Source organism: Phacochoerus africanus, chromosome 5 (genome assembly GCF_016906955.1).
Source record: "Phacochoerus africanus isolate WHEZ1 chromosome 5, ROS_Pafr_v1, whole genome shotgun sequence".
In the NCBI taxonomy this organism is placed as follows: Eukaryota; Metazoa; Chordata; class Mammalia; order Artiodactyla; family Suidae; genus Phacochoerus; species Phacochoerus africanus.
This window is the reverse complement of record NC_062548.1, coordinates 24,184,017-24,256,105: the sequence shown is the minus strand read 5'-3', so window position 1 is coordinate 24,256,105 and position 72,089 is coordinate 24,184,017.

Here is a 72,089-nt window from a genome sequence, read left to right as displayed (position 1 = left end):
TCGGAAGGACTCCAGTGATGCTTCCCAAACGTGAGCACCAGTCAGAATCCCGCAGAGGGCCTTCTCGCCCCGGAGGGCTGGAATCCCGCCTCCAGGGTTTCTGAGTGTGTGGATCTGGAATAGGAGCGAAAACCTTGCGTTTGGAACAGATACCCAGCCGTTGCCTGGCGGCTCAGCAGGCTCAGGATCTATCTGGTGTTGTCACTGCGGTGGCTCTGGTTCCTAGCTAGGGTGGTGCAGATCTTTTGGATTATTTTGACTCCTCTTAGGGCCACAGGCACGGCACCTGGAAGTTCCCAGCCTGTGGGTGGAATCAGAGCTGCGTCCGCCGGCAGACCCCGCAGGGACAGCAAGGCCAGATCCGAGCCGTGTCCGTGACCCAAATCGCAGGTCACGGCAATGCGGGCTCCTCAGCCTACTGAGCGATGCCAAGGGTTGACCCCATGCCCTCATGGTTACGAGTCAGATTCCCTCCTGCTGAGCCACAGCGGGGACTCCTGTGGCACAGGGTTGGAAGACCTCTGGCCTGGGATGTTCCGGATGACATGGGTCGGCCCAAACACAGACAACCCCAAGTTGCGAGGCGGGGGTGGGGATGATCCTGCTTCTCAGGTAGCCCACTTTGAGAGACTTGGTTTGGAGCATGGGGCCCAGAGACAGGCTTTCTGTCATCTCATTCTGGCCTTGCTGCCCACCAGTGACGTGCTCCCCGGACAGGGTCACGGCCCCCAGCCTCAGTTTCCCCATGCGACCAACGGGAACCATTGTAACACACAGACGGCTGCTGTGAGAGTTGGGTGGGTTTGTGTGCCTTTCCGCACCTGACCACAGGCCCTGGAGCCTCTGGTGCATCCCTGGGAGTGACTGGGACACAAGCTGGGGGGTTGCCTCCCATGCCTCCTTGACTCTCCTTGGAGGAGCGATCCCAGCCAGGACGTCATGGAGCCCTTCCTTGGGGGGCCAAATAGGCTCGCTCTGCAAACAGGTCATGAGGTGTTCCTGCTGTGGCAGAGTGGGTTGGGGATCTGGCGTGTCTCTGTGGCATTGCTGGTTCTCTCCCTGGACCAGAGCAGGGGGTCCAGGGTCCAGCCTTGCTCTTGATACCTCCGGCCTAGGCTGCACGTATGGCTCGGACACTCCCTCTGGCCCCAAACTTCCGCAGGCCGCGGGGACAGCCGAAGAAGAAAAAAAGGCCGAGTCCCGTCCGGCTCCTGCTTGTCGACTGCAGAGTGGTTTGCTTGGAAGGACACTGAACTTCTCCTGGGGAAAAGAATATATATGGCATCCTACCACACGTATGATGTATTGTAGTTATTGCCTTTTCAGTGTAGGTACAGGCATACGTGTATCCATCCACCTCCGTGATGTAATACATCTATCCACACACACTCATACACACACACACACACACACACACACACACACACACACACACACGGACAAGCTCCCTCTGACACAAGCCTAAACTTCCTACTCACCAGACAAAGGCACATCGTCTCATGGAGGATCACCGTGAGCCTTCTCCATTTCCCCTCAAGGATTGACACTATATCCCGTTTCACGAGCTTTCTCCTCAGATGTCGGAGCTGTGAGAGGAAGGTGGATTCAGGCTGTGGTGGGGGTGAGGGGAAGGATTGGGACCCCCTGCTAAGACCCAGGGGACCACAGCCTGGAGAGCCCTGCTCTCCTTCTGGTCTGCACTTGGGGAGGGCCTCTTGAGGTGGGCGTGGTTGTGTTTGATCCACCTGGAGCACAGTGTGCCCTGGTGCTCTCATCTAGGCCCTGGGGACGAGACGGAAGTCCCTGGGTCCAAGCACTTCTCAAAAACGGCCTTCCTCCACCCATTTGGGCCCTGCCTGTTTCCCCACCTACCCTCTGTCCTGCATGCTGGGCTAAGGGGTTCCCCAAGCCTGACAAGGTCCCAGCCGCACCGAGCTGCAGGCTGCCGTCCAGTTGGAGGTGACGTGTCGCAACAGGCACTCAAGCAACGGGGGTGATGTTGGCCAAGCAGCCGTGCACTGAAGGCCCTGTGTGATAGGGAGGGCCTCCGGGGTGGGGGAGGGCCACCCCTTTCAGCATGGTGGCCAGAGAAGGCGTCCTGGAGGAGGTGGCCTTTGAGCTGAGGCTGGACGATAGGGCCCCAGCCATGGGGAGAGGCCAGCAGCCAGAACGGCCAGTGCAGGTGCCCCGAGGAGGGAAGCAGCCAGGGTTGGAGTTCTCCACAGAAGCCCCCGGATGGTCAGAGCCAGATTGGGGAAGGCCTCCCTGGTGCCAGGAGAAAGGGAGGGGAAGGCATGGGAACGGTTTTTGGGTTTGGGGGCTTCGTTTGGCCTTCCTTTGCATCTGTGAAACCAAAACAAACAATCAAAGAAAACAACCCAACTAATCCATAACACAGTGAGGATGCATGAGGGGAAAGGTGAAGTTCCTTTCCCCAATTTCTCACACTTCCCTCTCCTATTCAGGGAAGCTTTGTGAGTTGGAAGGATCAATGTGAGACAGCCACCATGGTTTAGTGAAAAGGGGACCTTTTATTGAAATCAAAACACAATCGTTATCCACGTTCAATGTGAGGGCCCAGGAACCCGAGACGCAGGTATTCCTGAGAAGGTTACGAAGTGATATTGGCCCTATCGGAGCCAATTCCGATGAGGCACGCTGGTGGCAGCAGACGTAACTGGGAGGAGGGAGAGCATCAGTTCCAGAGAGCAGTTTGGACTGGAAAGGGAAGAGACCCACTGTCCCTGTCTAGGGCGATGTCACAGGTGTAGGTCTCGGCGTGGCGGTGGGTGTTTTCGACCCAGCTGTCTGTCTGGCCAAGGCAATCCGACCTGGGTGGGACTTGGGAAGGCCGAGCCCTCCCGGTGCGAGCTCCCTGCTTCCTGGGGAAGCTGAGGAGCGAGGGGTTGCCCGGGGACTGGCGGGCACCTGTGGGCCCTGTGTGGAACAGCAGGCGCCAGAGCCCTGCTCGGGCAAGGCTGGAGCTCGAAGTGGAGGTGGGCCAGCCTTTGTCTCATGGCCGCGTTTTCCCTTCTGAGCTCCAGGAGCTGTCTCTCTCCGCCCAGAGAGCTGCCATCCCTGTTTTGCGGGCTCTTGTCTCATAGAAGAGGATCTCGTTCTGGTAGAGACAGCGGTCCTGGCCACCTCTCTGCCCACGTCTTCCGCTCGCTTCTTGTAGACTCTGCCCTGCTGACACAGAGCGCCCAGGCGCCTGAACACCTGGGGGCATTTCTTCTGGAAGGCGAGGCCACGAGCCTCCCCCTCAATGGATGTTCTGAGGAGCAGCTTGAGGTGCTCTTCATTGTAATGAGGCAGCATCCTGAGTTGGAGCCGAAGCTCCTGAATCTCCCTTTCCAGCTGCGTGTTCTCCGCCTGCAAGGACGCGCACTCGGCTTGGAGACTTTGTACTTGTCCCGCCAGCTGTCCATGGAGTGGCTGGTCTTTCAGGCGGTGTGTTCTGGAGATGGCCTCGATGTCCGCTCGTTGCCGTTGCAAGGGACCCTTCGCCGTGCCCCGGGTCCATGAGACGCTTCCGATGGGCTTGCGGCCGCCGTGCCGGGGGGGGGTGGTCATGGTCCGCAGCTCGGGGGTCCCTCTGCCTCCAGGCTCAGGCCAAGGATGGTCTTGAGGGTGCTTTCACCCAGAGGTGGCAGCTGGCTCCCTTTCTCCTCCAGGACCCCGCCGGCTCCGTGTGTGTGAACGTGCCAGCACATCTTTCTGTCCCCTCAGGACCCGCATTCTCTGCTTCCATCCCTCCGTTTCGCGGCAGAGCCTTTCCAGGCATTGCCGAAGATGAGTGTTTTCCTTCAGCCCAACCGTGAGTTTCTCGCGGAGGTGGTGGACCTTCTCCTGGGCTGTTTGCAAGGCGTTTTGGGCCTGGGTCCCTTGGGCTTGGTACGCTTCTGAGGTGGCTCCAAGGGACTGGATGTGTCCTTGGAGACGAGCCCACATGAGCCCGAGGCAGCAGATGGTGAGAGGGCTGGCTCTTCCGTCCTTTTCCCAGGAAGCCTTCCCTGTTGGGAGGTGACGTGTTGGGGATGGGAGGAAGTGCCGCCAAGCACAGGCTCTGCAACGTGGGAGCGCTGGCCTCCACAGCGGGTGACTGGAGGGCTTCAAGGCCTCGGGCCCTCCGTCCGTTCTTCCCCCCGGCCTTTGTGTAGACTTGAGCCCCGCCAGAACCCCTCTCGGCCGGCTCTCCTCCTCTTCTGAAAGGACGCCCGCTCTGGACGACCCAGACCAGCAGAGCGGCCCAGAGTGGGGTCTCCCAGGGAAGCCCCAGGAGACCCAGAACTCCTCTCAAGGTGTCCGACACCACCAGGAGAGTGTCCCCCAGGAGCTCCAGGGCCGGCAGCCCAAACATTGTGGTGGCAGGGAGCAGGCCCTCTCGGGCCCCACAGGCACCACAGCTCTGCCTCTGACCGTGGGCCACAACTGACCCCACAGAACTCTGCCGCCCAAACACGCGGGTGCCTGGCAACCAGGGCAGATGGCCGTTGGGGCTGGGGGAGGGGAAGGCCCGCCAGGTTCTGGAAAGCCCTGCTCTCGGTTGGCTCCGCCCCCTGCTCAGTGATGTCACCTGAGCACTGCCTTTGGGGCGAGCCAAGGGCGGATTGCCGCCCCTGGAGCTGGATGTGGCCACGAGCCACATCCTGGAAGGTCAGGCGGTGCCCTGGCTGTCAGGTTTCCCACCTGGAAAATGATCAGGCTGGTGGCAAGACAGGCGACGACCTCAGACGTTGTCGACCTGGAGGGTGCATTCGCTTTTCCTGAAACTCATCCATTCGTATAGTCCAACTTTGAAAAGTGCCCAAGGGTAGGTGCTCCAAACGGAGTTCCCCTTGTGGCTCAGCAGTAATGCACCCAAGGCCTGTGCATGAGGAAGCGGGTCTGATCCCTGGCCTTGCTCAGTGGGTTAAGGACCCTTGAGCTCTGGATGAGGTTGCAGATGCGTCTCGGATCCTGCGTGGCTGTGGCCGTGGCGTAGGCCGGCAGGTGTAGCCCCGAATTGACCCCTAGCCTAGGAACTGCCCCATGCCACGGGTGAGGCCCTCAAAAGTCAAGACAGAAGCTTTTTCTTTTTTGCAAAGATACACCAGGCCTCCTGTTGGTGTTGAGGCAGCCAAGTCCGGAATCTTTGCATCTTTGCCCAGGGCATAAGTTAGTGAGGGAATTTTATCCGAAGAATGATATCCATTGCCATGCTATCACCGTGGACACGGGGATCTACAGTGTGGCCTTTATTGGTCATGATAGAAAGAAGAGAAAGACCCACTCCCCATTGGGTCTTGAAAAAGTTGTGGTTCGTGCAACGAACTACTGCCCCCAAGAATGGGAAGATCCTCCACCAGGACCAGAGAGCACCGTCGCTCCCGGAAAGGCGAAGGGTCAATGTGCACGGGTGCTCTGCGCCCTCTGTGTGGATGGCGAAAGAGGTGGACAGAGAGATGGATGGACTCGTGCGTAAGCCTTAGCACCGAGGTGTCGCAGGGGCGAGGGAAAGGAAGAGAGACGTTAGGTGTGGACATGTTTTCCTACGAAATTGGTGACAGTGGGCACGCCAATGGTTTCCCATTAAGAAAAAGGAACTCCCTGGTGCCTGTTGTCCAAAAGACGGGTGGAGAGGCTGGTTGTACCATTTCAACGGGTTGCTTTTTCAGAAGACCCCTCAGGAGCGAGTAGCCAATGATTTGACTTTCTTGTCCTTTTCCTTTTCACGGGCAATGGCTGCACAAAGGTCAAAGGTCCAAAAATGGAGTTTGAAGGAAAAAGCCCTGCCTGCCAGAACTGAGTTGCCCTGGTCCCATTTTTATTGGCATCTTCCTAGGTAGAGATGCCTTTTCAGCATATTTAAGGAACTCCATATGGAGGAAGTTTACGGAAGGATAGGCAGAGGTATCAATATATTCTTTGGTTTCCTTTCCCACCAATGGTAGCCGAGTCTTCCAACCGGTTTCTTGGTTTTGGCTTGATGAGCCGTAAAGACAAGGACTGTTCCATAGCAAAATGAATGACGAAGTCCAGAGCCTGAGGCACCCTTGGGTTTTAGGCCACCTGGCTCACCGCTGGCATGCTGGTGTGTGTGTGTGTGTGTGTGTGTGTGTGTATGCTGAGGGAGCTTGGACTCCACGCGGCCTTGGTCAGAGGACTCCCGGGGGACGAAGGGCTGTGGCCGGGGGTACCCCTCAGCTCCACAGGCCTTGTGTTGCAAGGGCATGATCCAGACTTTTCCACCTGTCCGGTCTGGGTTCCCATCCAAGCTCCACCACCTGCTTGCTCGCTGTATGACACCAGGCGTGTTCACCTTGCTGCGCCTCAGTATCCCCGTCTGCACAATGGGGACAATGACACGCTCCGCCTCCCAGGGTGGTGCATGAGAACATGCTGTCCTAGACGTGGCTTCCCCTTGGGACACAGCCACCGAATGACTCTTCCCTCACTGCAGTCCCTACCAGGAACGAGAGCGAGGGAGGACGAGGAAAGGGGTGGAGGTGCCCTGGTGGCTCAGGGGGTTAAGGAGCTGACATGGTCTCTGAGGACGCAGGCTGAAGGGCTGGCCTGGCTCAGGAGGTGGCGGATCCAGCATTGCCTCAAGGTGTGGCGGAGGTCGCAGGTGTGGCTTGGTGTGGCTGTGGCCTAGGCCCCAGCTGTGGCCTGGGACCTTGCCCAGGCCACAGGCGTGGCTGGCCAAGGAAAGAGAAATCCATGGGGAGAGGAAAGCGGTTGGCTTTTGGCCAGCAACGTCGTCCTGGACCCGACTGTCTTGAAACGAGCTGCATTCTTCCTGGAGGTGGAGGGTGATTTGGGGGGAGGGGCGGCTTCCTCGTGTCCCAACGTTCTCCCCCTTGCTTCTGGTCCTGACCCCTGAGGCCACGCTGGAGTGCCCTGCGGGGGAGATGGTGGCTGGCCCTGCGTGAGCTGTGTTGCGCTGGGTTCCTATCTGAGCATGTCCGTGGCTCTGAAGCTGTAAGGTGTGTTCCCCTCAGAAACCCGTGTCTCTTCGGAAGGACTCCAGTGATGCTTCCCAAACGTGAGCACCAGTCAGAATCCCGCAGAGGGCCTTCTCGCCCCCGGAGGGCTGGATCCCGCCTCCAGGGTTTCTGAGTGTGTGGATCTGGAATAGGAGCGAAAACCTTGCGTTTGGAACAGATACCCAGCCGTTGCCTGGCGGCTCAGCAGGCTCAGGATCTATCTGGTGTTGTCACTGCGGTGGCTCTGGTTCCTAGCTAGGGTGGTGCAGATCTTTTGGATTATTTTGACTCCTCTTAGGGCCACAGGCACGGCACCTGGAAGTTCCCAGCCTGTGGGTGGAATCAGAGCTGCGTCCGCCGGCAGACCCCGCAGGGACAGCAAGGCCAGATCCGAGCCGTGTCCGTGACCCAAATCGCAGGTCACGGCAATGCGGGCTCCTCAGCCTACTGAGCGATGCCAAGGGTTGACCCCATGCCCTCATGGTTACGAGTCAGATTCCCTCCTGCTGAGCCACAGCGGGGACTCCTGTGGCACAGGGTTGGAAGACCTCTGGCCTGGGATGTTCCGGATGACATGGGTCGGCCCAAACACAGACAACCCCAAGTTGCGAGGCGGGGGTGGGGATGATCCTGCTTCTCAGGTAGCCCACTTTGAGAGACTTGGTTTGGAGCATGGGGCCCAGAGACAGGCTTTCTGTCATCTCATTCTGGCCTTGCTGCCCACCAGTGACGTGCTCCCAGGACAGGGTCACGGCCCCCAGCCTCAGTTTCCCCATGCGACCAACGGGAACCATTGTAACACACAGACAGCTGCTGTGAGAGTTCGGTGGGTTTGTGTGCCTTTCCGCACCTGACCACAGGCCCTGGAGCCTCTGGTGCATCCCTGGGAGTGACTGGGACACAAGCTGGGGGGTTGCCTCCCATGCCTCCTTGACTCTCCTTGGAGGAGTGATCCCAGCCAGGACGTCATGGAGCCCTTCCTTGGGGGGCCAAATAGGCTCGCTCTGCAAACAGGTGATGAGGTGTTCCTGCTGTGGCAGAGTGGGTTGGGGATCTGGCGTGTCTCTGTGGCATTGCTGGTTCTCTCCCTGGACCAGAGCAGGGGGTCCAGGGTCCAGCCTTGCTCTTGATACCTCCGGCCTAGGCTGCACGTACGGCTCGGACACTCCCTCTGGCCCCCAAACCTCCGCAGGCCGCGGGGACAGCCGAAGAAGAAAAAAAGGCCGAGTCCCGTCCGGCTCCTGCTTGTCGACTGCAGAGTGGTTTGCTTGGAAAGGACACTGAACTTCTCCTGGGGAAAAGGAATATATATGGCATCCTAACACACGTATGATGTATTGTAGTTATTGCCTTTTCAGTGTAGGTACAGGCATACGTGTATCCATCCACCTCCGTGATGTAATACATCTATCCACACACTCATACACACACACACACACACACACACACACACACACACACACACACACACACACGGACAAGCTCCCATCTGACACAGCCTAAACTTCCTCTCACGAGACAAAGGCACATCGTCTCATGGAGGAGTCACCGTGAGCCTTCTCCATTTCCCTCCAAGGATTGCACTCTAATCCCGTTCACGAGCTTTCTCCTCAGATGTCGGAGCTGTGAGAGGAAGGTGGATTCAGGCTGTGGTGGGGGTGAGGGAAGGATTGGGACCCCCTGCTAAGACCCAGGGGACCACAGCCTGGAGAGCCCTGCTCTCCTTTCTGGTCTGCACTTGGGGAGGGCCTCTTGAGGTGGGCGTGGTTGTGTTTGATCCACCTGGAGCACAGTGTGCCCTGGTGCTCTCATCTAGGCCCTGGGGACGAGACGGAAGTCCCTGGGTCCAAGCACTTCTCAAAACGGCCTTCCTCCACCCATTTGGGCCCTGCCTGTTTCCCACCTACCCTCTGTCCTGCATGCTGGGCTAAGGGGTTCCCCAAGCCTGACAAGGTCCCAGCCGCACCGAGCTGCAGGCTGCCGTCCAGTTGGAGGTGACGTGTCGCAACAGGCACTCAAGCAACGGGGGTGATGTTGGCCAGCAGCCGTGCACTGAAGGCCCTGTGTGATAGGGAGGGCCTCCGGGGTGGGGGAGGGCCACCCCTTTCAGCATGGTGGCCAGAGAAGGCGTCCTGGAGGAGGTGGCCTTTGAGCTGAGGCTGGACGATAGGGCCCCAGCCATGGGGAGAGGCCAGCAGCCAGAACGGCCAGTGCAGGTGCCCCGAGGAGGGAAGCAGCCAGGGTTGGAGTTCTCCACAGAAGCCCCCGGATGGTCAGAGCCAGATTGGGGAAGGCCTCCCTGGTGCCAGGAGAAAGGGAGGGGAAGGCATGGGACGGTTTTGGGTTTGGGGGCTTCGTTTGGCCTTCCTTTGCATCTGTGAAACCAAAACAAACAATCAAAGAAAACAACCCAACTAATCCATAACACAGTGAGGATGCATGAGGGGAAAGGTGAAGTTCCTTTCCCCAATTTCTCACACTTCCTCTCCTATTCAGGGAAGCTTTGTGAGTTGGAAGGATCAATGTGAGACAGCCACCATGGTTTAGTGAAAAGGGGACCTTTTATTGAAATCAAAACACAATCGTTATCCACGTTCAATGTGAGGGCCCAGGAACCCGAGACGCAGGTATTCCTGAGAAGGTTACGAAGTGATATTGGCCCTATCGGAGCCAATTCCGATGAGGCACGCTGGTGGCAGCAGACGTAACTGGGAGGAGGGAGAGCATCAGTTCCAGAGAGCAGTTGGACTGGAAAGGGAGAGACCCACTGTCCCTGTCTAGGGCGATGTCACAGGTGTAGGTCTCGGCGTGGCGGTGGGTGTTTCGACCCAGCTGTCTGTCTGGCCAAGGCATCCGACCTGGGTGGGACTTGGGAAGGCCGAGCCCTCCCGGTGCGAGCTCCCTGCTTCCTGGGGAAGCTGAGGAGCGAGGGGTTGCCCGGGGACTGGCGGGCACCTGTGGGCCCTGTGTGGAACAGCAGGCGCCAGAGCCCTGCTCGGGCAAGGCTGGAGCTCGAAGTGGAGGTGGGCCAGCCTTTGTCTCATGGCCGCGTTTTCCCTTCTGAGCTCCAGGAGCTGTCTCTCCGCCCAGAGAGCTGCCATCCCTGTTTTGCGGGCTCTTGTCTCATAGAAGAGGATCTCGTTCTGGTAAGAGACAGCGGTCCTGGCCACCTCTCTGCCCACGTCTTCCGCTCGCTTCTTGTAGACTCTGCCCTGCTGACACAGAGCGCCCAGGCGCCTGAACACCTGGGGGCATTTCTTCTGGAAGGCGAGGCCACGAGCCTCCCCCTCAATGGATGTTCTGAGGAGCAGCTTGAGGTGCTCTTCATGTAATTGAGGCAGCATCCTGAGTTGGAGCCGAAGCTCCTGAATCTCCCTTTCCAGCTGCGTGTTCTCCGCCTGCAAGGACGCGCACTCGGCTTGGAGACTTTGTACTTGTCCCGCCAGCTGTCCATTGAGTGGCTGGTCTTCAGGCGGTGTTCTGGAGATGGCCTCGATGTCCGCTTCGTGCCGTTGCAGGGACCCTTCGCCGTGCCCAGGGTCCATGAGACGCTTCCGATGGGCTTGCGGCCGCCGTGCCGGGGGGTGGTCATGGTCCGCAGCTCGGGGTCCCTCTGCCTCCCAGGGCTCAGGCCAATGGATGGTCTTGAGGGTGCTTTCACCCAGAGGTGGCAGCTGGCTCCCTTTCTCCTCCAGGACCCGCCGGCTCCGTGTGTGTGAACGTGCCAGCACATCTTTCTGTCCCCTCAGGACCCGCATTCTCTGCTTCCATCCCTCCGTTTCGCGGCAGAGCCTTTCCAGGCATTGCCGAAGATGAGTGTTTTCCTTCAGCCCAACCGTGAGTTTCTCGCGGAGGTGGTGGACCTTCTCCTGGGCTGTTTGCAAGGCGTTTTGGGCCTGGGTCCCTTGGGCTTGGTACGCTTCTGAGGTGGCTCCAAGGGACTGGATGTGTCCTTGGAGACGAGCCCACATGAGCCCGAGGCAGCAGAGGTGAGAGGGCTGGCTCTTCCGTCCTTTTCCCAGGAAGCCTTCCCTGTTGGGAGGTGACGTGTTGGGGATGGGAGGAAGTGCCGCCAAGCACAGGCTCTGCAACGTGGGAGCGCTGGCCTCCACAGCGGGTGACTGGAGGGCTTCAAGGCCTCGGGCCCTCCGTCCGTTCTTCCCCCCGGCCTTTGTGTAGACTTGAGCCCCGCCAGAACCCCTCTCGGCCGGCTCTCCTCCTCTTCTGAAAGGACGCCCGCTCTGGACGACCCAGACCAGCAGAGCGGCCCAGAGTGGGGTCTCCCAGGGAAGCCCCAGGAGACCCAGAACTCCTCTCAAGGTGTCCGACACCACCAGGAGAGTGTCCCCCAGGAGCTCCAGGGCCGGCAGCCCAAACATTGTGGTGGCAGGGAGCAGGCCCTCTCGGGCCCCACAGGCACCACAGCTCTGCCTCTGACCGTGGGCCACAACTGACCCCACGGAACTCTGCCGCCCAAACACGCGGGTGCCTGGCAACCAGGGCAGATGGCCGTTGGGGCTGGGGGAGGGGGAGGCCCTCCAGGTTCTGGAAAGCCCTGCTCTCGGATGGCTCCGCCCCCTGCTCAGTGATGTCACCTGAGCACTGCCTTTGGGGCGAGCCAAGGGCGGATTGCCGCCCCTGGAGCTGGATGTGGCCACGAGCTAACCTCGAAGGTCAGGCGGTGCCCTGGCTCTGCTGGCTGTCAGGTTTCCCACCTGGAAAATAATCAGGCTGGTGGCAAGACAGGCGACGACCTCAGACGTTGTCGACCTGGAGGGTGCGTTCGTTTTTCGGGAAATTCACACATTCATTTTCTCCAATTTCCACCTTTAGTTACGTGCACAAAATTGTGAATCATTCAGTCTCCTCTCATGATTTTTTTGGTAAGTTGTGACATCCATGGAATGACAATAATCTGTGCGAGGTCCTGGGGAATTGGAGTGTTGAAACAATGTGTTGATGCTGATTGGAATTGTCATTTCTGTTACATCAGAAAATCCTCTTTGCCATTCTTAATCAATTCCTTTCTTTTCTGACCTTCCATAACAGTATATTTGTAGCTGTTTCATGTGTTTCATCCTATCTTGAACAGTAACTTTTTCCCGTGCATGTGTGTGTGTGTGTGTGTGTGTGTCATTATATATGCATGTATATATTTTATCCAGTGGTCATCATCTTGAGGGAAGGAACCATGGTTTTTTTTCATCTTTTTATTATGGTCACTGTTTCGCAAGTGTGATCAGTAACATCCTTACATTGAATGACTGAATGACTGATGATTGCTGATTTAGGCCCCAAATACCTCAGTGAAGGAAGAAAGAAAGTAAAAACTGTTGGGCTAGACCATGGATCAAGTGCATTGTCTCCTTGACTGGTGTTGACCGTGGAGTACAGTGACCCTTACAGATTCCATTTACTTGATGTGTATGTGGAGTGCTTTATGGTACCCTAACTTGAGTCCGCTGTTGCTGGTGGTTCAGCCTTGCCCTTCCTAGGCTTTCCTTGTGTGAGACCTGGTAGAGGATCAGAGGGCAAGAGTCCTAATATGTTTTGCAAGTGTTGTGGTTGGGTGAGCACCCAACCTAGGAACCATTTCCAGGGACTTGCTGTGCAAGTGGTTTGGTGCTGAGGTTCAGTAGACAGGCCCAAGGCAGCAAGAATCCTGTGCCCTGGTTCCACCCTCTGCAGGCTTTTCTTTTGTGCTATCGGCCCCACCCCCCAGTTTGCTGGAAGTGCTGCTTGTAGGCACTGCTTCCTGCTGAGTGATCCCAGAACTGAGGTTGGTCACAGGGCTTGCTTGCTTTCTCACCCCTGCCCAGGAACACCCCCTGGAAGTGTGAGGCAGAGAGGAGTTGAGCCTTGCTCTCCCTTTTGGTGGTGCAACCTGTGCAGGGCCCTGGCCAAGGGTCCAGGATCCTGACTGACCCTTGCCCATCTTTGCCAGGCCCCAGCTGGCAGCAGTGCATCTTCAACTGATGCGGGTCATACATGTTAATCACGTATGTTCCTCGGTCTCTGCATTCAGCAGGCCTCTCCTCCAATGGGTGTTTCCCTGTTGTGCTTGGGCCCAGTCGCTTCTTCCTTCTGTCCCCTTCACGTTCCTGTTGCCTCCTCTAGCCTCAGGTCCCTCCTCTGGTTGATGGGGATCTCTCTTAGATCCCCCAGGGTGGCAGTCCCACAGCTGGCGGTGCTGTCACCTCCCTGGTGGGCCTGGCTTTTGTCCTCCTGTCCTCAGGGGACCCACTGGGTTCCTCCTACCTGGACCTGGGTTGGGTAAGCTACCTTTGTGAAGGTTAGTCAGCCTCCTGGCCTTTCTTGTGCCCTCATCTGTTTGCTGTCTTTTCCCTGTGGGGTTTTTAGGGCTTTGTTTGCCCAATTTCAAGACAAGTCTTCCAAAATTTTCAAAGAAATATATGTTTACAATGTTTATGTATGAGAAAACTATGTTTCCCAGGGTAACAAATAGACATCATGTTATATAATAAAGCCAAATTGTTTCACAGAGTTTTCTGACCTGTGTTCTTATCAGAGAGTGATAAGAATGCAGCATCTTTATCATTCTTGCCGTATATGATAGTGTCAGGCATTGATTTTTGCCAATGAGATTTGTAAAATAATACATCAGTGTGGTTTTAATGATCATTTCTCTGATTCCTAATATGCTCAACTATCTTTTCCTATGGCCTTGGCTGGAAATACTTGTCTATTCAGTTTTCATTTTGCCTTTATTCTTTGTATTTCCAAGGGGGCAATTTTTTGTCTGTGATGTGCTGGGAACATTCTTCTTCATTCTACTGTTGCCTTTTCTTATCCACACTTTCCTTAGAGATCTGTGGTGAACAGGTATTCTTTTTTTAAATTTTTTTAGGTTTGTTGAAGTGTACTTGAGTTACCCTGTTCTGTTAATTTCTGCTGTACAGCAAAATAACTCAGTGATACATATCTATATTCTTTTTCATATTCTTTCCCATTATGGTTTATTACAGGATATTGAGTATAGTCACCTGGGCTCTACTGCAGGACATTGTCTTTTACCCAATCTACATGTAATAGTTGGCATCTCTAATCCCAAGCTCCCAATCTGTCCCTTCTCCACCCCCTACTCCTCCTTGGCCACCACAAGTGTGTTCTCTGTCTCAGAGTTTGAACGTGCATTCTCTTTTTTTTAAAATTTTATGGCTGTACCTGTGGCACATGGAATTTCCCAGGCCAAGAACTGAATCTGAGCCACAGCTGTAGCAATGCTGGATTCTTTGACTGCAGCAGGCCATGGATCAAACCTGCAGCTCTGCAGTGACCAGAACAGTTGCAGTCAGCTTCTTAACCCATTGCTTTCATGGTGGGAACTCCTGGACTGGAATTCTTAATTCTTTTTCTTTTTTCCTTTTTCCCCCCTTATTTTTTAGGGCCAGCCCTGTAGCATATGGAAGTATGAGGCTAGGGGATGAATCAGAGCTGCAGCTGCTAATATAGACCCCAGCCATAGCAACACCAGATCTGAGCTTATTTGTGACCTATACCACAGCTTGTGGCAATGCTGGATCCTTAACCCCCTGAATGAAGCTGGGGATTGCATGTGAATCCTTATGGCTACTAGTCTAGTTCTTAAGCCTCTAAGCCACAATGTGGACTCCACATCCTTAATTATTATAGTAAGATAATTTATCTGTTCATTTTCTTTATCACTGAGCTTCTTTGTATTTGATTTAAGAAATCCTTCTCCCTCCAAGGTCATAGCATTTAGAAAAAGATTTCTCATAATTTCAAATTTATACCTTCAACCTTTAAGTCCCTGTTAACCATCAATTTTTATTAGTGTGTATTCTCTGACATGAGGTAGATATCTAATCTTATTTTTCAATATGTACATACACTATCAGCCTAGCATTATTTATTGAAAAGACCATCTTTGCTCATTGCCACCTTTGTCCCCTGTGTGTTTCTGAGCTCTCTATCCTTCAAAGTTTGTCTACCCCTATGCCAACACTACCCTGTCTGAGTTACAGTAGGTGCTGTGCTGGGGGATATCTTTTAGAGCAGCCCTTGCTCTTCTTCAGAAGTGTCTTGATGAGCAAGTGTCATCTCTTCCACATGACAGATCACAAAGGAACAAAAGTCATCCTGGGATTTCTATATTGCTTTCATCTGTGCTCTGAAATATTTCAAATAGGGAAGAGACATCCATATAGAGCTTGTTGGGACAAAGAGTCATTAAAACTTCCATCTACTCATGAGGTTAATCACATTGTATTTAACCCAGTCTTTCTCATTATATTTTTTATAACCAAGTGTGAAGACATAGCAATAAATTTGGAAGCTGGTATTACATTCTTCTTGTAATCCCCCAGGAGTTCCTTTTAATTTGGGTGTCTAGAAATACCTTAGAAGCCCTTGAAATCATCCTGCATAAGATGGGAGAAGGAAGAAGCAGAGAGGAAGAGGCAGTATTTATCAGAACCTATGAATTCTAGTTGCTTTCATAAAACTCTTTGCCGCAGGATTTGAGTTACCTTAGCATCTCAGTGATAAGAGTATTATCCTGTAGCTGAGAAAACTGACTGGCGTGGGAAGTAAGTCAGGGGAGTTCATGTGGTTCCTGGGTGTCTGATTAGGGCTCCACACCCCTCTGTCTGTGCCCAGGGCCCCCATGCTTCCCACTCACACCGGCTGCCCCACCTACTGTGTGCTGTGGATGGGGTTCTGGGACTGGCTTTAGAGACAGGCTCAGAGATGTAGGCAGCCCTTCCCATTCAGTCCATGCCTCACAATTCCTGTTATCCCCACAGGGAGTCTTTGGGGCTGAATTCTGCTTGATGGACCAAGAGGAACCAAAGAGATTCAAGATGGTGATCAGGGCCTTAGTGAGCTGGGGGATAGTGCAAGGCGCCAGAGAGGCATGGGTTTTCAGAACAAATTTCAGGACTGTGGCTCTGTGGGCCATAAGACTTTGATTCCGGGTGGTCTGTTGACAGGGAATCCATCTTGCTGAACCACATCCTTGTCATCCATAGCAGGCCACAGTGAGATGCTAAGGGTGATTCAAGATCCCTAGCAGAGAAAGCCCATTGGGAGATAGAGCCTAGGTGATGGCCTGATGGATGAGGCTGCATTTCTGTCCCTTGTCCTGGGCCTGAGAGGAGGGAGGAGGGGTGTGATAACAGCACTGGTGACAGATAACAGTGGAGGGTTCCAGGCTGCCCACCTCCAAGCTCTCAGTCCTTGTCTGCTCTCCCTCCACTTGCAGCGATAGACCCTGAGCGCCCTGTGTGGCCTGCATTTACAATTTTTCTTTCTTCTGGACCTTGGTTTCTCTATTGATGCCTCTCTACTGACCTTCTTTTCCTTCCTAATACCCAATTCAACTTTGTCCTTCAAGAATTCCATTCTGAAATTTGATCTTTTAGTGCAAACTCATGTTTATCTGACTTGTCTTTCCAGTCAGCTCAGATCATCATCATCACCATCATCTGGTCATCTCCACTGGATGATGATGACACATCATCATCATCATTCTATTAGTACTGATAATAACAATAATAGTAACACAACAGCAGTAATTTTAGTAATTTCTATTTCTGGCCCTCACTGAGCAGATGAGCCCCTCCTTTTGGTGCATTCATGATTTATCTCATTTAATCCTTACCACAGCCTGAGAGAGAAGGTCCAGCAATTCATTATTCCCATGTTAAATCCTTAACTCAAAGGCAAGCTTGTTGCGGAGAGGGGGAGCCAAGATTTGAACTCAGGAGAGTGATCTAGAAGTCCCTTTAGCATCTGGGCATTCCTCAAAAGACATACCAGGAATGTCTGAACTGCCAAGGATGTGTCAGTGACCTGCTTTAGATAATGCGGCAGAGCTGAAGGCTGCTGGGAACTTATGTTTGCAAAGTTGACTCTGATATGACTCAGCTAGAGATGGTGTGGAACACAAGAAACCAAACCAGCCTGGCCTCGGTGTCCTTGGAAAATAACCACTGCACAATGGCTGCTAACGGGCATTACAGGTCTCAGATCTATGCTGGATGGATGCAAAGTAGGGTCTGTGGGCAAAGGGTGATGTCACTGGATGGATATATTTTGAAAAAGAGACAAATATGTGGTGATATAATTCTATTCTACACATGATCTTAGCCAAAAGGCCAAGAAGTGATTTGTAATTCTATCCTAATGTGTAATTCCTGTAAGAGAATCGTTATGGCTTGTTAAGTTGTGGTTGATCCAGAAGCACCTGAATTAGGATCTTGCCCACAAAGAGCAGTGGCTGTCGTTCAAGATGGTTCATGGTAAATTGAATTGTAGTTCAGTTGCAGGCAGCCATGGTGTGCCACTGTAGACTTGGTCTTTAGTTTTTTTTTTGAATTATGAAACATTGGGTACAGATGAAAGATCGCACGTGATATACATGGAGTTCCTGTGGCTTAAATGTAAGGTGCAGCCTCCCTCTTCTTCCTGATCCATCCAGGGCTCCCCTCCCTCTTCTGGAAACTCCACCGTCTTACTCTTCTTTGTTTCTTCTCTTGCTTTCTTTTATTTTCACCATAAACATTATGAATCTATTCCAAACAATGTATTTTTAGAGTTTTTCACTTTTGAACTTTATAACAACAATATTATATACTATATATCTTATTCGATGATTTGGTATATATTATTACATGGAATGAACATACACAAGTTTTTCAAATCTAGTTTTTCTCTTTTGACAGGTTGGATTCAGGGGGATATATTTGAAGGATCCACAAAGAATACCAGGAAGATTTGAAAAGTAGGCAGGGAACAAACATTTTGGCCTTCTAGAGCAGCATAAGGAGTACAGATTGTGGACTCGGTGACCGTTCAGTGCCTTTCTGAACTCAGATCTGGTATCATGTCTCATCCTATGTTCCCTTTGCTAAAATACTGATGACATTGAACAGGAGTGGCAGAGAAAGAGAAAGCTTTTCCTTGTAAAAGAAAGAAGCTGAGGAGATCCTTCTGTGGCACAGTCAGTTAAGGAAATGGTGTTGCCACAGCTGTGGCATAGGTCACAGCTGTGGCTCAGATTCAATCATATGCCATGAGTGTGATGGAAAAACTAACAAAATAAATGTAAGTGAGCCAGGGTTTTAACATCAATAAATTGTTCCCAAAACTCTACTTCCTTCCAATACTTACAAGCAATTTAAGCAAACCAGTTGAGGAGAGAACACAATGAAACTAATGGGCCAACAAAATCTGCTCTTGAAGGACCTGGCCTGCAATCAGGGGACACATGTGGCCACACTGGCTTGGTGAGTCTCCCAACTTTGGGGAGCCCACAGGGGTGGGGGTGTGTGGCTGGGCTCTCATACAGCAGGGTTCCCTCATCCTGTTCCAGGGGCATCCTGAAGGCTGAGGGGGCAAGTGTGAGTCATGGCCACACAAGCAGGGCAAATGAGCATGCTCAGAAGCCTGGCAGTAGGGTCTCTTGAGGCAGTGTGAGCATTACAGAAGTACCCCAGAAACCCAGGAGCAGTGTGGGTAGCTAAGACTGCCACCCCCAGGTGGAGGAGGTGTTGTTGAGGAGGGAAGGACTCTCCACTCCTTGAAGCACCTGGTGTTGGCTTTTGGAGAAAGAGACTATGAGATAAGCAAGAACAGGGAAAGAAGAAGGGGAAAGTGAAGGGGTTACAGAGGGAAAAGGATGTGCAGTGAAAGCCTGGAGCATGCAGGGGGTGAGAGGCATTGGGGTGGAGCAGGAGCTTCTGCACTGGGGCTGGTGAGGAGGCAGCTGCTGGGAGGCAATTTGTGCTGTGCACCTTACCTGCCCATGGGTGGAAAGCACTGGAACCAGGAGCACACACTGCTGGGGCAAGTCAGTGCCACTTCAGATTCCCATGCTCCTTATCATTTTGCCAGGGTGGAGACAGCAGTTTTGGGAAGAGGGGTGATTAATAGAAGGGAAGCCCTGGGCATGGGTGCTCATCCTAGGACAGTTGCTTCCTGAAAGCTGGTGGGAGCCAACCAGCAGAAGGTGGACTGGGTGACCCCCAGCATACCCCAGAGGCGTAGACAACACAGCATCAAGGTAAGGCTGGCGCTTTCCAACCTAGCACAGAGCAAAGCAGGTGGAGGCAGCAGCTGACCTGGTCTCTTGCCTTATTGTATTTCAAGAAGAGGAGTAATTTCTCTGTGGTGGTAGGAACTGTCTTTGCTTTGGGAAGTTCAAAGAGCTGAGAAGGGAGAGGAGAATTGGTTTGTAGGTCTGGTGAGTCTGTATGTGGAGAGAGCATGTTCTGGTGTGGAGTTGGAGTTCTGGGACCAAGGGTGGGGAATGCCAGGATGACATCTTGTGAGGGAAAGCAGCTGTAATGTATTATTACATTACAATACAGCAGTGACCTGGAGAGAACCTGAGCTGCTTCACCCAGCTCACCACTTGCCTTCACTCTACCCCAAATGCAGGAATCGAGGTACCAAGTGACCTGAGCAGAGGTGCTTCTCCACCAGGCGTGTGTGCACTTGGGTGTGTGGGTCCTCAAATTTGATTTCCCAAAGCTTTTAAGAGAGCTAAAGCAGACACCCACTGGGCAGCCAGCTTGGATTGCATTTTCAGGGGTGAAGTGGCAAATTTGTCACTTAGTGTAACACTTGGGCAAATGTCCATAGGCTGGGTGTGTATCTTTACTGTCCCAAGGAGAGTATGCTAGCAGAGTGGCTGATGCTGAATTGCACTGGATCTCCTCTCCAGAGCCCTCCCCCAGCACAGCTTCCTTACAGCCTGGTTAATTTCTGTGTGATTTTAAGTGCTAGGTGCTGGGAAGAAGGTTGGCTCAAGCAGCAGAATTCACTTGTCAGCTTCATGCCCGTGTGTGTTGAAATTGTGATCCTGTTTGGGGTGTGATGCAGGTTGGAAGTGGTAGAGGCAGCAGGGGTTTGAGAATTGCATCCTTATGGATGATTTCAAAATGCAAACATTCATTTGTTTGCAAGTGCTGTTTGAACTTGTCTGATGGCTCCAAGGATATGCTTTCCTCCCACTGCCTGCACTTGCAGTGTGAAATGATGACTCTCCTTAGGAAGGCAATGTATTTGTCTGAGCTTTTATGTTGTTAAGGACACTGATTATTTCACTGTGTTCTTTGCACAGGCATTTCATTTGTTTCTTGACCTCTGAATGCCAGCACAACAGACAGCCCAATCCTTGATTTGAGGTCTTTCGGGGTTATGACATGAAAAATTATCTTTGTAAAAATTTTAATTGTTGGTTTTGTAGTCCCTGATAACCTTATGTTATGAGACCATTATATGATGCATGAAGCATTGATCACAATTTCCTGTGTTTAAAACAATGGTCCCCTATCTACTTAAAAGACCGTGCATAAGAATACACACTTCAGAAAGGGGAGAGCTGCCCCTGGAAGAAATCCACACATTTGTATAAGATTTGTGGTAGTAGCATATTAATTTAAAAAGCCAAAGCCAAAAAACACCTGAGGTCTTTGTGTTCCAAATGTGGTGGGATGGAGATGGCCTTGGGTGCCCCTTCTTGTTATGGGAGCTGGTATTGGGGAGTATACTTGGAACATGCCTGCTTCTCCAGCGTGCATTCAACGTACCACAGACATGTGGTTTAGATCAGACACTCCTATCACTGAATAACCTGTCTTTAGATTTTGTTGACATAGTTTGCCACAGTTAACTTATTGTATTATTATCCAACCAAACCAAAAAAAAAAAAAACCCAAAAAATATATGATTAGTTACTGTTGAGCTGGAAAACACATTCATTTTGAAACGGGTTTCCATATGGAAATATAATGAGCTTAAATGACTAATTTAAAATGAATTACATTTCAGATTTGATTTAGACTGTCTCTATAGTGCTATAAGATTGGATTTAATATAAAAATAGCAGTAGTGAGATACTTATTTTTAAAATGACAACCAATATTTATCCCAATATAGTTGATATTTTAAAAACAATATGAGATGAAAAGTATATTTTGCAAAGAATCTTTGACCGTGTGTCTCTTTTGAGTGGGAACTTGTGAGAAAAAGACAATTTTGGAAAAAAGCAAGCATGTTTATGGAAACGGTTAATATTTAGAGAATGACTGAGAATGTTATACTACTGAGTATTTTGCCACTAAACCTACATTTAAACTTACTTCAGGAACTTTCCTTTATAGTTTAGAGAAATGTATGAATGTATAATATTACCTTATTTTTCTTATTTTTCTTCCTGGGACAAAAAGTAAAAACATGACTTCACAATTATTTCTGAAGATTATTTAGGCATAATTAAAAGTTCTTTAGGGTGTTCCCTTTCATTTTCTCTTCCTTAGAAAGACAACTGATTTGTTTCCTTATAAAAAGCAATTATGCTTGTTATTTTAAGCTACCCTGTGTAAAAACATTGACTTCTCCTAATGCTATTTTAGCTTTTAATTGCAGGCAACTTGTTGAACATGAGACCAGGAAAAAAAAAATATGAAATTTTCAGAACTAGAATTTTGTGAATCCATACCAGGAAACTGATTGGATAGAAAATGAAACCATATGATCCAAAGCACAGCTAGCTGCCTTGTGTATTTGAAAATTATAAAAAATAACTGTTTCTATCTAAAATTTCCTCTATCATTTCCTGAGCCAATGTAGTGTTCTTGTCTAAGAAATTTGTTAGAATTGGCAAAATCAGTTGCTTACCCCTAAATGACCTGGATGTTGTCAGTGTAACTATTAAGACAATGGGTCTTGTTTGCAGTGCAGGGGAGTTCTATTGAGAACAGCTGTTATGTAGTGGCAATTCAGTTATGAGATGAATGAGCTGTGAATCATGTGAGGCCAGAGCCTCTGCTGGGTATGCAGAGAGATGCATCTGTCCTTCACTTATGGGACCTAATTTATATCCTAATGTATTATGACTAATAGCTTTATCTTCCCATTGTGGTTCTGAAGTATCAGGGATTGACTGTAAATATTTTGATTTATACAATAGGATTTTGAGTTTAACTTAAACCACTGCGCCTCGATGGGAACTCCTAAAACACAGTTTTCTTACAGAAGAACATCAGGCCATGTGTGGCTCTAAAAAAATAATCCTCCACCAGGGTGAATTTTCAAAATTAATCAGGATAATAATGTGTGTTATGCTTAATCCTTGACTGCAGTGATTTCCCAGGTATGAGGACAGTGAAATGTTCCACAAGATTTTTCACCTTCAATCTCAGTGAGTCCAGTGGAATCCCTATCCTGCTTACTATTAGTCTTAACAGAACCCTGGGATAGAATTTCAGCTTTAATAGAAAGTTTTAATTGAAGAGGGAAAATGAGAAGAAATCATCTAATGAATTTGATAGGAGACAAAGCTAGTCAAATAGGAAGTTAACTTCCATTTCTCCAGTCTGACAGGTTCCATCTTCTCCATTGAGGAAGTGATCCTTGTCCCAGTCAAATTCAAGGTAGACCTGTGAATCCTAAATCAGCATTCCCTTACTTCTTCCTCCATGGGCACTCCACGGAAAGGCTGTGCATGTGCAAAAAGGTGCCCCCTTTCACTTGTAAACCCGGCATCTGGAGGGCCCTTTTAGGCTTTCCCAATCGCTAAAAGTTGCATATCTTGGGCAGTATCCATCTGCACTGGAACTGTCTTCAAACAAAGACAGTTTTGTTGCAGTGAAACTATTGAAAATGCTGGACCACTGTGGTCCTTGTAAGAAGCCTGTGTTCCATCACTGGAGCATGTCTTTCCCAGTGTACAGAGGGAGATGATAGGATAGTAGCAGAGTGGTTTTGAGGGTTGGAAATGATGGTGCATGTTCCCATGTCTGATCAGTCTCTTTAGCACTACAGAACACAGTGTATGATTTGGATGCACCCCCACCTTGATATTCCTCAGCTTGAAACATGGAGGTCCAGTGTGTAGATATCCCTCTGGCTCAGTAGCTGGCTGCTGTGTGCTCCTTTTTTGTCCAGAAGTTTAGGAGGCTTGCATGTTCCTGCCTCTGACAGGCTCTCCCCTTTAGGCTGTCAATTTTGTTCTCCCCTGTTGGATCTTCCTGCTCAAAGACTTTAGCGTGACCTTGACTGTTCCATCTCTGGCTCTCATAAGCCTCCTTCAACTTCCTCTGGGACTTACCACACTGACAAGGTCCTGAGATTCCCTGGCCATGACAGTAACCCAGCAGGAGTATTTGAGCCACTGCTATCTTCTCATGAGTTGTGCCAACTCAGCCTAAAGTCAGCTAGAATGTCCACCCTTTGAGGAGTAATAATCCTGGAAAAAATAACTCATTGTGACTGGACAGACAGTAGCTGGCAGATGTTCTGTGGCTTTGAGCTCTTGCCTTCCCTTTCCCTGCTGTGGTGAGACCTTCCAGAAGGGCAGACCTCAAATGGGTTTAACTGCCCTAAGCCTAGTGAGCTCTACTAACCCCCTAGCCAAGCTAGCCCCCATTTCTCCAGCTCTTGTCATAGTTCCCATTTAATTGGTCTGCACTTCTCTCTTGTTTTCAATTTGCATTTGTAGGACTGAAATCTTACCTTGAAATACTCTTTTTTTTTCCCATTGGGGCCACACCTGCAGCATATGGAAGTTTGCAGGCTAGGGGTTGAATCAGAGTTGCAGCTGCCAGCCTAGGCCACAGCCACACAGCACAGTGGGATCTGAGCCTCATCTGTGACATACACCACATCTCACAGCAATGCTGAATCCTTAACCCACTGAGTGAGGCCAGGGAGTTGAACCTGCATCCTCATGGATACAAGTCAGTTTAGTAGCCTGCTGAGCCACAAGGAGACTTCCTTGCCTGGAAAGACTTTAGCATGACCTTGGCAGTTCATCTCACCCTTTCCTAGAAGTTCTGTGCAGAAGCAAGAGTCCATGCTTTCCCTTGCCAGTTTCCGCTCCAGCCCTGAAGTGGATAGAGCCCTGGGCCTGGGGCACAGTCATCCTTCTGCCAGTGTGTGTGTCACTTCTGCCTGGAGATGTGTGCTGCCACATGCAACTTGTCATTGTTGGCAGGATCCAATCTCTGTTCTCCACACTCCTTCCAACCACTGCAATTTGAGTTGTTGCCTCTCCACTACAGCATTAATCCTTCATTTGGTCATTTGTTCTAACCTAGCCCCAGCTTATTTCCTGTCCCCTGTGTTCCCTTGAAATCCAGCACACCAGCTGAGCCAGGACATAGGCCACTTTCAGTTACCTCTATTGCAGGAAGTAGTGCTCCTCTAGACATCCTGGGTCAGGCAGGTTGTCCTCCAACGACTGCTGTTCAGATCAAATTCAGATGAGTTGAAACCAAATAAAATATTACCAGCCAGTTTCAGAGAGGAGGGGGCTACCAGGTGTTTACTGCAAAGACTATGCATTTATGTGAGGTGCTTTGTCATTCTTCCCTTGCAGCCTTCTAATGGGTCAGAGGTAGCTATGGCCATGACATTAGATTAAAAAATATATCCTGCCAATAAGCTCTGGGACAAAGGATAAGCTGACAGCCTCTATTAGTATTGTTTGACTCATCACTTTGGTGTAGATTCCCTCATTAGAATTGCCCATGGGGCACAGGGTGGAGAGAAACCTGGTTACTGCTTCACTGGGCACCACAGCTTGCCCATGGCCATTTGAAGTTCCATCCAGTGGATCCCAATCCTGTGATATTTTGTAGACTCTAAGAATCCATATGTTTCAAGTATTGTTGGGATACATATATCTGTGTGTCTGTCTCTGTATCTATCTTTATTTATCTCTATAAATTAACTGTATGTCTTCCTGTGTCTATCTCTATGTACAGCTGTTTCCATGCCTATATGTCTGTCTGTGTATATTCATTTAAAAGTATTTTTGAACACAGTGATTTTTTTGGTGATGTTCAATTTTTTCTAAGTTCAAAATAGTCTAAAATCCCAGTGTCTCAAGTGGAGATCTCTCAAATCAATTGTACTGGAAAGAAGTTCTCATATATGAAATGAATGCAGAGATCCTCCTGTCCTCCTTGCCTATCATTACTCACCTGCATCATAACATGTGCCATGTGCATGATCACCTACAGAGGGAGGCATGCAGAAAAACTGGCATTGTGTTCCCTTATGTGGGGTTTTCCTTTCTTCCATCCATACCCCCAAACCATTCTCATGCCACAAGAACCAGCCAGCCTTTTGCAGCTTTCCTTCAGTGCATCTATTGTTCTGCTTTCCCTGTGAAAAAAAATTATTTTAACCCCCTTAATTCATTTAATTATAAGAAACCAAAAACTTATCTAAGCAACTACAAGCCACATGTCCCTCCTCTGAATTCTGGTTGTTCTTAAGGAATTTAATATTAGAATTGACATTCAAGGGTAACCCAAGTAGGATTTATTATTCTCTCCAGGAAGTTAACTTCATGAGAGTGTTTAATAAATACTTGCCTAGTAGCATGTGTTTATCTGTCATCTCTCTACTATCAAGCTGTCCATCTCTGCTTTTTACTTGCACCCAGGAGCATGTACCTCTGTGGTAACTCTACCTGTCTGTGTGACCTCACATGACAGTCACAGTGTACAGTCATTTTTCTGGATACTCAGAAGGGTAAGTCCAGGGCTCTGCCTCCCAGGAGCATATGATCAGAATGAGGTGAGAGCACATCAAGTATTCTCAGGCATGGTAGGTGATATTAGACATTTATTCATTTCCCAGGGCTGAAAACAACAAAAATGTACTGTATCATAATTCTAGAGCCAGAAGTCTGAAGTGCCGGTGTTGGCAGGCCCATACTCTCTCCAAAGGCCCCAGGGGAGAGCCCTTACTTGGACCCTGAAGTTGCTGGTGGCTGTCTGCATGTCCCCACTTGTGACTGCCTCTACTCTCTGCCCAGTGTCAGCTTGCCCCTCTCTTTCAGTCTGTGTGTCTCTTCTTTTGGGTGTCCATCTGATCAAGACATGTGAGGACATTCAGGGATCACTCAGAAAACCCAGGTTAAGCTCCTTCTCTCGGGAACCTGATCTTTCTCACACCTTTTCCCATATCAGGTCATATGCACAGGTTTTGGGGATTAGGACATGGACACATCTTTGGGGGGGAATCCTTTGATAGAAAGCAGAAGTCATCGAACAGCATTCCACTTTGTGACTCCCCCTTGTTGATGGTCAAATTATGTGGTTTGGTTTGAAAAATAACCATTCTCAATGTACTGCATTCCTTCTTAAGAAAAAATTTTGTTGTCTTTTTGTATTTTCTTCGGCCACACCTATGGCATGTGGAGGTTCCCAGGCTAGCGGTCTAATCTGAGCTGTAGCCACCAGCCTATGCCAGAACCAGCCACAGCAATGTGGGATCTGAGCTGTGTCTGCGTCCTACACCACAGCTCATGGCAATGCCAGATCCTTACCTCCCTGAGCTAGGCTCAGGATCAAACCCACAACCTCATGGTTCTTAGTCAGATTTGTTAACCACTGAGCCATGACAGTAACTCCTGCATTCCATTTTCACAGCTGTGAGAGTCAGATTGTCCTTGCACTGAGCCAGAAATCCAGTTCCTCCCTGCTGTACTTGTTGGCTTCCTAATCATTCTGAGAATGATGCTGAGACTACTACTGATTTTTCTTCTATAAGAAAATCTTTAATGGTCAGCAGTTTAAAGATAAGTCAAGCTAACAAAAGTTTGTGCTCCTTCTACTGAATTTCCACCTTAAATCTTTTCATTTATACTCAGTGAATAGCATCCAGTAACCTCTCATTTTGCCAAGCTCTCGCTCTAATCCTTTGGCCTCCATCCTCACTAAGGTCACAGAAAAATCCACCTGTCCCCTCTTAGTCATAGATAAGTGACCATTGCTTGGGAATCCCCTGTAACTTCTTAGCAAGACTTCCCCTCCTCTTTTCTTTTGTTGCTACCCTGTGGCATGTGGAGTTCCTGGGTCAGGAATCAGACTCAAGCCAAAGTTGTGAACTACTATAGCAATGCCAGATGCTTTAATTCACTGTGCTGAGCTGGGGATCAAACCTGTGTCCTGGCGATGGAGAGACTCATTGATCCGGATGCACCACAGCAGGAATTCCTCTTAACCTTCCTTAATTGTGAAAGCAGTTTATGTCCCTGACTCCCCTTTCCTCTGGCTCCTCCTCCTCCCAGCTTCCCACCCCACCAGGGGGCTCTCCAAGACTTTCTCTTTGGTTGACTCCCATGCCTTTCTTGCTCCCTTTTCCTTTTATGACTTCATTTCCTTTCATGATTTCCAGTTCTCCCCTGAGTGGGTCATCCATCTCATCATCTCCAAGCCTGGTGTGGCTCTGGAAGGGGTGTTTCCATGAGCTTGCTAGACAGCACAACCTTCATCTGTTTCCTCCTCTCCCTCCCCCCCCCCAAGGCTTCCTATTTCCATGCAGAGCATGACCATCCTGTGATTTAAAATTTCCAAGTAATCTGATTTACTCTCTTCTGTAACTTCCCACATTTAGTCAGACACCAAATTGTAGTCATGCAACCAAGTGATAGCAGAAGCCCTTGTCTTCATTCCTACTGTCAGCATCTTAATTCATGGCTTTTCTGACCTTAATGTGCAGTCAGATCACATGGGAAGTGTGTTAAAAGGCAGACTCTGATTCAGGAGAGAGGCCTAGGAATCTGCATTTCTAACAGCCCCTGATGGTGCAGATATCTTGATATGCAGTCAGGCCATTATACCTTCTCTTAGAGCCTCTGGCTTCCCAGATGATTCATTGACTATACTCCCTACTTCTAATCCACTTCATAGATGACTTTTTTTGAAGGCCAAGTCTGACTGTACTTCCTCTTCTGGTATCCCTATCACCTATTGAATAACAGTGGAATCCCTTACATCAGCATTAGGCCAACCTTCCCTACATTCCATGGTTTGGATTTACATTCAATTCCATTTTGATTCTTTTTTTAAAAAAAGGTTTTTTTTGAAGCATAGTTAATTTAAAAGGCTGTGCTGAATTCTGCTGTACAACAGAGTGATTCAGTTTTACATGTGCACACATCCATTCTCTTTCAGATTCTTTTCTCACAGATTATCATAGAATATTGGGTAGTGTTCTCTCTGCTATACAGCTTGTCCCTATTGGCCAATCATTCCTTAGACCTAAGTGTGCATATGCCAATCCCAAACCCGCAGTCCATCCCTCCCCACCCCCCACCCTCTTTGGTAGCCATAAGTTTGTTTTTGAAGTCTGTGTCTATTTCTGTTCTCCAAATAAGTTCATTTGTATCCCTTTTTTAGCTTGTACATGTAAGTGATATCATATGATGTTTATCTTTTACTAACTTACTATGATAGTCTCTAGGTCCATCCATGTTGTTGCAAATGGCATTATTGCCTTCTTTTTATGGCTGAATAAAATTCCACTGTATAAATTACCACATCTTCTGTACCCATTCCTCTGTTGATGGACATTAGGTTGTTTCCATATTTTGGCTAATCAAAGGTGACACAAGGAGATGGAAAGATATACCATGCTCTTGGATTGCCCAAAAGAGCATATTACCCAAGGCAATTTACAGATTCAGCACAATCCCCATCAAATTCCCAATGGTATCCTTCATAGAACTAGAACAATAAAATTTTTAAATGTGTATGGAAACACAAAAGCCTCCAGATAGCAAAGCAACCCTAAGAAAGAAAAATGGAGCCAGAGGAATCAGGCTCCCTGACTTCAGACTTCACACAAAGTTAAAGTCACCAAAATAGTATGGTACTGGCACAAAAACAGAGGTATAGTTCATTGGAACAGGATAGGAAGCCCAGAAATGGAAGCCCATGCACCTATGTTCAAATAATCTACAAAAAAAAAATGGAGAAAAGGCAGTCTCTTCAATGGAAAGGTGCTGGGAAAACTGGACGGCTACATGTAAAAGAACTCAATTAGAATACTCTCTAACAGCACACACAAAAATAAACTCAAAATGGATTAAATCCTAATATAACACCAGATACCATAAAACCCTTAAAGGAGAACATTGGCCATACACTCTGACATACACCTGCAGCAGTATTTTCTTAGATCCACCTCCTAAAGTATGAAAGTGAAAACAAACAAAAAAAATGGGACCTACTTAAATTTAAAAGGTTTTGCACAGCAAAGGAAATTATAAACAAAGTGAAAAGACAGTCTTGATGCTTAAGGTACCCTTTAACCTTACTCTCAGCACTTGCTGTTCCTTTACCAGCTGCAATTTTCATGACTTTTCATATGTTCTTATGCTGCTTGAATGCCCTTTCTTCCATATCCTTGTGGGTCCATATTTTAGCAGTTTCTCAAGGACAAATTGCTTGATACAACAATTCTCACTATGAATTCATCTTTTAGCACTTTACCAGATTCTCAGTTTTATCACTGATCACATTTTGTCTTGTTTGTGTGTCTGTGCATATATAAAGGATTTCATATACTAGAGTGTGAAATGCTTAAAGGATGATGCCATGTTTCATTTGTCTTTGGTTGCCCTAAAGTGCTTACTATGGAGTCTTTCCTGCAGTTGCTCAATATATATGTTGATACATAAAATATATAAATATGGTGTTTTCTGCTTTCTCAAGTAATATGGATAATACAAAATTCAATCCATTAAAGAAATATAATCTGTCAGAAGTCAAAGTCCATCATGACTCAATGGCCCAAAGATAACTGTGGTCAACAATTTGATGCATAGTCTTCTAACATTTTTCTGTAGACATCCTAACATTAGCTTTATACAAAACTGGAATCATAACAGACTTTTGTGACCTGATTTATGTGTAAATCTATTTTTGAAATCTACAGTATATCCTAAAAGATTCACTGATGTTACTGCACAAAAATCAATCCAGTTCAAGTGGCCCAACAGTGTAGAAATTTGTCCGCTTTGAATTTCTGATTAGTTAAGCATGTCTGTAGTCAGCACTTTTCTGCCCCTACATTATATTGGATATTTTGGATTTGTAAGAGTAACACACAAACACTGGCCCAGAAGACACAAGCTAGTCTTGTGCTTTTGGGCTAATTTTGGCTGCTGGACTAAAGTAGGCATAGTGATCATGAACTTTTTTTAAATGAAATACGGTCAATTTACAATGTTGTCTTATTTTCAGGTATATAGCACAATGATTCAGTTACACATATACATATATATTTATTCTTTTTCAAATTATATTCCCTTATAGGTTATTACAAAATATTTAGTAGGGTTTCCTCTGCTATATAGCAGGTCCTTGTTGGTGATCTACTTTATAAATACTAGTGTGTATATGTTAATCCCAACCTTCTAAGTGATTTCTCCCCCTTCCTCTTTGGTAAACATAAGTTTGTTTTCTATGCTTGTGGGTCTATTTGTTCTGTATATAAATTCATTTGTATCAGTTTTTTAGATTCCCCATATAAGCAATATCTTATGATATTTGTCTTTCTCTCTCTGATTTACTTCACTTCATATGATAGTCTCTGGTTCCATCCATGTTGTCACAATTGGCATTATTTCATTTTTTCTATGCCTGAGTAGTATTTCTATATATATATATATATATATATATATGTAGTATAAACCACATACACACACTACCATATATTATGTATCCATTCCTCTGTCAATGCATTTAGGCTGCTTCTATGTCTTGGCTATTGCAAATAGGTCACATATATATATTTTTTTGTCTTTTGTCTTTTTTGTTGTTGTTGTTGTTGTTGTTGCTATTTCTTGGGCCGCTCCCGCGGCATATGGAGGTTCCCAGGCTAGGGGTTGAATCGGAGCTGTAGCCACCGGCCTACGCCAGAGCCACAGCAACGTGGGATCCGAGCCGCGTCTACAACCTACACCACAGCTCACGGCAACGCCGGATCGTTAACCCACTGAGCAATGGCAGGGACGGAACCCACAACCTCTTGGTTCCTAGTCGGATTCATTAACCACTGCGCCACGACGGGAACTCCGGTCACATATTTTTGATGCCAGATTAAAATTATCATGTTTGATGACATGCCTGCTGAGATCACTAAATATTATGTTGAAATTTAAGCTTTTGCATCATTTAGACCCATAAAGAGCAGGTGACTCATTTTGAGTTCTAAATATGTACATTTTTAAGTGTCTACCTAGCAGACACATATATGTATATTCATTTTTGTTTCATAAATGAATGCAAGTTTAGAATTAAAAACATGCAAAATATTTAACAAAGACTTAACAAAACCTCCTTGTATATTTAATTAAACTACAATTTAGGGAGAAATGTGGAGAAAAAATAAAGCATTATATGATTTTTGTCTTAGAGTGCTAGTAAGTGTGAATGTAAAATATAACACATTTGCTGAAAAGAAAATGCCTCTCTAAGTTGTACTCAGTATTCCCCTCAGAATTTTGGTGAGAGACGTCTTCATAACGATGAGTGTTTGTTATCACTACCCTATTTATTATTTAAAAAATCAGTTTGTGTTAGAATTCTGGAATATCAATTCTCTGGATATTAGGAGGGTGGGTGTGTGTTCAGGGGATCTAGGGTTCTTGTCAAAGCTGGTTGTGTCTTGTGAAGAAATATTTAAAAGTAGGATGCACACAAGAAGTGGAGAAAACTTTGAAGCTGTATGAGATTTATGGAGTCTGAGTTAGTGACATTATATATGAATTAGTATAATAATAATGCATAATATATAAATTATGTATTATGTGGCATCCAAGGCCACAAAATTCATAAGCCTGGATCTTTTGACTCTGTCCAGTTTTCTCTCTCCTTTCATGCCAAATCTCTTCTTAGGAGGCAAATCAGCTCTTTCTCACTTGACATCTCTCAGATATCAGCTGCACTCCAGGCTTCAAGTGTCAGTAGATGCAGTTCTCTGGACTGTAGCTCTTCCTTGGAGCCCTTGATTTCCATGCTGGCACTCTGTCAGAGAGTCTCACAAAGAATATCAATCAAGCACCTCTCCTGTACCATTTGCACCTAGGAATCCATTCCCTTTTCTCCAAAATATGCCTTTCATTCTATTTTTCCTATATTAATCATTTGCATCACAGTCATCCTGGGAGCTCAGATGTGAACCATGTTGAATATGTATTTCCTTTCTACCCTTACTCCTCACGTGCAGTCTCTAAATCCAGATGGATGTTCCTGGACCGTCTCATCAGTTTCTTCTATCCTGTCCCAACTCCCACCTCCTGTACAAGTTGCTGCAAATGGTATTATTTCATTCTTTTTTATGGATGTTTAGTACTACATTGTATTTATGTACCACTCTTCTTTATCTGTTCCTCTGACAGTGAGTGTTTAGGTAGATTCCATGCCTTGGTTGTTGTGAATTGTGGTACAGTGAACATTGGGGTGAATTTATCTTTTTGAATTATGGTTTTCTCCAGCTATATACCTGGAGCAGGGTTGCTGGCTATTTTATTACTATTATTATTATTATTATTATTATTATTATTATTATTATTATTATTGGCATTTCACTCATTTATTTAAACAATAAACTGTTCTGAGGATCTTCTTTCTTCCAGATGCATGTCTGGATCTTAGGGAGCAAATGAAACCCAGCAGATGAATCATCTGGGTCCCTGGCAGCAGAGATGAGAGGTGGCCTGGCCCTTTCTTTCTGGACCTTTCTTTACCTACCCCTGGTGGCAAAGGCTGATGATGTTCAAAGAACTTTAGACTCTTTGAATCAGGGTCTAAGAATCAGAGATTAGAGTTCCCATCTTGGCTCAGTGGTAACAAACTCTACTAGCATCCATGAGGATGCATGTTTGATCCCTGGCCTTGCTTAGTGGGTTAAGGGTCCAGCCTTGTGGTGCAGGTCCCAGATTTGGCTCGGTTCTTGCATTGCTGTGGCTGTGGCATAGGCCAGGAGCTGTAGATCCAATTAGACCCCTAGCCTGGAACTTCCATATGCCTCAAGTACAGCCCTAAAAAAAAAAATCAGAGATTACTTAGATCTTAAGTTGATCATCACCGAATATGATATCCCTATGGGGTCTCTGAATTCATCTAAGGAATCTTAGAATGTTAAATCTCAGAGTCAAAGAAGCTTAGAACAACAGTGTTGGGCTATAAGGCATCTCAGAGGTCATGGATTCCTGTCTGTAGACCCATGCAGAAGTTGTCCCTGCAGCACCCCAGAAAGGCAAACACCCCAGCACCCCCCCAAGAACAGGGAGCTCACTTCCCTCAGAAGCATCTAGTGTCCTTACTTGAGACAGGGCTGATCATTGACAAAATCTTTCCACCTCAAGGCAGTGCATCTCTTTGGTTAGCTTTCCTGGTTTTCATGTACTTCTCTTGCCTCATCTGTGTATTGCTTTTAAGGATAAGTCTGAGACACACAAGGAAAGTGCCAGGTCCCATGCCTCACCCCTTAGCCAGGGCCCTCAAGTGGTAATTGGCCAGTCAGCTAAAGGTCTGTCAGGCTGGGGGATCGAAGGAGAGGTTTGCCTTCGTTCCCAGCAGGTCCTTATGTCAAAATCCTGCAGAGATCTCCTTCCTTGCAAACACTTCTGTCTCAGCTCTCTGAGGCCTAGCAGAAATTTTGGAGGCTGCTGAGTCATGACTCAGTGACTGCCCTGAGGGGGAAGGGAAAACTGAGGCTTACCTGGTAGATAAACTCAGAATCCTTGAAGATCAGAGGATTTACACACAGGGAAGCTGAGGCCCAGGGAGGGGTCTGGGCCTGGAGACCCTCTGCCACCTCACGGTACTGCTCCTACAGCTCAGACTGGGTCTGAGGCCTTTTCTGTGTCATCACCCTGGGTTGTCTCTGCATGTCATTGGAGATTTGGCATGGGCATAGGTTTCATCTCAGCATCCCTAGTAAGCAGAAGAGGTGAGCATGGCCATTGAGGGAGTGATGGGAAGTGGCTGCCTGAGTCTGATGGACTCCCAGCACAGCTTCCCCACAGCTCCCTGAAGGAAAAAAGTCAATGGCTCCTTTAAATGTCCCAAGATCAGCAAAAAAATATTCTAAGGGCCTTTGCCACAGTATTCTTAGCTCTGAGCCCAGCCCAGGCCCTGATGACTGCAGCTCTTCCCCCATGCTTCCAGGCTACACTTTCTGGAAGAAGCACTGTTTGTGAAGGGAGGAAAGAGTCTTATAAAATGCAAAGAAACTCTAAACACTTCAGGATTCCTCCAGCACCATAGCTCCCAGCAAGAGTGCTTCCTGACCAACCCCCACCACCTCCAGGTCCCAGCCCCCACAGAGGCTCAGCTGGAAATCCTCTAGGTCCCAAGAGGTAGAAACAGCAGGAAATAGAAAACCTATGGAGTCCAGCCACATCCACACTGTGCAGAGAGGAAAATTGAGGCCCAGGGAGGGGCAGGAACTTGCCCAAGGCTACACAGCAAGTCAGCCATCTTCTACCAGACCCAGCCAGGTAAGGAAGCCCAGTTCTGCCAGGTATCCTTTTTACCCCAAGTGACAAGATTCAGGGGCTCCTCCCCTGTAGAATCCTAGGACCAAAATTGTCCAGTTACATGCCCAGCACATTCATATTATCGTATTTAATACTTTCAGGTTAAGTAAGCATGTCTCCATTTTAAACAGGAGGAAACTGAGGTTCAGGGAGGCTAAGTGGCATGTTTGATGTATAGCCCAGGATGTGGCCAATCTTAGAGAATGTTCCATGTGCACTTGAGAAGAATGTGTATTCTGTTGCTTTTGGATGGAATGTCCTATAAATATCTATTAAGTCCATCTGGTCTAATACTTCATTCAGGGCCTGTGTTTCCTTGTTTATTTTCTGTCTGGATGATCTGTCCATTGCTATAAGTAGGGTGTTAACATCCCCCACTATGATTGAGTTATTGTCCATTTGTCCTTTTAAGGTTGTTAGCAGTTGCCTTATGTATTGTGGTGAACCTATGTTGGGTGTGTAGCTATGTAAAATTGTTATATCTTCTTCTTGGATTGATCCTTTGATCATTATGTAGTGACTTACCTTGTCCCTTAAAATATTCCTCATTTTAAAGTCTTTTTTGTCTGACATGAGTATTGCTGCTCCAGCTTTCTTTTGATTCCTGTTCACATGGAATATTTTCTTCCACCCTCTCCGTTTCAATTTGTATGTGTCCCTAGAAGTGAAGTGGGTCTCTTGAAGACAGCATATATATGGTTCTTGTTTTTGTATCCATTCAGCCAGTCTATGTCTTTTGGTTGGGGCATTTAGTCCATTACCATTTAAGGTAATTATTGATATGTATGTTTTTATTGCCATTTTATTAATAGCTTTCAATTTTTTTTTTGTTGCTCTTTTTTCTTTCCTTCATCTCTTGTTCTCTCCTCTTCTGGTTTGATGACTGTCTTTAGTGTTGTATTTGAGTTGATTTTTCTTATTTGTTTATGTGTCATTGTAGGTATTTGTTTGCAGTTACTCTGAAATTGTGATATGAGTCTCTCTCTGTATATATATGTATATATGAGATTGTTTTAAATTATTGGTCTCTCAACTGCAACATCATCTCCATCATCCTGCATTTGTACCCTCCTCTTCTCAGGATTTCTGATTTGGGTGGCATAAGTATTCTTGGATGATTTCGTATCTTACTGTATGTATACTTTTACTGGTGAGCCTTGTCATTTGTGGTATTTTCATTTCCTGTTGCTGTCTTTTCTTTTCTGCCTAGAGAAGCTCCTTTAGTATTTGTCATGAAGATGATTTAATGTTTCTGAATTCTCTTAGCTTTTGCTTATCTGTAAAGCTCTTGATTTCTCCTTCAAATCTGAATGAGAACCTTGCTGGGTAATGTAATCATGGTTGGGGGTGTTTTTTCCCTTTCATCTTGTTAAGTATATCATTCTACTTCCTTCTGGCCTGCAGAGTTTCTGCTGAAAAAAATCTGCTGATAACCTTAGAGTTCCCTTGTATGTTATTTGCTTCTTTTCCTTAGTTGCTTTCAATAATTTCTCTTTGTCTTTAATTTTGGTCAGTGTAATTAATATGTGTCTTGGGGTATTCCTCCTTGGGTTTATTTTTATGGTACTTGTTGTGCTTCCAGGAGTTGAGTGAGTGGTTTCTTTCCCTAGTTAAGTGAGTTTTAAGGTTTTAAGGTATTATCTCTTTGTTTTTTTGTTTGTTTGTTTTTTTGTTTTGTTTTGTTTTTTTGTCTTTTTACCTTTTTCTAGGGCCCCTCCCATGGCATATGGAGTTCCCAGGATAGGATAGGGGTCTAATCAGAACTGTAGCCACCAGTCTACACCAGAGCCACAGCAACACAGGATCTGAGCCACATCTGCAACCTACACCACAGCTCCCATCAATGCCAGATCGTTAACCCACTAAACAAGGCCAGGGATCGAACCCACAACCTCATGGCTCCCAGTCGGATTCATGAACCACTGTGCCATGATGGGAACTCCTCTCTTTGAATATTTTTTCTGTCCCTTTCTCTCACTCTTCTACCTCTGGCACCCCTATAAGATGGATGTTGGTGAGTTTAATGTTGTCCCAGAATCCTCTGATACTCCCTTCATTTCTTTTCAATCTTTTTTCTCTTTTCTGTTGCATATCCATGGTTTCCACTTCTCTGTCCTCCACCTCACTTATTTATTCTTCTGCCTCGTGTACTCTGCTGTTGGCTGTTTCTAATGAATTTTTTATTTCAGTTATTTTATTTTGCTTCTCTTCTTGCTTAAGTTTTTTATCTGTATCTCTTTGCTCAGTGTTTCTGGTAAATTATCCATCTTTGCCTCCAGTTTATTTCCAATGTCTTGCATCATCTTCAGCATCAACAGTCTGAAGACTTTTTCCTGGAGGCTGAGAATATCCTGATCACTTAGCTTTTTTATGCATTTTTTTTCTTTCTCCCTTGATTTATAGTTCTCTGTCTTTTCATTTTTATAGGTTTTTGGTATGATGACCTTTTTACAGATAATAGAGTTATAGCCTCTCTTATTTCTGGTGTCTGCCCCCTCGTGGCTGAGGTTGGTGTGGGGGCTTGCTGTAGGCTGATGCCTGCCCACTGGTAGGTGGAGCTGATTCCTATCCCTGTGGTGGGTGGGCTTTGACTCTGGATGGGATTAGAGGTGGCTGTGTGCCTGGGGGGGTCTTTAGGCAGCCTGTTTACTGATGGACAGGGTTGTGATCCCACCTGGACTGTTGTTTGGCCCGGGGCTTGTCAGTGCTGATGGGTGGGGCCAGATTGTCCCAAAATGGCCACCTCCAGAGAAAGGCACACTGCTGAATATTCATAAGAGCTTTGCTTCCAGTGTCCTTCCTTCACAATAAGCCACATTCACACCTGATTCCCAGGAGGTCCTCCAAGAAGTGCAGTCAGGTTTGACCAGACTCCTATGGAGACTTTGCTTTGCCCTGGGACACAGTGCACCTGGACGTCTGTGTGTGCCACTTAAGATTGGGGTGTTCACGTCCCCCAGTCCTGTGGAGCTCCTGTGCATAAGCACCACTGGCCTTCAATGCCAGATGCTCCAGGGGCTCTTTCTCCCAGTTCCAGACCCCCACACATTGAGGTTTGATGTGAAGCTCAGAACTCTCACTCTTGTAGGTGGGTCTCTGTGATACAGTTACTTTTCAGTCTGTGGGGATTCCTACCCAGGAGATGTGTGGTTGCTTATATCACATAATCACCCTTCCTACCTCTTGATGTTGCCTCCTCTTTGTCTTCTGGATTAAGATATTGTTTCAAAAGTTTCTGGTCCAGGAGTTCCCATCATGGCTCAGTGGTTAACAAATCCAACTAGGAACCATGAGGTTGTGGGTTCGATCCCTGCCCATGATCATTGGGTTAACAATCCGGCATTGCCATGAGCTGTGGTATAGATTGCAGACAAAGCTAGGATCCCCCATTGCTGTGGCTCTGGTGTAGGCTGGCAGCTACAGCTCCGATTAGATCCCTAGCCTGGGAACCTCCATATACCATTGGAGCAGCCCAAGAAATGGCAAAAAGACAAAAAAAAATTTTCTGGTCCAGGAGTTCCCATCATGGCTCAGTGGTTAACAAATCCAACTAGGAACCATGAGGTTGTGGGTTTGATCCCTGGCCTTGCTCAGTGGGTTAAGGATCTGGCATTGCCATGAGTTGTGGCATAGGTTGCAAATGTGGCTTGGATCCTGTGTTGCTGTGGCTGTGGTATAGGCTGATGTCTACAACTCCGATTCAGCCCCTATCCTGGGAACTCCATATGCCATGGGAGCAGCCCAAGAAATGGAAAAATGACAAAAAAAAAAAAAAAAAAATAGAAAAGAAAAGAAAAAGAAAGTTTTTGGTCCATTTAGTTGAAGATGGCTCAGCATTTGGTTGTAAATTTTGTTGTTTTTAGAAAAGAAGTTGTACTCCTGTCTATTCAGTTATTTTTTAACTAGTTTGCCTGAAGTTCTCTTTATCATATATAAAAGGGTGAGTATGGTAAAACAGAACTTACTACTTGCTTTAAAGCAAGTGGTCAAAGAAATTCAACATTTCTGTGCTATAATAATGCCATGCTAAGAAACAGCTGTAGAAAGTGCCAGGGGCTGTGGTAGGTACTCCACATTCATTAACTTCTTCAATCCTTAGAACACATTGTGATGGTTTCACTATCATCCCTCTTCTACAGATGAGCCATAGAGATGAAAAGAGGCAGGCCTGGGATTCAATCCCAGGTAGTTTGGCTTTAGAGTCTTTGCCCTCCTCACTGCACTATACTGTGTCTCACTTGGGCAGAAAAATGGAAATAATGGAACAGACTCATGCTAGGAACTTGGAAATTGGAGGCAGAGTCTGGAAAACATGAAACTTAGATCAATTTTAGTTACTGGGAATGTTGTTGATAACATATTTCCCATGCAAGCTTTTGGTGGTGGATGACACATGCCTTTGATATCTTATGTAAGGTTACTCAGTTACATTGAGTTTATTTTCAGGTGTCTTCAAAAAAAAATCTTAGCAGATGGCCAACAAACACATGAAAAAATGCTCAACATCGCTGATTATAAGAGAAATGCAAATCAAAACTACCATGAGATATCACCTCACACCAGTCAGAATGGCCATCATTAATGAATCCACAAATAACAAGTGCTGGAGGGGCTGTGGAGAAAAGGGAACCCTCCTGCACTTTTGGTGGGAATACAAACTGGTACAGCCACTATGGAGAACAGTCTGGAGATACCTTAGAAATCTATACATAGAACTTCCATATGACCCCGAAATCCCACTCTTGGGCATCTATCCGGACAAAACTCTACTTAAAAGAGACACGTGCACCTGCATGTTCATTGCAGCACTAGTCACAATAGCCAGGACATGGAAACAACCCAAATGTCCATCAACAGAGGATTGGATTCGGAAGAGGTGGTATATATACACAATGGAATTCTACTCAGACATAAAAAAGAATGACATAATGCCATTTACAGCAACATGGATGGAACGAGAGAATCTCATCCTGAGTGAAATCAGCCAGAAAGACAAAGACAAATGCCATATGATATCACTTAGAACTGGAATCTAATATCCAGCACAAATGAACATCTCCTCAGAAAAGAAAATCACGGACTTGGAGAAGAGACTTGTGGCTGCCTGATGGGAGGGGGAGGGAATGGGAGGGATCGGGAGCTTGGGCTTATCAGACACAACTTAGAATAGATTTACAAGGAGATCCTGCTGAATAGCATTGAGAACTTTCTCTAGATACTCCTGTTGCAACAGAAGAAAGGGCGGGGGGAAAAATGTAATTGTAATGTATACATGTAAGGATAACCTGACCCCCTTGCTGTACAGTGGGAAAATACAAAAAAATTATAAAAAAAAATGTTAGCAACAGCAACCAGGGATGACATAGCATCACTTCTTAATTATCTTTGTGATAGAATATCATGAGGCAAGTAAAAAAATTCTTTGGGAGTTCCCGTCATGGCTCAGTGGTTAATGAATCCAACTAGGAACCATGAGGTCATGGTACCATGCCAGATCCCCAATGCCTAGAATTTTTTTCCCTTCACCAGAAAGACGCTTCTCTCATCCAAACCCCTTTCCACTGCCAACTTGAATGTAACAAAAGCAAACTTTCTCTTCAGAAAACATTGTGCTATCTGCTCCATATGGTAGTATAAATGTCTCATTTTAAAGTTTATTCATCAATTTACTTATCTGAGGCACATCTACAACCTATACCACAGTTCATGGCAACACTGGATCCTTAGCCCACTGAGCAAGTCCAGGGATCAAACATCCTAAGCCCACTGAGCAAGTCCAGGGATCAAACATCCTACCTCGGGTTCCTAGTTGGATTCCTTTCTGGTGCACCACAACAGGAACTCCCTTTTTATCTTTTTTTTTTTTTTACTCCAATCTAATCTTAAATTGTTAAGATGATCTGACTCATAGCTAGTTAGTGGCAGAGCTATTTCAAACCAGAGTCTGTCTAACTCTAAACCTAGCCTTCTTAATGTTCTGAACTCAAGCAAATGTAGAAATTAAAGACCATTCAAAGGAAAACTGACAAAATTCTTTTTGTGGGGAAGTGGCAGGGCCATGCAAGATAGGTAGGATGGTTGATTGGAACAATTTTTCTGGAGGTCAGTTTGGCAAATATACATTAAAAAAATTAAACATGTACCTTTTGAGGCAATAGTTAATCTCCTAGGTGTCTAAACTAAGGAAATAATTTTCAAACTCTGCACAGGTACACACACATTAGGATTATAGTATTATATACAAAAATAAGCAAATGAGAAAATAAAAACAATGTAAACATCTCCCAGTAAGGGATTGGTTCATTAAATGGCTAAAGAGACCTACAAGGCAAGAGTGTTCAGCCACTTTAATGATGAAAATATATTGTATAGTAAAAAGATACCATATGATTGATGAGCATTGCTAGTGTGTCTATTATGTAAACTCAAATATACTGTATTTATATGTGCAAATAAACATGGTCAACATATGGAAAAGTGTTCACTGTGTTTTTTTTTTTTTTTTTTGTGGCTCAATAGAATTTGCTTATTTTAAAAAAGAGATATGGGCAATTCCCATTTTAGCTTTTGCTCAGTGCGTTAAGAACCCGAAAGAATCCACAAGGATGCTGGCTCAATCTCTGGCCACAATCAGTGGGTTAAGAATGCAGCATTGCTTTAGAGTGTATCAAACATCAAAGATGTGGCTCAGAACCAACGTTGTCATGGCTGTGGCACAGGCCAACACCTGCAGCTCTGATTTGACCCCTAGCCCAGGCACTTCCATATGCTGGTGTGGCTGTGAAAAAAAAAAGAGGGAGAAAGAGAGATGATCTAATTGTGTGTTTATCTTTAGAGCTTGTCTCAGTTATTTTTATTTATTTGGTCATATCAGTAGTTAAGCTTTTATTGAAGTTTTATAATTTATAAGGTCTTTCCTAACTCTTGAGGACAAATGAGAACTACTATTTAACTGGCACCCACCAGCTGTGCCAGCTACTAGAGGCAGAGTGGAAAGAAGAGGGGGCTTAGGGGTATTGCACTCCTGGCACACTCCAGCCCATGTACATCTCATTTCCTAAGATATTTTCCCCTTTACACCACACTGATCCTTTCATTTTTTCCTCAGATCTCTCTGATGCAACATGTGCATGTCTAGCACAGTCAAGGTGTGGTATAGTGGGAAACATGCCCGTAAACATCCTGTCTGGGAAACTTATCAGTGGTTACCTTTCTCTACTAATGTACAGTGCTCTCCCTCCCACTCTCTTGCTCTCTGTCTGTATGTCTGTCTCTCTCTCTCTCCCATGCACTCTCTCTCTGCCTTCTCTCTTTCCCTCACTTCCTGGCTGCATGTTCCCTTTTCCCTCCCACCCACAGGTGTCTGTTTCTTATGCAGAACAGTTTCAACCTCTTTTATAGGCTTCTTCCCACTCATGCCCTCAAGTGGATCTCCCATTATCAAACCAACACGTGGCTAGTAGGCCTTTTTCTACAGGACAAAAAAAACTTACATCATCTGCCCTTACAGTGTTGGTGAAGATTAAAAACCAGCACCTCCAAAGGAAGCTGCCTGAATGATTTCCACTGGTTCCACCCAACCAAGGCTGATCACATATTCAAAAACACTTTTAAAATATGAACATATGTAAGAATATAAGGTATCATCGTCATTACCCCTGTACCCTTAATGACTGATGTTACATGTTAATTATGTGTTAATATCTCATCCAACAATCACCAGAATCCCTTTACATTCACAGCTGAGGTGTGCAACAGCACAGGGGAAAGGTTCCAGATCTTCTGTGCTAAGAAAATTTACACCCTGATGGCAGGAAGGTGGTACTTTGAACCCAAGTCTGTCATGGCCGGAGAAATGAGAGTTGGCTGGAGCAGGCCAGGTTGTCAACCCAATCAGGAACTTGGCTCAGGTGAATGTGCCTTTACTTCTGATGGCTTTGAGGTGAGTGCACTTTGCTGGGGATACTATGGTTTGTGGGGTCCTGTGGTTGTAGCTGCTCTGCACAAGCAACCACATGCTGTGAGCTCCCACACTGCCAGACCTCCACCTCTGTTCCTTTTGAAGGTACAGTAATACAGCAAAATTTAAGATATAAAATATTGAGTATCTATCATATCAAAAAGATGAGTCATCCTAGCCCATGACATATATCAGATGTATTTGTGAGATTTTACCTATGCATATAAAATGGTGTTGATATACATATTCAGTTTAGGGCTTACTCTTTCAGGATATATCTTAAGAATATTTTTAGGTTTGATTTGAACTTTTTTGGTTTGTATATACCAAAATGCTCCTAGAGTTCTATTTTGCTCAAGTGTGAATGCCATTGGTTTTAAGGAGTGGGATTTTCTTCTGAAGTAGATGAAAATTAGAATGTCATTTTCAATGATAAATTCCCAGCTTGAGTCTCTGCCCGTAATTCTCTGTATTGGGGGGAGTAGAAACAAACAACCCATATCCTAAGAAGCATTCATTGTAGTGAAAAGATAAATTTCTAAAGACATAGTTTTTCTGTTCATTGGCAGTGGGTAGGGTTAGATTTTTGTAAAAAAAGACTCAAAATGCTGAAGCAGCATTTGGGTTTTCTCAGGCTTCAGTGATACACCATGCTGATATTAGGCATTCAGAATCCCTGGGCAGCTCCGCCTGGCTCTTAGAGCAGGGTGGTAGATGATGTACTGACTATATTCCCACCTCCTACCAGGGTAACAGAAGGGCTCCTGTGACGCATGCCAGTGGTGGTGGGCAGGTGCTCTTTTCCTATCTTTCCCTGTGACAGTAACTCTTCTGTCCCTAGGCCCAGTGTTGCCATCAGGGCAATGAACACTATGGAAATTCTTGGCAAGCAGGTGACATTGTGGGGTGTACAGTTGACATGACAAAATACTCCATGATGCTCACATGGAAGGGTGAAATCCTTCTTGATGATTCAGTTCAAAATGGCTTTCAAGGATTTCAATGTTGGTGATGGTAAGTGTGCTGCATCTTGGGTTGTTTTCAGGTTTTCAACACAGTGAAACACTGTGTTCTGATGGTTCTTGACCCACCATCTCTGTTTGAGGGTGAGTGTGCAGAGGGTTGTAACTATAAATCACAAGGGCACCCTACAGCTTATTTGAAATTACTTTAGCAGAAACACTATCTGTACAACATTGCTAGGATTTTGAGAAAGAAAAAAATGTTTTTTATGAGTGGGAATAAGAAAATAAATGGCAAACAAAGACAGTTGTACACAAATATTGAATTTTCCTTTTGAACTTCCCTGTTTAATCAGCTGCTTATAGCTTCTTTCTGTTCATTTGTTTAAAAAAATATAATGAGAGCCTACAAATTATCAGATCCTGTACTGGTTGCTGAGATGACTATGTAAAACACTGTCCTGTCTTTATACAGGTCACAAAATACCAGGGGAAGCCCACACTTGTATAATTTATGTTCTGTGGGTAAGTTCTAAAATAAAGAAATGCAGGATGTCTTATGGAAGCACAATGTAGGGAGAAAACATGTCTGCCTGCCTCTGAGATGACCTTGGGCAGGGTTGGAAAAGGAAGACAAAATCCCTTTTGAAGCAAATGAGAAGGCAGGTATTCTTTAGAGCTGAATTTCTAGTAGGATAGCCCCTGGCCACATGGAATTATTTGAATTTACATTCATTTAAATGAAACAAAGTTAAAAATTGAATTTCTTAGTGGCACTTACCACATTCCAAGTGCTCAGTACTAACCTATGGCTATTGGGGCCCTATTGGACAGCAGAGATATATATTGCAGAAAGTTCTGTTGGACAGTGTTAACCTGGAACACATTAAATAAGACCATATTTAACAAAATATTGTATGAATATCTAAAAATGAGCTAACACTTTTTTTTCAAAATGACATTGATTATATCCTATTCCTTGAATATATTTGTTTGTATCATGTTGGATTTTATGATGTACCTCAATGAGTACTTTTTTTTTTTTTTTTTTGCTTTTTAGAGCTGCACCTGTAACATATGGAAGTTTCCAGGCTAGGGGCTGAATCAGAGCCACAGCTGCCAGCCTATGTCACAACCACAGCAATGTGGGATGCAGGCTGAATCTGTGACCTACACCACAGCTTGAAGTAATGCCGGATCCTTAACCCACTGAGCAAGGCCAAGGATTGAACCCACATCCTCATGGATACTAGTCAGGTTCTTTACACTGAGCCACAATGGGAACTCCCCCACAGTACTTTTGATGTTCCATGAACTTGCCACTGATCCTCAAAAAGTTAGCCAGCTCATTATTTGCATTACATTTTGTAATTATTCATTCAACAAGTTTTTAAGCAGGTATGACCATCATTTCTCAAACATAGATTTGTGGTAATAATCAGAATTTTGCATTTTTATAACTTAATTTCTCTTTGGAATACCTGTGTCTGTGGGAAGTGGGTGAAACTGGTACCCTAACCCTCCATCACCTGTCTCCCCTCCTCTGGTATTGCTCTCAGGAGTGTCAGCATAGCAAAGGGCAGGTGAGAGAGGGGCTGCTTCTGTGTTGTCTCTACTGTCCACTGAAATGAATATGACCTGAGATTTTGGATTTTTAATTGTTATTTTTAAATGCTTGCATAACATGCTTTTCTCCCTTTGAAGTTAAATTACTGAAATACCTCTGTGAGATCTCTGCATGCCCATGTTCCCTGTGGGATTACTCACAGCAGTCAAGATACAGAAACAACCTAAGTGTCTATTAACAAATGAATTTTAGAATAAAGAAAATGTGATATATACATTCAACAGAATACTATTCAGCCTTTAAAAAGAAGCAAATTCTGGAGTTCCCATTGTGGTTCAGTGGGTTAAGAACCCATCTAGTATCCATGAGAATGCAGGTTTGATCCCTGGCCTTGCTCAGTGGGTTAAGGATCTGGTGTTGCTGTGAGCTGTGCTGGAGGTCACAGATGTGATTCAGATCCCTCATTGCTGTGGTTGTGATGTAGGCCAGCAGCTGCAGATCTGATTCAACCCCTAGCCTGGAAAATTCCATATGCAACAGATGTGGCCTAAAAAAGAAAAAAAAAAGAGTTACTGTGGTGGCTCAGCGGTAACAAGGCCTACTAGTATCCATGAGGACACTGGTTTGATCCCTGGCCTTGCTCAGGGTGTTAAGGATCTGGTGTTTCCCTGAGCTGTGGTGTAGGTGACAGATGTGGCTTGGATGTTGATGTGGTTGTGGTGTATGTAGGCTGGCCAGCTGCAACCTGATTCGACCCCTAGCCCGGGAACTTCCGTATGCCTTGGTTGTGGCCCTAAGAAAATAAGAAAGGAAGAAAGAGGAAGAGACATCAGGGCCCCTGTTTCAGGGTTCAAGGCATGTGAGGATGCAGTGAGAAGGCTGACATCTATCTGCTGGCCATCTGTCTACATGTCATGGAGAGCGGTCTGTGGAGAAATCTAATCTGCAGACATCTTGATCTTATACTTCCTATCTTCAAAACTGCAAGAATGAATTTCTGTTGTTTAAGACACCTAGTCTGTGGTATTTTGCTGTGGCAACCCTAAGAAACTAATACCAACAACCACTTTGCACGTATACCTGTTACTAATCTAGTACTTGTCTCAATTTACTCTTAAGCATAAGAGCTCCCTATTATCAGTAGTTTGAAGAGCTAGTCATATTCTCAATTTAAAGCAAGGAAAGGAGTCATTTATCATCTTTCCAAGATGGTGAAAGAATAGTGATGGTACCTGGTGATTCCTTGCATTTTAGAAAGTAGGCTGTGGGTACATATGTTGTGTTGTGCAAATGCCTCAATACACTAGAGTTTGTTCAAGCTGGTCAGCTCTTCTGTCAATAGAGATCACCACAGGATGTAGATTATATAGATTAGATCAAATTCAGAAATGCTGCTGTTGATTCTGTATCAGCCACTTGAAAGGACAGTGAGCAAAAAGTGAATTCCTGGTGCCAAGACCACATGGAATGCCTTTCCTTGGGAGAACAGAAGAATATTATCGTAATTAAAATAGGTGCAGAGCTTTAGGTAGGAAAAACATCTAAGGAAAAAGAGAAAGCGGGCATGACTTTCCACTGTTGATTTTTATCACTTTAAAAAGGAAGAAAAGGAGTTTTCTTGTGCAGTGGGTTAAGGATCTGGCATTGTCACTGCTATGGCTTGGGTCACTGCTGTGGCACAGGTTCAATACCTGCACAGGTATCAACCAAAAAAAAAAAAAAAGAAAAAAGGAAGGAAAAACTAGAATACAATTAGCCTATACCTAAAATGATTCTTTTACTCTCAGTTGAAATGTGAACCATTTAGTGTGTGGCTCATCCAGAAGTGTGGTGTCAAATGGGGGGAATTAAATTTGAGTCTGTACCACCACCAAATCCCCACCTTGCTGGCTCCACCAGAACATCTGTCCTAACCACCCGCTTTTGCATGAGACCTAGGAAAGTAACATTATTGGGACTCTCCCTAATTAAACATTATCTCTTGTTGACGGAAGAAGTTAGGACCGAGTTGCTGCAGTGCAGTTGGCAATCCACACAACCAAGGTATTGGGGTGGGACACTAGATATTTTCTCCTTACCATTATATATACATCATATCAATATGTCTTATAATCCTCACCACCCCCAGGCAAAGCAGACTTACTAAGGATGGCCATTCTGACCAGCATGAAGTGGTACCTCAGTGTAGTTTTTTTCATTTCTCTAATCATTAGTGATGTTGAACATTTTTTCATGTGCCTGTTGGCCATCTGTATATCTTCTATGGAGTAAAGTCTGTTCACGTCTTCTGCCCATTTTTTCATTGGATTCTTGTTTGTATATTTTGGAGATTAAGCCACTGTTGGTTGCATAACTTTAAACTATTTTCTTGACCCAGAGGGGAAAACCCACCAGAGACCGGAGGCCAGGAGGTGAAGAGTACTGAGTGTACCAGCAAATGGAGCAGAAAGGGGCTCCCATCCGTGGGTAGTCCTCCCACCCCAGCAGGACTGGCTCCTAAGGAACCCAAGCTAGTCCCTGTGCTTGGCTTCAATCTGTCCCCTCCAGTGCACACCCCCCTGCATCCATTTCCTCTGCTGCCCCTGAACCACCCCCCACAGCCAGAGCACTATCTCCCCAAGCTTGGTGCCCCACTACACCTTGCCCCCATCCCCCACCCCAGGGGTCAGGGAAAGGAGAACTGAAGGCATGCGGGCCAGGAGCAGGAGAGGAGGCCCATGAGTGGACGTGGTTGCAATGGCGCTTACTTTCCTTGGGCCTCCGGAATGGAGGCATGTGATTCAGCAGGGACCTGGCCCTGCCACAGCCAAGCCCGGGATTGGCCACATGGAGAGCAGGGACCAAGATGGAGGCCCCTCCAAACTTCCACTGCTACTTTGGATGCTCATCAAGCTACTTTCTGGGATCCTGACTTCCCCCCTGCCAAGACAGCAGGGCAACAACACCAGCGCCCGCCTCTGTCTTGGTGGGGTTGTGCAGAGGGCAAGGGAGAGAGCGAGGGCAGGGAGGGAAGAGTCAAGGGGATGGGGGGTGGAAAATCAAGATGAAGAAGGTGGGGAGGGAAAAGGAGAGGGGAGGAAAGGGGATGGGGAGGAAGAAAAGTGGGAGAAGAGAGGGAGCTGGTGGGGGAAGAGGTGGAGAGAATGAGATTGGAGGAGGAGGTGGTGGAGTCCAGGGAGCACCCGCCTGGACACGGATGGAGCATGGGCAGCACGCTGTCTGCCCTGGGGGAGATTTCTGTGGGTGAAATCTGTGGGGCACCTCTGCAGTGTGTTGGCCCAGTGTTACCTGGGTGGCTTCGGCAACACTGTTGGCATAACCTCTGCATCAGTTACAGGCGGTGGCAGCATCATAGAAAATTTTGATCACTGAATTCACATATTTAAGGAAACCATCCAGGGTTCATCTTCTCAAAGGGTGCGTTTTCTAGACAGTTTCAGTGCTGCTGCAAATTCGCGAAGCAAATTACAGCATTTGCTAAAATTTATAGATAGAGTTTAACTTTCTATAGACCCATACAGAGGTTGGGCGTCTTGTACATAAAAGAGCAATCTAAAAGTTCAGGAAAAATACAGCAAGGTTATTGCTCACTTTAAAAATATCAAATTGAGTAGAACACTAAAAAGGTTATGATATAAAGCAGCTGTATGAGCATGAGGAAATGGCATGATTACCAGGGGGACAAAAATGTCATTTCTATTTTTTATTTTTGTGAGTTTGCATTTCTCATAGTCATGTTTTGTTCAGACAAACTATCATACTAGAATAGAAGCATAGTTGTCAGTTATCCCCAGAAGTAATTTTAGTTTTCTTATGCTTCAGGTTCTTCACTGAGTTTTTAGTCCTGTACTGTTTTTCAACCTTAAGAAGTACATCTCACAAAGTAAGCACCTTGAGTAAGGCATAAGTAACATACCATAAACTGCACATATTTTAAGTCTGCAATTAGCTAAGTTTTCATGTGTACACAACCCTTAAACCATTTGTACAATAAAGATAGTGGATTATCCATCAACTTCCAATATTTTCTCTACTCCTTTACAGTTCCTCTAGGGATTGCATTGAATCTGTGTATTGCTCTGGGTACATGGCCATCTTGCCTTTATTTATTTATTTATTTTTTTGACTTTTACAAAGAAAATCTTTCTCTTTCTCTTCCACTCCTGTTCAGTGTCATCAGTATTTTAGCAAAGGGAACAAAGGATGAGACATGATACCAGATCTGAGTTCAGAAAGGCACTGAAAGGTCACCAAGTCCACCCGCTTGTTTCTCCATCAGCCCAAACCTCAATGCTGACATTTTACTTTCCTTCTAAGGTTACCTGTTACCTTAACAGCATCCCCACACCCAGTTCCTAGTTATATTCCTGACCTGCACTATTTAGAAAGGCTGTCTTTCTCCTAACATGAATATACTATAAGAATATTTAAATACACTTCCCTGCATTAGGTTCTCAGTGGTTTCCACCCCCACATCTTCCCTAAAACTTCTGTCAAAATGACACCAAAGGCCCCCCAATGGGTGAACCCAAGGGACTGTGTGTAGTTCTCAATGCAGCAGACTTCATGGGACCCTGCTTGTTGCCACCTTCTTTCTATGCTGAGTATAAATGTGCCTTCGCCTAAATTCTTCCATCTTGCTTCTAGTGCTTTGCCTCTAATCTACCTTTCCCAGACCCTATTCTCTTCTTCCAGCAAACTTTTACTAGGTTTGGCCTGGGTGGCCATGAGCAAACAGAGCAGAGAAATGCTCTGTATGCAAAGGGATACACAACAGGGATGCTGTCCTCCTGAAAAAGATGAGGATTCATGGTGACTTATAGCTTCTTCAAATCTGGAATTCACACAACAGCCCACTTGCTATGTGGTGACTGATTCAGAAAGACCAGAGTCAGGATTTTCACAGCAAAGAACAGCTACTTGTTGTTACCAGAGTCCACGCACAGTAAATTAAACTGCAGCCTGGTTGACCCACTAACCTTCTCACTTATAAAACTACAACAGAGCTAACAGGTTTCCTTGTCCTCAAATAAGCATGACATCCTATAAGATACATATGAGGGGATTCATTATAAATCCCATCATCTCAGGTCCCTATATAGAAAACCTCAATAGAGTCTTGCTGGATTTAGAACACAATCTGTACTCCTTATGCTGCTCTAGAAGGCCAAAACGTTTGTTCCCTGCCTACTTTTCAAATCTTCCTGGTATTCTTTGTGGATCCTTCAAATATATCCCCCTGAATCCAACCTGTCAAAAGAGAAAAACTAGATTTGAAAAACTTGTGTATGTTCATTCCATGTAATAATATATACCAAATCATCGAATAAGATATATAGTATATAATATTGTTGTTATAAAGTTCAAAAGTGAAAAACTCTAAAAATACATTGTTTGGAATAGATTCATAATGTTTATGGTGAAAATAAAAGAAAGCAAGAGAAGAAACAAAGAAGAGTAAGACGGTGGAGTTTCCAGAAGAGGGAGGGGAGCCCTGGATGGATCAGGAAGAAGAGGGAGGCTGCACCTTACATTTAAGCCACAGGAACTCCATGTATATCACGTGCGATCTTTCATCTGTACCCAATGTTTCATAATTCAAAAAAAAAAACTAAAGACCAAGTTTACAGTGGCACACCATGGCTGCCTGCAACTGAACTACAATTCAATTTACCATGAACCATCTTGAACGACAGCCACTGCTCTTTGTGGGCAAGATCCTAATTCAAGGTGCTTCTGGATCAACCACAACTTAACAAGCCATAACGATTCTCTTACAGGAATTACACATTAGGATAGAATTACAAATCACTTCTTGGCCTTTTGGCTAAGATCATGTGTAGAATAGAATTATATCACCACATATTTGTCTCTTTTTCAAAATATATCCATCCAGTGACATCACCCTTTGCCCACAGACCCTACTTTGCATCCATCCAGCATAGATCTGAGACCTGTAATGCCCGTTAGCAGCCATTGTGCAGTGGTTATTTTCCAAGGACACCGAGGCCAGGCTGGTTTGGTTTCTTGTGTTCCACACCATCTCTAGCTGAGTCATATCAGAGTCAACTTTGCAAACATAAGTTCCCAGCAGCCTTCAGCTCTGCCGCATTATCTAAAGCAGGTCACTGACACATCCTTGGCAGTTCAGACATTCCTGGTATGTCTTTTGAGGAATGCCCAGATGCTAAAGGGACTTCTAGATCACTCTCCTGAGTTCAAATCTTGGCTCCCCCTCTCCGCAACAAGCTTGCCTTTGAGTTAAGGATTTAACATGGGAATAATGAATTGCTGGACCTTCTCTCTCAGGCTGTGGTAAGGATTAAATGAGATAAATCATGAATGCACCAAAAGGAGGGGCTCATCTGCTCAGTGAGGGCCAGAAATAGAAATTACTAAAATTACTGCTGTTGTGTTACTATTATTGTTATTATCAGTATTAATAGAATGATGATGATGATGTGTCATCATCATCCAGTGGAGATGACCAGATGATGGTGATGATGATGCTCTGAGCTGACTGGAAAGACAAGTCAGATAAACATGAGTTTGCACTAAAAGATCAAATTTCAGAATGGAATTCTTGAAGGACAAAGTTGAATTGGGTATTAGGAAGGAAAAGAAGGTCAGTAGAGAGGCATCAATAGAGAAACCAAGGTCCAGAAGAAAGAAAAATTGTAAATGCAGGCCACACAGGGCGCTCAGGGTCTATCGCTGCAAGTGGAGGGAGAGCAGACAAGGACTGAGAGCTTGGAGGTGGGCAGCCTGGAACCCTCCACTGTTATCTGTCACCAGTGCTGTTATCACACCCCTCCTCCCTCCTCTCAGGCCCAGGACAAGGGACAGAAATGCAGCCTCATCCATCAGGCCATCACCTAGGCTCTATCTCCCAATGGGCTTTCTCTGCTAGGGATCTTGAATCACCCTTAGCATCTCACTGTGGCCTGCTATGGATGACAAGGATGTGGTTCAGCAAGATGGATTCCCTGTCAACAGACCACCCGGAATCAAGTCTTATGGCCCACAGAGCCACAGTCCTGAAATTTGTTCTGAAAACCCATGCCTCTCTGGCGCCTTGCACTATCCCCCAGCTCACTAAGGCCCTGATCACCATCTTGAATCTCTTTGGTTCCTCTTGGTCCATCAAGCAGAATTCAGCCCCAAAGACTCCCTGTGGGGATAACAGGAATTGCGAGGCATGGACTGAATGGGAAGGGCTGCCTACATCTCTGAGCCTGTCTCTAAAGCCAGTCCCAGAACCCCATCCACAGCACACAGTAGGTGGGGCAGCCGGTGTGAGTGGGAAGCATGGGGGCCCTGGGCACAGACAGAGGGGTGTGGAGCCCTAATCAGACACCCAGGAACCACATGAACTCCCCTGACTTACTTCCCACGCCAGTCAGTTTTCTCAGCTACAGGATAATACTCTTATCACTGAGATGCTAAGGGTAACTCAAATCCTGCGGCAAAGAGTTTTATGAAAGCAACTAGAATTCATAGGTTCTGATAAATACTGCCTCTTCCTCTCTGCTTCTTCCTTCTCCCATCTTATGCAGGATGATTTCAAGGGCTTCTAAGGTATTTCTAGACACCCAAATTAAAAGGAACTCCTGGGGGATTACAAGAAGAATGTAATACCAGCTTCCAAATTATTGCTATGTCTTCACACTTGGTTATAAAAAATATAATGAGAAAGACTGGGTTAAATACAATGTGATTAACCTCATGAGTAGATGGAAGTTTTATGACTCTTTGTCCCAACAAGCTCTATATGGATGTCTCTTCCCTATTTGAAATATTTCAGAGCACAGATGAAAGCAATATAGAAATCCCAGGATGACTTTTGTTCCTTTGTGATCTGTCATGTGGAAGAGATGACACTTGCTCATCAAGACACTTCTGAAGAAGAGCAAGGGCTGCTCTAAAAGATATCCCCCAGCACAGCACCTACTGTAACTCAGACAGGGTAGTGTTGGCATAGGGGTAGACAAACTTTGAAGGATAGAGAGCTCAGAAACACACAGGGGACAAAGGTGGCAATGAGCAAAGATGGTCTTTTCAATAAATAATGCTAGGCTGATAGTGTATGTACATATTGAAAAATAAGATTAGATATCTACCTCATGTCAGAGAATACACACTAATAAAAATTGATGGTTAACAGGGACTTAAAGGTTGAAGGTATAAATTTGAAATTATGAGAAATCTTTTTCTAAATGCTATGACCTTGGAGGGAGAAGGATTTCTTAAATCAAATACAAAGAAGCTCAGTGATAAAGAAAATGAACAGATAAATTATCTTACTATAATAATTAAGGATGTGGAGTCCACATTGTGGCTTAGAGGCTTAAGAACTAGACTAGTAGCCATAAGGATTCACATGCAATCCCCAGCTTCATTCAGGGGGTTAAGGATCCAGCATTGCCACAAGCTGTGGTATAGGTCACAAATGCAGCTCAGATCTGGTGTTGCTATGGCTGGGGTCTATATTAGCAGCTGCAGCTCTGATTCATCCCCTAGCCTCATACTTCCATATGCTACAGGGCTGGCCCTAAAAAATAAGGGGGGAAAAAGGAAAAAAGAAAAAGAATTAAGAATTCCAGTCCAGGAGTTCCCACCATGAAAGCAATGGGTTAAGAAGCTGACTGCAACTGTTCTGGTCACTGCAGAGCTGCAGGTTTGATCCATGGCCTGCTGCAGTCAAAGAATCCAGCATTGCTACAGCTGTGGCTCAGATTCAGTTCTTGGCCTGGGAAATTCCATGTGCCACAGGTACAGCCATAAAATTTTAAAAAAAAGAGAATGCACGTTCAAACTCTGAGACAGAGAACACACTTGTGGTGGCCAAGGAGGAGTAGGGGGTGGAGAAGGGACAGATTGGGAGCTTGGGATTAGAGATGCCAACTATTACATGTAGATTGGGTAAAAGACAATGTCCTGCAGTAGAGCCCAGGTGACTATACTCAATATCCTGTAATAAACCATAATGGGAAAGAATATGAAAAAGAATATAGATATGTATCACTGAGTTATTTTGCTGTACAGCAGAAATTAACAGAACAGGGTAACTCAAGTACACTTCAACAAACCTAAAAAAATTTAAAAAAAGAATACCTGTTCACCACAGATCTCTAAGGAAAGTGTGGATAAGAAAAGGCAACAGTAGAATGAAGAAGAATGTTCCCAGCACATCACAGACAAAAAATTGCCCCCTTGGAAATACAAAGAATAAAGGCAAAATGAAAACTGAATAGACAAGTATTTCCAGCCAAGGCCATAGGAAAAGATAGTTGAGCATATTAGGAATCAGAGAAATGATCATTAAAACCACACTGATGTATTATTTTACAAATCTCATTGGCAAAAATCAATGCCTGACACTATCATATACGGCAAGAATGATAAAGATGCTGCATTCTTATCACTCTCTGATAAGAACACAGGTCAGAAAACTCTGTGAAACAATTTGGCTTTATTATATAACATGATGTCTATTTGTTACCCTGGGAAACATAGTTTTCTCATACATAAACATTGTAAACATATATTTCTTTGAAAATTTTGGAAGACTTGTCTTGAAATTGGGCAAACAAAGCCCTAAAAACCCCACAGGGAAAAGACAGCAAACAGATGAGGGCACAAGAAAGGCCAGGAGGCTGACTAACCTTCACAAAGGTAGCTTACCCAACCCAGGTCCAGGTAGGAGGAACCCAGTGGGTCCCCTGAGGACAGGAGGACAAAAGCCAGGCCCACCAGGGAGGTGACAGCACCGCCAGCTGTGGGACTGCCACCCTGGGGGATCTAAGAGAGATCCCCATCAACCAGAGGAGGGACCTGAGGCTAGAGGAGGCAACAGGAACGTGAAGGGGACAGAAGGAAGAAGCGACTGGGCCCAAGCACAACAGGGAAACACCCATTGGAGGAGAGGCCTGCTGAATGCAGAGACCGAGGAACATACGTGATTAACATGTATGACCCGCATCAGTTGAAGATGCACTGCTGCCAGCTGGGGCCTGGCAAAGATGGGCAAGGGTCAGTCAGGATCCTGGACCCTTGGCCAGGGCCCTGCACAGGTTGCACCACCAAAAGGGAGAGCAAGGCTCAACTCCTCTCTGCCTCACACTTCCAGGGGGTGTTCCTGGGCAGGGGTGAGAAAGCAAGCAAGCCCTGTGACCAACCTCAGTTCTGGGATCACTCAGCAGGAAGCAGTGCCTACAAGCAGCACTTCCAGCAAACTGGGGGGTGGGGCCGATAGCACAAAAGAAAAGCCTGCAGAGGGTGGAACCAGGGCACAGGATTCTTGCTGCCTTGGGCCTGTCTACTGAACCTCAGCACCAAACCACTTGCACAGCAAGTCCCTGGAAATGGTTCCTAGGTTGGGTGCTCACCCAACCACAACACTTGCAAAACATATTAGGACTCTTGCCCTCTGATCCTCTACCAGGTCTCACACAAGGAAAGCCTAGGAAGGGCAAGGCTGAACCACCAGCAACAGCGGACTCAAGTTAGGGTACCATAAAGCACTCCACATACACATCAAGTAAATGGAATCTGTAAGGGTCACTGTACTCCACGGTCAACACCAGTCAAGGAGACAATGCACTTGATCCATGGTCTAGCCCAGCAGTTTTTACTTTCTTTCTTCCTTCACTGAGGTATTTGGGGCCTAAATCAGCAATCATCAGTCATTCAGTCATTCAATGTAAGGATGTTACTGATCACACTTGCGAAACAGTGACCATAATAAAAAGATGAAAAAAAACCATGGTTCCTTCCCTCAAGATGATGACCACTGGATAAAATATATACATGCATATATAATGACACACACACACACACACACACACATGCACGGGAAAAAGTTACTGTTCAAGATAGGATGAAACACATGAAACAGCTACAAATATACTGTTATGGAAGGTCAGAAAAGAAAGGAATTGATTAAGAATGGCAAAGAGGATTTTCTGATGTAACAGAAATGACAATTCCAATCAGCATCAACACATTGTTTCAACACTCCAATTCCCCAGGACCTCGCACAGATTATTGTCATTCCATGGATGTCACAACTTACCAAAAAAATCATGAGAGGAGACTGAATGATTCACAATTTTGTGCACGTAACTAAAGGTGGAAATTGGAGAAAATGAATGTGTGAATTTCCGGAAAAACGAACGCACTCTCCAGGTCGACAACGTCTGAGGTCGTCGCCTGTCTTGCCACCAGCCTGATCATTTTCCAGGTGGGAAACCTGACAGCCAGCAGAGCCAGGGCACCGCCTGACCTTCGAGGTTAGCTCGTGGCCACATCCAGCTCCAGGGGCGGCAATCCGCCCTTGGCTCGCCCCAAAGGCAGTGCTCAGGTGACATCACTGAGCAGGGGGCGGAGCCATCCGAGAGCAGGGCTTTCCAGAACCTGGCGGGCCTCCCCCTCCCCCAGCCCCAACGGCCATCTGCCCTGGTTGCCAGGCACCCCGCGTGTTTGGGCGGCAGAGTTCCGTGGGGTCAGTTGTGGCCCACGGTCAGAGGCAGAGCTGTGGTGCCTGTGGGGCCCGAGAGGGCCTGCTCCCTGCCACCACAATGTTTGGGCTGCCGGCCCTGGAGCTCCTGGGGGACACTCTCCTGGTGGTGTCGGACACCTTGAGAGGAGTTCTGGGTCTCCTGGGGCTTCCCTGGGAGACCCCACTCTGGGCCGCTCTGCTGGTCTGGGTCGTCCAGAGCGGGCGTCCTTTCAGAAGAGGAGGAGAGCCGGCCGAGAGGGGTTCTGGCGGGGCTCAAGTCTACACAAAGGCCGGGGGGAAGAACGGACGGAGGGCCCGAGGCCTTGAAGCCCTCCAGTCACCCGCTGTGGAGGCCAGCGCTCCCACGTTGCAGAGCCTGTGCTTGGCGGCACTTCCTCCCATCCCCAACACGTCACCTCCCAACAGGGAAGGCTTCCTGGGAAAAGGACGGAAGAGCCAGCCCTCTCACCTCTGCTGCCTCGGGCTCATGTGGGCTCGTCTCCAAGGACACATCCAGTCCCTTGGAGCCACCTCAGAAGCGTACCAAGCCCAAGGGACCCAGGCCCAAAACGCCTTGCAAACAGCCCAGGAGAAGGTCCACCACCTCCGCGAGAAACTCACGGTTGGGCTGAAGGAAAACACTCATCTTCGGCAATGCCTGGAAAGGCTCTGCCGCGAAACGGAGGGATGGAAGCAGAGAATGCGGGTCCTGAGGGGACAGAAAGATGTGCTGGCACGTTCACACACACGGAGCCGGCGGGTCCTGGAGGAGAAAGGGAGCCAGCTGCCACCTCTGGGTGAAAGCACCCTCAAGACCATCCATTGGCCTGAGCCCTGGGAGGCAGAGGGACCCCGAGCTGCGGACCATGACCACCCCCCGGCACGGCGGCCGCAAGCCCATCGGAAGCGTCTCATGGACCCTGGGCACGGCGAAGGGTCCCTGCAACGGCACGAAGCGGACATCGAGGCCATCTCCAGAACACCGCCTGAAGACCAGCCACTCAATGGACAGCTGGCGGGACAAGTACAAAGTCTCCAAGCCGAGTGCGCGTCCTTGCAGGCGGAGAACACGCAGCTGGAAAGGGAGATTCAGGAGCTTCGGCTCCAACTCAGGATGCTGCCTCAATTACATGAAGAGCACCTCAAGCTGCTCCTCAGAACATCCATTGAGGGGGAGGCTCGTGGCCTCGCCTTCCAGAAGAAATGCCCCCAGGTGTTCAGGCGCCTGGGCGCTCTGTGTCAGCAGGGCAGAGTCTACAAGAAGCGAGCGGAAGACGTGGGCAGAGAGGTGGCCAGGACCGCTGTCTCTTACCAGAACGAGATCCTCTTCTATGAGACAAGAGCCCGCGAAAACAGGGATGGCAGCTCTCTGGGGCGGAGAGACAGCTCCTGGAGCTCAGAAGGGAAAACGCGGCCATGAGACAAAGGCTGGCCCACCTCCACTTCGAGCTCCAGCCTTGCCCGAGCAGGGCTCTGGCGCCTGCTGTTCCACCAGGGCCCACAGGTGCCCGCCAGTCCCCGGGCAACCCCTCGCTCCTCAGCTTCCCCAGGAAGCAGGGGAGCTCGCACCGGGAGGGCTCGGCCTTCCCAAGTCCCACCCAGGTCGGATGCCTTGGCCAGACAGACAGCTGGGTCGAAACACCCACCGCCACGCCGAGACCTACACCTGTGACATCGCCCTAGACAGGGACAGTGGGTCTCTCCCTTTCCAGTCCAACTGCTCTCTGGAACTGATGCTCTCCCTCCTCCCAGTTACGTCTGCTGCCACCAGCGTGCCTCATCGGAATTGGCTCCGATAGGGCCAATATCACTTCGTAACCTTCTCAGGAATACCTGCGTCTCGGGTTCCTGGGCCCTCACATTGAACGTGGATAACGATTGTGTTTTGATTTCAATAAAAGGTCCCCTTTTCACTAAACCATGGTGGCTGTCTCACATTGATCCTTCCAACTCACAAAGCTTCCCTGAATAGGAGAGGAAGTGTGAGAAATTGGGGAAAGGAACTTCACCTTTCCCCTCATGCATCCTCACTGTGTTATGGATTAGTTGGGTTGTTTTCTTTGATTGTTTGTTTTGGTTTCACAGATGCAAAGGAAGGCCAAACGAAGCCCCCAAACCCAAAACCGTCCCATGCCTTCCCCTCCCTTTCTCCTGGCACCAGGGAGGCCTTCCCCAATCTGGCTCTGACCATCCGGGGGCTTCTGTGGAGAACTCCAACCCTGGCTGCTTCCCTCCTCGGGGCACCTGCACTGGCCGTTCTGGCTGCTGGCCTCTCCCCATGGCTGGGGCCCTATCGTCCAGCCTCAGCTCAAAGGCCACCTCCTCCAGGACGCCTTCTCTGGCCACCATGCTGAAAGGGGTGGCCCTCCCCCACCCCGGAGGCCCTCCCTATCACACAGGGCCTTCAGTGCACGGCTGCTGGCCAACATCACCCCCGTTGCTTGAGTGCCTGTTGCGACACGTCACCCTCCAACTGGACGGCAGCCTGCAGCTCGGTGCGGCTGGGACCTTGTCAGGCTTGGGGAACCCCTTAGCCCAGCATGCAGGACAGAGGGTAGGTGGGAAACAGGCAGGGCCCAAATGGGTGGAGGAAGGCCGTTTTGAGAAGTGCTTGGACCCAGGGACTTCCGTCTCGTCCCCAGGGCCTAGATGAGAGCACCAGGGCACACTGTGCTCCAGGTGGATCAAACACAACCACGCCCACCTCAAGAGGCCCTCCCCAAGTGCAGACCAGAAAGGAGAGCAGGGCTCTCCAGGCTGTGGTCCCCTGGGTCTTAGCAGGGGGTCCCAATCCTTCCCTCACCCCCACCACAGCCTGAATCCACCTTCCTCTCACAGCTCCGACATCTGAGGAGAAAGCTCGTGAACGGGATTAGAGTGCAATCCTTGGAGGGAAATGGAGAAGGCTCACGGTGACTCCTCCATGAGACGATGTGCCTTTGTCTGGTGAGAGGAAGTTTAGGCTGTGTCAGATGGGAGCTTGTCCGTGTGTGTCTGGGTGTGTGTGTGTGTGTGTGTGTGTGTGTGTGTATGAGTGTGTGTGGATAGATGTATTACATCACGGAGGTGGATGGATACACGTATGCCTGTACCTACACTGAAAAGGCAATAACTACAATACATCATACGTGTGTTAGGATGCCATATATATTCCTTTTCCCCAGGAGAAGTTCAGTGTCCTTTCCAAGCAAACCACTCTGCAGTCGACAAGCAGGAGCCGGACGGGACTCGGCCTTTTTTTCTTCTTCGGCTGTCCCCGCGGCCTGCGGAAGTTTGGGGGCCAGAGGGAGTGTCCGAGCCGTACGTGCAGCCTAGGCCGGAGGTATCAAGAGCAAGGCTGGACCCTGGACCCCCTGCTCTGGTCCAGGGAGAGAACCAGCAATGCCACAGAGACACGCCAGATCCCCAACCCACTCTGCCACAGCAGGAACACCTCATCGACCTGTTTTGCAGAGCGAGCCTATTTGGCCCCCCAAGGAAGGGCTCCATGACGTCCTGGCTGGGATCAGCTCCCTACAAGGGAGAGTCAAGGAGGCATGGGAGGCAACCCCCCAGCTTGTGTCCCAGTCACTCCCAGGGATGCACCAGAGGCTCCAGGGCCTGTGGTCAGGTGCGGAAAGGCACACAAAACCCACGAACTCTCACAGCAGCTGTCTGTGTGTTACAATGGTTCCCGTTGGTCGCATGGGGAAACTGAGGCTGGGGGCCGTGACCCTGTCCTGGGGAGCACGTCACTGGTGGGCAGCAAGGCCAGAATGAGATGACAGAAAGCCTGTCTCTGGGCCCCATGCTCCAAACCAAGTCTCTCAAAGTGGGCTACCTGAGAAGCAGGATCATCCCCACCCCCGCCTCGCAACTTGGGGTTGTCTGTGTTTGGGCCGACCCATGTCATCCGGAACATCCCAGGCCAGAGGTCTTCCAACCCTGTGCCACAGGAGTCCCCGCTGTGGCTCAGCAGGAGGGAATCTGACTCGTAACCATGAGGGCATGGGGTCAACCCTTGGCATCGCTCAGTAGGCTGAGGAGCCCGCATTGCCGTGACCTGCGATTTGGGTCACGGACACGGCTCGGATCTGGCCTTGCTGTCCCTGCGGGGTCTGCCGGCGGACGCAGCTCTGATTCCACCCACAGGCTGGGAACTTCCAGGTGCCGTGCCTGTGGCCCTAAGAGGAGTCAAAATAATCCAAAAGATCTGCACCACCCTAGCTAGGAACCAGAGCCACCGCAGTGACAACACCAGATAGATCCTGAAGCCTGCTGAGCCGCCAGGCAACGGCTGGGTATCTGTTCCAAACGCAAGGTTTTCGGCTCCTATTCCAGATCCACACACTCAGAAACCCTGGAGGCGGGATTCCAGCCCTCCGGGGGCGAGAAGGCCCTCTGCGGGATTCTGACTGGTGCTCACAGTTTGGGAAGCATCACTGGAGTCCTTCCGAAGAGACACGGGTTTCTGAGGGGAACACACCTTACAGCTTCAGAGCCACGGACATGCTCAGATAGGAACCCAGCGCAACACAGCTCACGCAGGGCCAGCCACCATCTCCCCCGCAGGGCACTCCAGCGTGGCCTCAGGGGTCAGGACCAGAAGCAAGGGGGAGAACGTTGAGGAAGCCGCCCCTCCCCCCAAATCACCCTCCACCTCCAGGAAGAATGCAGCCCGTTTCAAGACAGTCGGGTCCAGGACGACGTTGCTGGCCAAAAGCCAACCGCTTTCCTCTCCCCATGGATTTCTCTTTCCTTGGCCAGCCACGCCTGTGGCCTGGGCAAGGTCCCAGGCCACAGCTGGGGCCTAGGCCACAGCCACACCAAGCCACACCTGCGACCTCCGCCACACCTTGAGGCAATGCTGGATCCGCCACCTCCTGAGCCAGGCCAGCCCTTCAGCCTGCGTCCTCAGAGACCATGTCAGCTCCTTAACCCCCTGAGCCACCAGGGCACCTCCACCCCTTTCCTCGTCCTCCCTCGCTCTCGTTCCTGGTAGGGACTGCAGTGAGGGAAGAGTCATTCGGTGGCTGTGTCCCAAGGGGAAGCCACGTCTAGGACAGCATGTTCTCATGCACCACCTGGGAGGCGGAGCGTGTCATTGTCCCCATTGTGCAGACGGGGATACTGAGGCGCAGCAAGGTGAACACGCCTGGTGGTCATACAGCGAGCAAGCAGGTGGTGGAGCTTGGATGGGAACCCAGACCGGACAGGTGGAAAAGTCTGGATCATGCCCTTGCAACACAAGGCCTGTGGAGCTGAGGGGTACCCCCGGCCACAGCCCTTCGTCCCCCGGGAGTCCTCTGACCAAGGCCGCGTGGAGTCCAAGCTCCCTCAGCATACACACACACACACACACACACACACACCAGCATGCCAGCGGTGAGCCAGGTGGCCTAAAACCCAAGGGTGCCTCAGGCTCTGGACTTCGTCATTCATTTTGCTATGGAACAGTCCTTGTCTTTACGGCTCATCAAGCCAAAACCAAGAAACCGGTTGGAAGACTCGGCTACCATTGGTGGGAAAGGAAACCAAAGAATATATTGATACCTCTGCCTATTCCTTCCGTAAACTTCCTCATATGGGAGTTCCTTAAATATGCTGAAAAGGCATCTCTACCTAGGAAGATGCCAATAAAAATGGGACCAGGGCAACTCAGTTCTGGCAGGCAGGGCTTTTTCCTTCAAACTCCATTTTTGGACCTTTGACCTTTGTGCAGCCATTGCCCGTGAAAAGGAAAAGGACAAGAAAGTCAAATCATTGGCTACTCGCTCCTGAGGGGTCTTCTGAAAAAGCAACCCGTTGAAATGGTACAACCAGCCTCTCCACCCGTCTTTTGGACAACAGGCACCAGGGAGTTCCTTTTTCTTAATGGGAAACCATTGGCGTGCCCACTGTCACCAATTTCGTAGGAAAACATGTCCACACCTAACGTCTCTCTTCCTTTCCCTCGCCCCTGCGACACCTCGGTGCTAAGGCTTACGCACGAGTCCATCCATCTCTCTGTCCACCTCTTTCGCCATCCACACAGAGGGCGCAGAGCACCCGTGCACATTGACCCTTCGCCTTTCCGGGAGCGACGGTGCTCTCTGGTCCTGGTGGAGGATCTTCCCATTCTTGGGAGCAGTAGTTCGTTGCACGAACCACAACTTTTTCAAGACCCAATGGGGAGTGGGTCTTTCTCTTCTTTCTATCATGACCAATAAAGGCCACACTGTAGATCCCCGTGTCCACGGTGATAGCATGGCAATGGATATCATTCTTCGGATAAAATTCCCTCACTAACTTATGCCCTGGGCAAAGATGCAAAGATTCCGGACTTGGCTGCCTCAACACCAACAGGAGGCCTGGTGTATCTTTGCAAAAAGAGAAAAGCTTCTGTCTTGACTTTTGAGGGCCTCACCCGTGGCATGGGGCAGTTCCTAGGCTAGGGGTCAATTCGGGGCTACACCTGCCGGCCTACGCCACGGCCACAGCCACGCAGGATCCGAGACGCATCTGCAACCTCATCCAGAGCTCAAGGGTCCTTAACCCACTGAGCAAGGCCAGGGATCAGACCCGCTTCCTCATGCACAGGCCTTGGGTGCATTACTGCTGAGCCACAAGGGGAACTCCTCCGTTGGAGCACCTACCCTTGGGCACTTTTCAAAGTTGGACTATACGAATGGATGAGTTTCAGGAAAAGCGAATGCACCCTCCAGGTCGACAACGTCTGAGGTCGTCGCCTGTCTTGCCACCAGCCTGATCATTTTCCAGGTGGGAAACCTGACAGCCAGGGCACCGCCTGACCTTCCAGGATGTGGCTCGTGGCCACATCCAGCTCCAGGGGCGGCAATCCGCCCTTGGCTCGCCCCAAAGGCAGTGCTCAGGTGACATCACTGAGCAGGGGGCGGAGCCAACCGAGAGCAGGGCTTTCCAGAACCTGGCGGGCCTCCCCCTCCCCCAGCCCCAACGGCCATCTGCCCTGGTTGCCAGGCACCCGCGTGTTTGGGCGCAAAGAGTTCCGTGGGGTCAGTTGTGGCCCACGGTCAGAGGCAGAGCTGTGGTGCCTGTGGGGCCCGAGAGGGCCTGCTCCCTGCCACCACAATGTTTGGGCTGCCGGCCCTGGAGCTCCTGGGGGACACTCTCCTGGTGGTGTCGGACACCTTGAGAGGAGTTCTGGGTCTCCTGGGGCTTCCCTGGGAACCCCACTGTGGGCCGCTCTGCTGGTCTGGGTCGTCCAGAGCGGGCGTCCTTTCAGAAGAGGAGGAGAGCCGGCCGAGAGGGGTTCGGCTGGGCTCAAGTCTACACAAAGGCCGGGGGGAAGAACGGACGGACGGCCCGAGGCCTTGAAGCCCTCCAGTCACCCGCTGTGGAGGCCAGCGCTCCCACGTTGCAGAGCTGTGCTTGGCGGCACTTCCTCCCATCCCCAACACGTAACCTCCCAACAGGGAAGGCTTCCGGGAAAAGGACGGAAGAGCCAGTCCTCTCACCTCTGCTGCCTCGGGCTCATGTGGGCTCGTCTCCAAGGACACATCCAGTCCCTTGCAGCCACCTCAGAAGCGTACCAAGCCCAAGGGACCCAGGCCCAAAACGCCTTGCAAAACAGCCAGGAGAAGGTCCACCACCTCCGGGAGAAACTCACGGTTGGGCTGAAGGAAAACACTCATCTTCGGCAATGCCTGGAAAGGCTCTGCCGCGAAACGGAGGGATGGAAGCAGAGAATGCGGGTCCTGAGGGGACAGAAAGATGTGCTGGCACGTTCACACACACGGAGCCGGCGGGTCCTGGAGGAGAAAGGGAGCCAGCTGCCACCTCTGGGTGAAAGCACCCTCAAGACCATCCATTGGCCTGAGCCCTGGGAGGCAGAGGGACCCCGAGTTGCGGACCATGACCACCCCCGGCACGGCGGCCGCAAGCCCATCGGAAGCGTCTCATGGACCCTGGGCACGGCGAAGGGTCCCTGCAACGGCACGAAGCGGACATCGAGGCCATCTCCAGAACACCGCCTGAAGACCAGCCACTCAATGGACAGCTGGCGGGACAAGTACAAAGTCTCCAAGCCGAGTGCGCGTCCTTGCAGGCGGAGAACACGCAGCTGGAAAGGGAGATTCAGGAGCTTCGGCTCCAACTCAGGATGCTGCCTCAATTACATGAAGAGCACCTCAAGCTGCTCCTCAGAACATCCATTGAGGGGGAGGCTCGTGGCCTCGCCTTCCAGAAGAAATGCCCCCAGGTGTTCAGGCGCCTGGGCGCTCTGTGTCGGCAGGGCAGAGTCTACAAGAAGCGAGCGGAAGACGTGGGCAGAGAGGTGGCCAGGACCGCTGTCTCTTACCAGAACGAGATCCTCTTCTATGAGACAAGAGCCGCGAAACAGGGATGGCAGCTCTGTGGGCGGAGAGACAGCTCCTGGAGCTCAGAAGGGAAAACGCGGCCATGAGACAAAGGCTGGCCCACCTCCACTTCGAGCTCCAGCCTTGCCCGAGCAGGGCTCTGGCGCCTGCTGTTCCACACAGGGCCCACACGTGCCCGCAAGTCCCGGGCAACCCCTCGCTCCTCAGCTTCCCCAGGAAGCAGGAAGCTCGCACCGGGAGGGCTCGGCCTTCCCAAGTCCCACCCAGGTCGGATGCCTTGGCCAGACAGACAGCTGGGTCGAAACACCCACCGCCACGCCGAGACCTACACCTGTGACATCGCCCTAGACAGGGACAGTGGGTCTCTCCCTTTCCAGTCCAACTGCTCTCTGGAACTGATGCTCTCCCTCCTCCCAGTTACGTCTGCTGCCACCAGCGTGCCTCATCGGAATTGGCTCCGATAGGGCCAATATCATTTCGTAACCTTCTCAGGAATACCTGCGTCTCGGGTTCCTGGGCCCTCACATTGAACGTGGATAAGGATTGTGTTTTGATTTCAATAAAAGGTCCCCTTTTCACTAAACCATGGTGGCTGTCTCACATTGATCCTTCCAACTCACAAAGCTTCGCTGAATAGGAGAGGAAGTGTGAGAAATTGGGGAAAGGAACTTCATTTCCCCTCATGCATCCTCACTGTGTTATGGTTTAGTTGGGTTGTTTTCTTTGATTGTTTGTTTTGGTTTCACAGATGCAAAGGAAGGCCAAACAAAGCCCCCAAACCCAAAACCGCCCCATGTTTCCCCTCCCTTTCTCCTGACACCAGGGAGGCCTTCCCCAATCTGGCTCTGACCATCCGGGGGCTTCTGTGGAGAACTCCAACCCTGGCTGCTTCCCTCCTCGGGGCACCTGCACTGGCCGTTCTGGCTGATGGCCTCTCCCCATGGCTGGGACCCTATCGTCCAGCCTCAGCTCAAAGGCCACCTCCTCCAGGACGCCTTCTCTGGCCACCATGCTGAAAGGGGTGGGCCTCCCCCCCGTCCCGGAGGCCCTCCCTATCACACAGGGCCTTCCGTGCACGGCTGCTGGCCAACATCACCCCCGTTGCTTGAGTGCCTGTTGCGACACGTCACCTCCAACTGGATGGCAGCCTGCAGCTCGGTGGGGCTGGGACCTTGTCAGGCTTGGGGAACCCTTAGCCCAGCATGCAGGACAGAGGGTAGGTGGGAAACAGGCAGGGCCCAAATGGGTGGAGGAAGGCCGTTTGAGAAGTGCTTGGACCCAGGGACTTCCGTCTCGTCCCCAGGGCCTAGATGAGAGCACCAGGGCACACTGTGCTCCAGCTGGATCAAACACAACCACGCCCACCTCTAGAGGCCCTCCCCAAGTGCAGACCAGAAAGGAGAGCAGGGCTCTCCAGGCTGTGGTCCCCTGGGTCTTAGCAGGGGGTCCCAATCCTTCCCTCACCCCCACCACAGCCTGAATCCACCTTCCTCGCACAGCTCCGACATCTGAGGAGAAAGCTCCTGAACGGGATTAGAGTGCAATCCTGGAGGGAAATGGAGAAGGCTCACGGTGACTCCTCCATGAGACGATGTGCCTTTGTCTGGTGAGAGGAAGTTAGGCTGTGTCAGATGGGAGCTTGTCGTGTGTGTGTCGGGTGGGTGGGGTGTGGGTGGTGTGTGTATAGATGTATTACATCACGAAGGTGTATGGATACACGTATGCCTGTACCTACACTGAAAAGGCAATAAATACACAATCATACCTGTGTTAGGATGCCATATATATTCCTTTTCCCCAGGAGAAGCTCAGTGTCCTTTCCAAGCAAACCACTCTGCAGTCGACAAGCAGGAGCCTGACGGGACTCGGCCTTTTTTCTTGTTCGGCTGTCCCTGCGGCCTGCGGAAGCTTGGGGGCCAGAGGGAGTGTCCGAGCCGTACGTGCAGCCTAGGCCGGAGGTATCAAGAGCAATGCTGGACCCTGGGCCCCCTGCTCTGGTCCAGGGAGAGAACCAGCAATGCCACAGAGACACGCCAGATCCCCAACCCACTCTGCCACAGCAGGAACACCTCATGACCTGTTTGCAGAGCGAGCCTATTTGGCCCCCCAAGGAAGGGCTCCATGACGTCCTGGCTGGGATCGCTCCTCCAAGGAGAGTCAAGGAGGCATGGGAGGCAACCCCCCAGCTTGTGTCCCAGTCACTCCCAGGGATGCACCAGAGGCTCCAGGTCCTGTGGTCAGGTGCCGAAAGGCACACAAACCCACCCAACTCTCACAGCAGCCGTCTGTGTGTCACAATGGTTCCCGTTGGTCGCATGGGAACTGAGGCTGGGGCCGTGACCCTGTCCTGGGAGCACGCCACTGGTGGGCAGCAAGGCCAGAAGGAGATGACAGAAAGCCTGTCTCTGGGCCCCATGCTCCAAACCAAGTCTCTCAAAGTGGGCGACCTGAGAAGCAGGATCATCCCCCCCCGCCCTCGCAACTTGGGGTTGTCTGTGTTTGGGCCGACCATGTCATCCGGAACATCCCAGGCCAGAGGTCTTCCAACCCTGTGCCACAGGAGTCCCCGCTGTGGCTCCGCAGGAGGGAATCTGACTCGTAAACCATGAGGGCATGGGGTCAATCCTTGGCATCGCTCAGCACGCTGAGGAGCCCGCATTGCCGTGACCTGCGATTTGGGTCACGGACACGGCTCGGATCTGGCCTTGCTGTCCCTGCGGGGTCTGCCGTCGGGGCGGATGCAGCTCTGATTCCACCCACAGGCTGGGAACTTCCAGGTGCCGTGCCTGTGGCCCTAAGAGGAGTCAAAATAATCCAAGAAATCTGCACCACCCTAGCTAGGAACCAGAGCCCGGCAGTGACAAACACCAGATCCTGAACCTGCTGAGCCGCCAGGCAACGGCTGGGTATCTGTTCCAAACGCAAGGTTTTGGTCCTATTCCAGATCCACACACTCAGAAACCCTGGAGGCGGGTTCCAGCCCTCGGGGGCGAGAAGGCCCTCTGCGGGATTCTGACTGGTGCTCACGTTTGGGAAGCATCATGGAGTCCTTCCGAAGAGACACGGGTTTCTGAAGGGAACACACCTTACAGCTTCAGAGCCACGGACTGCTCAGATAGGAACCCAGCGCAACACAGCTCACGCAGGGCCAGCCACCATCTCCCCCGCAGGGCACTCCAGCGTGGCCTCAGGGGTCAGGACCAGAAGCAAGGGGGAGAAACGTTGGGACACGAGGAAGCCGCCCCTCCCCCCAAATCACCCTCCACCTCCAGGAAGAACGCAGCTCGTTTCAAGACAGTCGGGTCCAGGACGACGTTGCTGGCCAAAAGCCAACCGCTTTCCTCTCCCCATGGATTTCTCTTTCCTTGGCCAGCCACGCCTGTGGCCTGGGCAAGGTCCCAGGCCACAGCTGGGGCCTAGGCCACAGCCACACCAAGCCACACCTGCGACCTCCGCCCACACCTTGAGGCAATGCTGGATCCGCCCACCTCCCTGAGCCAGGCCAGCCCTTCAGCCTGCGCCTCAGAGACCATGTCAGCTCCTTAACCCCCTGAGCCACCAGGGCACCTCCACCCCTTTCCTCGTCCTCCCTCGCTCTCGTTCCTGGTAGGGACTGCAGTGGGGAAGAGTCATTCGGTGGCTGTGTCCCAAGGGGAAGCCACGTCTAGGACAGCATGTTCTCATGCACCAGCCTGGGAGGCGGAGCGTGTCATTGTCCCCATTGTGCAGACGGGATACTGAGGCGCAGCAAGGTTGAACATGCCTGGTGTCATACAGCGAGCAAGCAGGTGGTGGAGCTTGGATGGGAACCCCAGACCGGACAGGGGAAAAGTCTGGATCATGCCCTTGCAACACAAGGCCTGTGGAGCTGAGGGGTACCCCCAGCCACAGCCCTTCGCCCCCGGGAGTCCTCTGACCAAGGCCGCGTGGAGTCCAAGCTCCCTCGGCATAACACACACACACACACACACACCCACACACAACACACACACACATCAGCATGCCAGCGGTGAGCCGGTGGCCTAAAACCCAAGGGTGCCTCAGGCTCTGGACTTCGTCATTCATTTTGCTGGAACAGTCCTTGTCTTTACAGCTCATCAAGCCACAACCAAAAAGCTGGTTGGAAGACTCGGCTACCATTGGTGGGAAAGGAAACCAAAGAATATATGATACCTCTGCCTATCCTTCCGTAAACTTCCTCCATATGGAGTTCCTTGAATATGCTGAAAAAGGTATCTCTACCTAGGAAGATGCCAATAAAAATGGGACCAGGGCAACTCAGTTCTGGCAGGCAGGGCTTTTTCCTTCAAACTCCATTTTTGGACCTTTGACCTTTGTGGAGCCATTGCCGTGAAAAGGAAAAGGACAAGAAAGTCAAATCATTGGCTACTCGCTCCTGAGGGGTCTTCTGAAAAAGCAACCCGTTGAAATGGCACAACCAGCCTCTCCCCCGTCTCTTGGACAACAGGCACCAGGGAGTTCCTTTTTTTTAATGGGAAACCATTGGCGTGCCCACTGTCGCCAATTTCGTAGGAAAACATGTCCACACCTAAAGTCTCTCTTCCTTTCCCTCGCCCCTGCGACACCTCGGTGCTAAGGCTTACGCACGAGTCCATCCATCTCTCTGTCCACCTCTTTCGCCATCCACACAGAGGGCACAGAGCACCGTGCACACTGACCCTTCGCCTTTCCGGGAGCGACGGTGCTCTCTGGTCCTGGTGGAGGATCTTCCCATTCTTGGGAGCAGTAGTTCGTTGCACGAACCACAACTTTTTCAAGAACCAATGGGGAGTGGGTCTCTCTCTTCTTTCTATCATGACCATAAAGGCCACACTGTACATCCCCGTGTCCACGGTGATAGCATGGCAATGGATATCATTCTTCGGATAAAATTCCCTCACTAACTTATGCCCTGGGCAAAGATGCAAAGATTCCGGACTTGGCTGCCTCAACACCAACAGGAGGCCTGGTGTATCTTTACAAAAAAGAAAAAGCTTCTGTCTTGACTTTTGAGGGCCTCACCCGTGGCATGGGGCAGTTCCTAGGCTAGGGGTCAATCCGGGGCTACACCTGCCGGCCTACGCCACGGCCACAGCCACGCAGGATCCGAGACGCATCTGCAACCTCATCCAGAGCTCAAGGGTCCTTAACCCACTGAGCAAGGCCAGGGATCAGACCCGCTTCCTCATGCACAGGCCTTGGGTGCATTACTGCTGAGCCACAAGGGGAACTCCGTTTGGAGCACCTACCCTTGGGCACTTTCGAAGTTGGACTATACGAATGGATGAGTTTCAGGAACAGCGAATGCACCCTCCAGGTGGGACAACGTCTGAGGTCGTCGCCTGTCTTGCCACCAGCCTGATCATTTTCCAGGTGGGAAACCTGACAGCCAGCAGAGCCAGGGCACCGCCTGACCTTCGAGGTTGGCTCGTGGCCACATCCAGCTCCAGGGGCGGCAATCCGCCCTCGGCTCGCCCCAAAGGCAGTGCTCGGGTGACATCACTGAGCAGGGGCGGAGCCATCCGAGAGCAGGGCTTTCCAGAACCTGGCGGGCCTCCCCCTCCCCCAGCCCCAACGGCCATCTGCCCTGGTTGCCAGGCACCCGCGTGTTTGGGCGGCAAGAGTTCCGTGGGGTCAGTTGTGGCCCACGGTCAGAGGCAGAGCTGTGGTGCCTGTGGGGCCCGAGAGGGCCTGCTCCCTGCCACCACAATGTTTGGGCTGCCGGCCCTGGAGCTCCTGGGGGACACTCTCCTGGTGGTGTCGGACACCTTGAGAGGAGTTCTGGGTCTCCTGGGGCTTCCCTGGGAGACCCCACTCTGTGGGCCGCTCTGTTGGTCTGGGTCGTCCAGAGCGGGCGTCCTTTCAGAAGAGGAGGAGAGCCGGCCGAGAGGGGTTCCGGCTGGGCTCAAGTCTACACAAAGGCCGGGGGGAAGAACGGACGGACGGCCCGAGGCCTTGAAGCCCTCCAGTCACCCGCTGTGGAGGCCAGCGCTCCCACGTTGCAGAGCCTGTGTGGCGGCACTTCCTCCCATCCCCAACACGTCACCTCCCAACAGGGAAGGCTTCCCGGGAAAAGGACGGAAGAGCCAGTCCTCTCACCTCTGCTGCCTCGGGCTCATGTGGGCTCGTCTCCAAGGACACATCCAGTCCCTTGCAGCCACCTCAGAAGCGTACCAAGCCCAAGGGACCCAGGCCCAAAACGCCTTGCAAACAGCCCAGGAGAAGGTCCACCACCTCCGCGAGAAACTCACGGTTGGGCTGAAGGAAAACACTCATCTTCGGCAATGCTGGAAAGGCTCTGCCGCGAAACGGAGGGATGGAAGCAGAGAATGCGGGTCCTGAGGGGACAGAAAGATGTGCTGGCACGTTCACACACACGGAGCCGGCGGGTCCTGGAGGAGAAAGGGAGCCAGCTGCCACCTCTGGGTGAAGCACCCTCAAGACCATCCATTGGCCTGAGCCCTGGGAGGCAGAGGGACCCCGAGTTGCGGACCATGACCACCCCCCGGCACGGCGGCCGCAAGCCCATCGGAAGCGTCTCATGGACCCTGGGCACGGCGAAGGGTCCCTGCAACGGCACGAAGCGGACATCGAGGCCATCTCCAGAACACCGCCTGAAGACCAGCCACTCAATGGACAGCTGGGGGACAAGTACAAAGTCTCCAAGCCGAGTGCGCGTCCTTGCAGGCGGAGAACACGCAGCTGGAAAGGGAGATTCAGGAGCTTCGGCTCCAACTCAGGATGCTGCCTCAATTACATGAAGAGCACCTCAAGCTGCTCCTCAGAACATCCATTGAGGGGGAGGCTCGTGGCCTCGCCTTCCAGAAGAAATGCCCCCAGGTGTTCAGGCGCCTGGGCGCTCTGTGTCGGCAGGGCAGAGTCTACAAGAAGCGAGCGGAAGACGTGGGCAGAGAGGTGGCCAGGACCGCTGTCTCTTACCAGAACGAGATCCTCTTCTATGAGACAAGAGCCCGCGAAACAGGGATGGCAGCTCTGTGGGCGGAGAGACAGCTCCTGGAGCTCAGAAGGGAAAACGCGGCCATGAGACAAAGGCTGGCCCACCTCCACTTCGAGCTCCAGCCTTGCCCGAGCAGGGCTCTGGCGCCTGCTGTTCCACACAGGGCCCACACGTGCCCGCAAGTCCCCGGGCAACCCCTCGCTCCTCAGCTTCCCCAGGAAGCAGGAAGCTCGCACCGGGAGGGCTCGGCCTTCCCAAGTCCCACCCAGGTCGGATGCCTTGGCCAGACAGACAGCTGGGTCGAAACACACCCCCACGCCGAGATCTACACCTGTGACATCGCCCTAGACAGGGACAGTGGGTCTCTCCCTTTCCAGTCCAACTCTCTGGAACTGATGCTCTCCCTCCTCCCAGTTACGTCTGCTGCCACCAGTGTGCCTCATCGGAATTGGCTCCGATAAGGCCAATATCATTTCGTAACCTTCTCAGGAATACCTGCGTCTCGGGTTCCTGGGCCCTCAC